This window comes from Tachyglossus aculeatus, chromosome 12 (genome assembly GCF_015852505.1).
Source record: "Tachyglossus aculeatus isolate mTacAcu1 chromosome 12, mTacAcu1.pri, whole genome shotgun sequence".
Taxonomy (NCBI): Eukaryota; Metazoa; Chordata; class Mammalia; order Monotremata; family Tachyglossidae; genus Tachyglossus; species Tachyglossus aculeatus.
This window is the reverse complement of record NC_052077.1, coordinates 24,817,038-24,889,126: the sequence shown is the minus strand read 5'-3', so window position 1 is coordinate 24,889,126 and position 72,089 is coordinate 24,817,038. Positions and strand designations below refer to the sequence as shown.

The 72,089-nt window shown below is 42.2% G+C and overlaps 1 protein-coding gene across 3 annotated transcripts; it reads left to right on the top strand.

Moving 5' to 3' along the window:
* The first annotated feature begins 27,005 nt into the window (after positions 1–27,005).
* Positions 27,006–48,066, top strand: MAP9 (microtubule associated protein 9). 3 transcript variants are annotated; one of them, XM_038755192.1, is made up of 14 exons: positions 27,006–27,096; positions 29,229–29,325; positions 29,968–30,294; positions 32,673–32,905; positions 33,909–34,020; positions 36,106–36,332; positions 37,973–38,040; positions 39,322–39,490; positions 41,415–41,504; positions 41,999–42,160; positions 42,371–42,516; positions 45,391–45,523; positions 45,827–45,901; positions 47,887–47,904. In XM_038755192.1, exons 1-13 carry the CDS (start codon positions 27,022–27,024, stop codon positions 45,863–45,865), a joined length of 1,878 nt encoding a protein of 625 aa, XP_038611120.1. In that variant the 5' UTR covers positions 27,006–27,021; the 3' UTR covers positions 45,866–45,901; positions 47,887–47,904. The 3 variants fall into 3 exon arrangements, with proteins under 3 accessions (XP_038611120.1, XP_038611119.1, XP_038611118.1); XM_038755191.1 differs by lacking the exon at positions 45,827–45,901 and having other exon boundaries at positions 29,241–29,325; positions 47,887–48,066; XM_038755190.1 differs by lacking the exon at positions 45,827–45,901 and having other exon boundaries at positions 47,887–48,066.
* The last annotated feature ends 24,023 nt before the right edge of the window (positions 48,067–72,089 follow it).

Genomic DNA, 72,089 nt, shown 5'->3' with positions numbered 1-72,089 from the left:
TGTACTAAGTGCTAGGGTAGATGTGTATAGATCTGTAATTTATTTATTTATCTATTTATTTATTTATATTAATGTCTGTCTCCCCCTCTAGACTGTGAGCTCGTTGTTGGCAGGTATTTGTTGTTATAGTTTACTCTCCCAAGCGCTTAGTACAGTGCATTGCACACAGTAAGTGCTCAATAAATACAACTGAATTCAGGATAATTAGGTTGGACACAGTCCATGTTACACACAGTCTCACAGTCTTAATCTACATTTTACAGATGAAGAAATTGAGGCACAGAGAAGTTAAATGACTTGCCCAAGGTCACACAGTAGACTAGTGGCAGAGCTGGGATCAGAACTCAGGCCTTGTGACTCCCAGGTCGGCTCCGCCAACTGTCAGCTGTGTGACTTTGGGCAAGTCACTTAACTTCTCTGTGCCTCAGTTCCCTCATCTGTAAAAGGGGGATTAAACCTGTGAGCCCCCCGTGGGACAACCTGATCACCTTGTAACCTCCCCAGCGCTTAGAACAGTGCTTTGCACATAGTAAGCGCTTAACAAATCCCATCATCATCATCATATGCTTTCCACTAAGCCACGCTGCTTCCTAGATAAATCCCAGGCGAAAGAAAGCAGGCAACCACCTTTCCTTGAGAGCACCTCCAGACTGTAAGCTCACTGTGGGCGGGAAAAGTTTCTACCAAATCTGTTATACTGTAGTCTCCCAAGCAGTTAATACAATGTGCTGCACACAGTAAGGGATTGATAAATACGATTGATTGCTTTCTTGTGGTTACTGCTCCCAAGACAAGATGCTGCTGCTCCTTGTACAGGCAGAGCTAAGTGCAGAACCAGCTCCGGCTGTCTCCCATACTGTTGTGAGAGCTCTGACTTTCTCAGCCTCTAAGCCTTCCATGACAACATGACAATGAACCCTTGGGGGTGAGAGGAGGGGCATTTCATTTAATGGTATCCTAGCAACCAGGATGGACATCATGTCTAGAGAGCATCATTGATCCAGGGGCTAAGAAGTAAAATAAACCTGCTTAATTTCTACATTGCTCATAATCTTGGCGTATTACTGTCTGTAAAATTTCAAGCCGCCATAGCAAGCACACTATAATGTAATTCCTCTACCACCTGGTAGCGGAGCAAAATCTTTGCAATCTGTTTCAGTCTTTCCTAAAGTCAAGAAACAAAATCACTTAATCACATTTGCCCTTGCTTTCAAAAACAGGCCCTGTCTTTCCTAATCTTTTTAAACAAGGCAGAATTTATATAGGAATGAAAAGAAGATGGGAAGAAAATGAAATTGCATGTGAGAGATTTAAACAGGGTGTGCAACTTGGATGCACTTGAATGACTCCCATTATAACAAACTAATGTTTGGTCCCCTGTGTAAATATCTTAAAATTAATTTCTGATCTGGAAAAATAAATTCATCCCTATAGTTGGAAGTTCCCCCATCCAAACTGGAACTTTACAACTATAGAAAATTCACACAAATCCTGCCTCATGATTCATTCCTTGAGTCAGTATGTGCCCAATTTGGAAAGTAATGGAATATTATGAGCTGAGAATGTGAGGTCCCTGCAGTCTTGTCAGTAATCTTCATCAGGGAATAAAACAAGCCCTAATATTTAAGGCACTGTGAGATCAGTACAAAAGCCATTGAAGAGCAGCATGGCCTAATGGATAGAGCACTGGCTTGGGAGTCAAAACAACTTGGGTTCTAATCCTGACTCTGACATTCGTCTGCTGTGTAACCTTTGGAAAGTCACTTAACTTCTCTGCGTGTCAGTTATCTCACCTGTAAAATGGAGATTAAGAATGTAGCCCCATGTGGACATGAACTGTATCCAACCTGATTATCTTGTATGTACCCCAGTGCTTAGTACAGTGCCTGGTACATAGTAAGCACTTAACAAGCACACACACATACAGAAGGATAGTGATGCACAAAAGTGGAAGGTGTTTCTCCCTAGATCACCACCAAGTTCTCTAAATTCACCAATGTAAGAGATGTCCCCCAGGTAAAGCAGCCACTGGAGATCCTCCCATATCTTGTAAAGGAGAGACACGAGACATACACTTCAATCCATACTTCATGCTGCTGCCCAGATTATCTTTGTCCAGAAATGCTCTGGGCATATTACTCCCCTCCTCAAAAATCTCCAGTGGCTACCAATCAATCTGCGCATCAGGCAGAAACTCCTCACCCTGGGCTTCAAGGCTGTCCATCACCTTGCCCCCTCCTACCTCACCTCCCTTCTCTCCTTCTACTGCCCAGCCCGCACCCTCCGCTCCTCCGCCGCTAATCTCCTCACCGTACCTCGTTCTCGCCTGTCCCGCCATCGACCCCCGGCCCACGTCATCCCCCGGGCCTGGAATGCCCTCCCTCTGCCCATCCGCCAATCTAGCTCTCTTCCTCCCTTCAAGGCCCTGCTGAGAGCTCACCTCCTCCAGGAGGCCTTCCCATACTGAGCCCCTTCCTTCCTCTCCCCCTCGTCTCCCTCTCCATCCCCCACATCTTACCTCCTTCCCTTCCCCACAGCACCTGTATATATGTATATATGGTTGTACATATTTATTACTCTATTTATTTATTTATTTATTTTACTTGTACATATCTATCCTATTTATTTTATTTTGTTAGTATGTTTGGTTTTGTTCTCTGTCTCCCCCTTTTAGACTGTGAGCCCACTGTTGGGTAGGGACTGTCTCTGTGTGTTGCCAATTTGTACTTCCCAAGCGCTTAGTACAGTGCTCTGCACATAGTAAGCGCTCAATAAATATGATTGATGATGATGATGATGATGATACACACTAGAACAAATAAATAAAGAGACATCACATGCATTGGACACACAGCATAGTGTGATGTCATTATGGGAGTCATCTTCTGGAAGTAGAAAATTTTTACATAATCTTAGAGCATTTCTCTAGGGGTACCCTTCAATTATTCCAAAGGCTTTATGTTCCCTTCCTAAGTATAGAACTTGTTGGCATGGACCCATGATGGAGAGAGAGACTTGGGGCCCAAAAAGGCAACCATTTCCATTTTGGAACCAGACAGGGGACAATTAGCCTATCTGGAATAAAACCAGATGACTGGCCCCCCCATGGCAAGTATGGATAAACTCTACCAGGAACTCTGAGCTAATCAATTTTGTGGTGCCCTCCATGACATCAAACCCCTCTCCACCACTGCATTCTGCTTCGACCAGGCTGCAGCTGCAGATCTGTTTTGATTTTTTTTCCTTTTTATGATATTTCTTAAGTGCTTACTATGTGCCAGGCACTGTACTAAGAACTGGGGATCAGGTTGGACAGAGTCTCTGTCCTGCCTGGGGTTCATTCACAGTCTTAATCCCCATTTTACAGTTGACGTTACTGAAGCACAGAGAAGTTAAGTGACTTGCCCAAGGTCACATAGCAGACAAGTAGTGGAGCTGGGATTAGACCCAGGTCCTTCTGACTCCCAAGCCTGTGCTCTAATCATTAGGCTAGGCATTCTCTCTCTCTCTCTTCCCTTGCCCCATTCCCATATAAAGTGACAATAACTGGCAGGGTTTGGAGCAGGCTTTGCAGCCAGAAATTCCTGCTGACCACCAAGATAAGACAGGAGAGCAAGACAACCCTCAAGAAAGTGAGCAGCTGTGCATAAGTGGGAGAATGTGGTAGACATACAGACATCCCTGCTAGCAAAAGCCAAATCCACCCTTTCTGTCCCTTACCCTATACCTCCCAACCAGAGGAAATGGCATGACAGGGAGGTAGGTGGGAAGTAAGGATAAGAGCTGGGACTCTGGGGTGGCCTGGATATTTTTCTAGTGTCACCACCAATCTGAAAATCTCAAGAGGAAGCCTCTTCTATTCTCTGCAACAGTGAATACAGGGAGGCTAACCAGACTTTCACTATGGCAAAATTAGAACTTTGGAGTGTGGAGAGTCCTCACTGAGCAGCTAATTAGTAATTAATAGAAAATAGGTTGCTAAAGATTTTATGAAACAAATACCTTATTTATAAATAACTGTGGTATTTGTTAAGCACTTACTTTGTGCCAGGCAATGTACTAAACTCTGAGGTGGATACAAGCAAGACAGTTCCTGTCCCTAATGGGGCTCACAATCTTAAGCCCCATTTTATAATTAAATGACTTGACCAGGGTCACACACCAGACAAGTGGCAGAGCAGGTATTAGAATCCAGGTCCTTTTGACTCCCAGGACCATGCTCTATCAATCAATAAATCAACTGTATTCATAAGAGTTTACTGTTTGCAGAGCACTGAACTAAGCTCATGGAAGAGTACAATAGAACAATACAGCAGACGACGTTCCCTACCCACAACGAGTTTACAGTCTAAACTGTAAACTGAGCCCCCTGGTTCTCAACACTCTCTGCTACTCTCCCATCCTTCCCAGCGGTATCCTCAGAGGAACTCTCCTCCCTCCTCTCAAGTGCTACTCCGGCCACCTGTGCTTCTGACCCCATTCCCTCTCATCTTATGAAATCTCTCGCTCCATCCCTTTTCCCCTCCTTAACTTCCATCTTCAACCGCTCACTCTCCACTGGTTCCTTCCCCTCTGCCTTCAAACATGCCCATGTCTCTCCCATCCTAAAAGAACCCTCTCTTGACCCCACCTCACCTTCTAGTTATCGTCCCATATCCCTCCTACCATTCCTTTCCAAACTCCTTGAACGAGTTGTCTACACGCGCTGCCTAGAATTCCTCAACAACAACTCTCTCCTCGACCCCCTCCAGTCTGGCTTCCGTCCCCTTCATTCCACGGAAACTGCCCTCTCAAAGGTCACCAATGACCTCCTGCTTGCCAAATCCAACGGCTCATACTCTGTCCTAATCCTCCTCGACCTCTCAGCTGCCTTTGACACTGTGGACCACCCCCTTCTCCTCAACACGTTATCTGACCTTGGCTTCACAGACTCCGTCCTCTCCTGGTTCTCCTCTTATCTCTCCGGTCGTTCTTTCTCAGTCTCTTTTGCAGGCTCCTCCTCCCCCTCCCATTCTCTTACTGTGGGGGTTCCCCAAGGTTCAGTGCTTGGTCCCCTTCTGTTCTCAATATACACTCACTCCCTTGGTGACCTCATTTGCTCCCACGGCTTCAACTATCATCTCTACGCTGATGACACCCAGATCTACATCTCTGCCCCTGCTCTCTCCCCCTCCCTCCAGGCTCGCATCTCCTCCTGCCTTCAGGACATCTCCATCTGGATGTCCGCCCGCCACCTAAAACTCAACATGTCGAAGACTGAGCTCCTTGTCTTCCCTCCCAAACCTTGTCCTCTCCCTGACTTTCCCATCTCTGTTGACGGCACTACCATCCTTCCCGTCTCACAAGCCCGCAAACTTGGTGTCATCCTCGACTCCGCTCTCTCATTCACCCCTCACATCCAAGCCATCACCAAAACCTGCCGGTCTCAGCTCCGCAACATTGCCAAGATCCGCCCTTTCCTCTCCATCCAAACCGCTACCCTGCTAATTCAAGCTCTCATCCTATCCCGTCTGGACTACTGCACTAGCCTTCTCTCTGATCTCCCACCCTCGTGTCTCTCTCCACTTCAATCCATACTTCATGCTGCTGCCCGGATTATCTTTGTCCAGAAACGCTCTGGACATATTACTCCCCTCCTCGAAAACCTCCAATGGCTACCGATCAATCTGCGCATCAGGCAGAAACTCCTCACCCTGGGCTTCAAGGCTGTCCATCACCTCGCCCCCTCCTACCTCACCTCCCTTCTCTCCTTCTACTGCCCAGCCCGCACCCTCCGCTCCTCCACCACTAATCTCCTCACCGTACCTCGCTCTCGCCTGTCCCGCCATCGACCCCCGGCCCACGTCATCCCCCGGGCCTGGAATGCCCTCCCTCTGCCCATCCGCCAAGTTAGCTCTCTTCCTCCCTTCAAGGCCCTGCTGAGAGCTCACCTCCTCCAGGAGGCCTTCCCAGACTGAGCCCCTTCTTTCCTCTCCCCGTCGTCCCCCTCTCCATCCCCCTGTCTTACCTCCTTCCCTTCCCCACAGCACCTGTATATATGTATATATGGTTGTACATATTTATTACTCTATTTATTTATTCATTTATTTATTTTACTTGTACATTTCTATCCTACTTATTTTATTTTGTTGGTATGTTTGGTTCTGTTCTCTGTCTCCCCCTTTTAGACTGTGAGCCCACTGTTGGGTAGGGACTGTCTCTATGTGATGCCAATTTGTACTTCCCAAGCGCTTAGTACAGTGCTCTGCACACAGTAAGCGCTCAATAAATACGATTGATTGATTGATTGATTAAAGGGGAAGACAAACATTAATATAAATGAATGAGTGCTGTGAGGCTGGGACAGGGGATGAATAAAGGGCATAAGCCAGGGTGACAAAGAAGGAGGAAAAGAGGAAGAAAAGAAGGAAAAGAGGGCTTAGTCTCAGGGATTTCCTCATGGAGATGTGCCTTCAATAAGCCTTTGAAGGGTTGGGAGAGTAATTGTCTGTCAGATATGAAGAAGGAGGGCGTTCCAGTCCAGAGGCAGGATGTGGGCAAGAGACTGGCAGCAAGACAGATAAGACTGAAGTACAGAGTTGTCACTAGAGGAGCAAAGTGTGCGGGCTGGGTTGTAGTAGGAGAGAAGTGAGGCGAGGTATGAGGGGGCAAGGTGATTGCTTTTAAAGCTGATGGTAAGGAGTTCCTGTTTGATGCAGAGGTGAATGGGCAATCACTGGAGGTTCTTGAGGAGTGGAGGAACAAGGACAGAACGTTTTTGTAGAAAAATGATCTGGGCAGCAGAGTGAAGTATGAACTGGAGTGGAGAGAGACAGGAGGCAGGGGAGGTCAGCAAGGAGGCAGATACAGTAATCAAGGTAAAATAGGATAAATGCTTGGATTATCATGGTAGCAGTCAGGATGGAGAGGAAAGGATGGATTTTAACGACGTTGCGGAGGTCAAACTGACAGGATTTAGTAATAGATTGAATCTATGGGTTGAATAAAAGAGATGAGTCAAGGCTAATGCCAAGATTACAGGCTTGTGAGACAGGAAGGATGGTGGTACTCTCTACTATGCTGTACCTGATAGGCCATGCTACTTCTCTATAAAGTGAACTTATTCAAGTCAACCTGGGTTAAGTGTTGTTTTGCTGCTACTTGCACCCTGTGTTTTGCCCTCTGACCTCTGGTCTATTACTTCCTATGATAGACTGTTCCCTCTTAAAGGTATTCTAGCACAAAAAGGAGACATGAGATGACCACACTTCTGGTTTCCCAAAGACAAACCTGACAAGCCCATCCCCATCCCCATTCTAGCCTGTAGCAGGGATTCCTTAACTATGCATCCAAGTCCCTTCCTCAAAACCCAAAGCTAAGGGCTTCTCTTTCGTACTGATACAATTTACCAATAGATTCAGTGGTGTCTCTGGAAAGACAGATTTTTGTGAACAATGGTTAATTGAATGGAAAAACTGAAGAGCTGCATTTGATATGTATGCTGATTAAAAGTCTGGCATGTCTCCCTATGTTTTAAAAACAATTCTCCAACCCAGATGTTTTTTAACATTTCTAGTGTATCCTCCTTCTTTCCTCTTGACCAAAAACAGACTGGAAAATAGTAATTTTGTTGTGAAACTTTGAGGCCATGCAGAGGTGGATATTTTCCCAGGAGATTTCATTCCCAGGTTTACCTTGTAAGTGGCTGGAAATCAACTGTCTTGACAACTGTTGTCCAGTCATGAAGAGGGTGAGGATTGACTTGTCTGGGCCTCGGGGGCTACTGTGTGACCCACCATGATGTCAGGGAGATAGGGGAGAAGGACCAAAGCCTGGAAAAATCCATATGCCCTCTTTTTCATCCAAGGAGATGTGCTAATATCTCTGTACTGTAAGTGCCCCCTTATGCATGCATGGCCTAGTGGAAAGAGCACAGGCCTGGAAGTCAGAGGACCTGGGTTCTAATCTTGACTTCACCACTTGTCTACTGTGTGACCTTGGGCAAGTCACTTAACTTCTCTGTGCTTCAGTTATCTCATCTGTAAAATTGGGATTAAGGCTATGAGTCCTACAAGAAGCAGCTAAGGCTATGACAAGCAGCGTGGCTCAGTGGAAAGAGCACGGGCTGTGGAGTTAGAGGCCATGGGTTCAAATCCCCGCTCTGCCAATTGTCAGCTGTGTGACTTTGGGCAAGTCACTTAACTTCTCTGGGCCTCAGTTCCCTCATCTGTAAAATGGGGATGAAGACTGTGAGCCCCCCATGGGACAACCTGATAATCTTGTAACCTGAACAGTGCTTTGCACATAGTAAGTGCTTAATAAATGCCATTATTATTATCATTATTATTATTTTTATGTGGGTCATAGACTGTGCCTGCCTGATTATCTTGTATCTACCCCAGTGCTTAGAAGAGTGGCTGGCACATAGTAAGCACTTAACAAATACCATCTAAAGAAAAAAATAGTCACGTGGCATTGTACTCTCCCAAGCGCTTAGTACACTACTCTGTGCACAGTAAGTGCTCAAATTCCACTGATTAATTGATGACAGGTATTGTGGCAGCCTCAAAGGCTGGAATGGTGCTCCTATAAGGCAGTCTGGAAATATGATCTCCATCTGTTTGACACTTTCCCAGTAAATGCTTGTTGGGTGTCAAAGAGACCATTTTTCTCAAGGCAGAATCCAGAATAGCATAGAAATTGCCCACACAATCTGTTCTAAAAATGTTATTTTGGTCCATATAGACCTGGCCACCAATGACTTCAGTTGAATTCAGAGCTGAACAAGGAGATTCATTCATCCATTCAATTATATAGAGAGAGGGCACTTACCGTGTGCTGAGCACTGTACTAAGTGCTTGGGAGAGTTCAATAGAAAAACAAAGAGACTTATTCCCTGCCCACAGTGAGCTTAAAGTCTAGAGGGAGATGTGTAGTAGGAGATTGAAGTCAAATAGACATATATGTGTTTTGAAATTACAGCAACAGAAGATGGGGACTGGCATGAGAGAAAAGAGAAGAACATGTAAAACTTCCAGTTGCGTGTAAGCCCCATCATTTGGCTCATTATCGTGACAAATGAAGTCATCAGTCATGAAGAATGACTGTCCAAATGCATGGCCCCAAATAAGTCAGTGGATAGCGAGCAGTAAACTAAATGGAAAAATTGAGAAAAATCTACTAATTTTAAAAGATTTAAAGTATTATCCTAACAGTGCTTTCAACATGATAATAGAATAAATCACCAAACTTGCAGAGAGTAAACTGTGAAACACACGGCTGTTAACACTCTCAAATGATTCACCCATAAAAAGCCCTGAGAATTTAGCACTGGAATAGCATTGCAAAACCACTGTGGGAAAGGTGTGAAGCTCCAAGTTCAGTGATAGCATGCATGATGGAAAATGGGAGCAACGACAAGAAAAAAAGTAAACATTTTAAATTGCAATGACACTTCCTCCTTGAATATCCTAGAACATTAATTTTGACCAGAAAACACCCAATAAAGCTAGGTTTTCAAAAATAGTTTCTTCATTTAGGTCTACTTTCCATGATGTTGCTTTACAGAAAAAAAAAACCACATTCCAAAACTCCACGAAACCTAAATGTATTTCCCAGTTTGAGAGTTCACAGATCTTCAACATAGCTTCCCAGTGGGCTGAATAAATGTGCAGTGTTTTGCTTATTCTACATACTAATTTTAACATCTAAATCCTGACAATTTATCACATAACAAAAGTCCAAAAAATAAAGTTTAAGCCAAAAGTGGCTGTTGTGAATAATTCAAAAGGAGAAAACACAGTGGAAAAGGCCATGGCAGTTTCTTCTTAGGAGTATATGCTTGAATCCTTTTTAGCAAAGAAAAACAGTATTTGAAAGCAAGAAATCTGGAATGTTTTTAGAATCAATTTAACATAACTTCCAGGGTCCAATATTCATTCTTCAGTAGTTACTGACCCCCTATGTTCAAAGCACTGTACTAACTGGAAAAAAATAGAGGTGAAAATAAGACACATTCCTGATTCCCAAGGATCTAAGAATGAGTTGGCACCAGACATGTAAGGAAAGATGAAACATAAACACAAAGCAACCTAAAGAAAAGAAGAATTAACACAAAGCAATAGACCATTATGGCTAAAGGAGTAGACTTTTGTTTTCCCAAATCTAAAGAAGTGCTTTAATTGCCCATTTAAACTTTACTTAAAGAAGTCTGAGTCTGACAACTTCAACAATATCATAAAAAATAAAATTGAAGAACATAATAATAATGATGGCATTTATTAAGCCCTATGTGCAAAGCACTGTTCTAAGTGCTGGGGAGGTTACAAGGTGATCAGGTTGTCCCACGTGGGGTTCACAGTCCTAATCCCCATTTTACAGATGAAGTAATTGAGGCCCAGAGAAGTTAAGTGACTTGCCCAAAGTCACACAGCTGACAATTGGTGGAGCCGGGATTTGAACCCATGACCTCTGATGCCAAAGCCCGTGCTTTTTCCACTTAGCCACGTTGCTTCTCTCCAGCTCTCTCAGGACAATTGAAAAATCTATTATTATACCTGAAACTAGGTGGCAGGAGACCAGGGCTCTAGACCCAGTTCTGCCATGAGTCAGCTGTGTGACCTTAGGCAAGTCACTTTACTTCTCTGGGCCTCAGTTCTTCATCTGTAAAAAGGTAATAAGATAGAATTTGATCCCAATATGGGGCAAGGAGGATTGAGTCTAATCCGATATGTTTTTGTCCAATCTAGTGATTAGCATATAGTAAGTGCTTAAAAATGCCATTGGTAGTAGTAGTATAAAAGAAGAGAGAAAAAATTATGTGGTCTTTCTGGTTTTGTTTTTCAAATATTCAGTCACAACCATATACTGTATTTTCTAAAAAATGATACATTATAAACAAGTACAGTTCCTTCTTTAGCAGTTGCGCTAGCTGCGTGGCGGGACTAGGGAACTATGGAATAATTTACTGCATCAATCAATCAGTGTTATTTATTGAGCACATACTATGTGAAGAGCACTGTACAAAGTGCTTGGAAGAATACAACAGAATTAGCAGACACTCCCTGCCCATAATGAGTTTACAGCCTAGAGGAGCAGCTTACTCTCTCATGAGATTTGACTGTGGCTCTTTACCCTGGAATGAGCATATGGGTTTTCATAAAATAAGGTTCCTGGAAGAATGGTTTCATTCTTATGCTCCAGATCGGTTACAAGGGATTCCCATGTGAATAATTCAAAAGAAAGAAGTCTATCAATTCACTTCATAACACTCTTATGTAGTTGTCATCCATATTTGAAGAAGACACCTTTGGCAGTGAAGTTCACCTATGAGTGCATATGGGGCTGAGAAAGCCAGTATGGTACCAAAGTCTTGGTTATAATGTGCACACATTGTTGTTGTGCTTAATGTTTGCAGTACCTGGGCCTGTATTCTCTTTTGCCTTTGTGTCTCTCTTTCCATTAGAAGTTTTTGCTCAAAAAGAGCTCCTGTTTTTTTATAGTAGTACACCACGGTAGTCAAAATTCCACAACTGACACTCAGTTTTCAGCTGGCTTGTAGCATTGTGTGAGGTTTTGTTGTGCTGTTCTTAAAACACTTCCCCTACCTTTCATGTTTTTGGTTTCCTAATGTCCACGATCCGTATAGCAGTTGTTTGGATATTCTGTTATATTGTACTCTCCCAAGTGCATAGTTCAGTGCTCTGCACACAGTAAGTACTCAATAAATCTGAGTGATTGATTGATTAATTGATATCCTGCTGTCATTCATTCTCCTCATGTTTCCCCGCACCAGCACCTCTGTTGAGATGACATAGCTTCATGCTAGGGGACTGACTACATTCTAAAGCCTCACTGATAGTGATCTTTTCTTGCCATTTGAATCTGGCCCGTAAATGACACTGATAGAATTGCTCAAGAAGCCAGATGTGGTACCTCTGTGAGGGCTAGACCTCAAAGCTGTAGAGAAGTTTGGCCAACATTGCAGCTCTGTAAACCTTTAATTTGGTCGAGAGCCGGATTCTAGGTCACATTCTGTTTCACAATCTCTTAGATGATGTGCTGGCCTTCTTATTCGGGTTTTCTACCTCCTGGTGTTTCAGTATATTGTTGGTTAGTGTGCTCCCCAGATAATAAAATTTTGTGACAGTGTTCAGCTCTGTGCTGCCAATATAAACTTTTGGTTGCGTTTATGACTACCCTGGAGCAAGCTGTACATTATCTCAGTTCATCTTTGAGGTATTGCTTACTATGCCTGCCTGATTCAGTGAAATATTTTGCAATCGTTTGCATCCATTGAAATGCACCCCTGAAGCAAACAATGGCAATTCTGGGTATTCTGAATGGTAGATCCTTTTTTAGTACATGAAAAAAATATTTTAAGACTCTCTTGATTGTTGGTTTCTAGGGAGGAGAGTTTAACATCTTGAGCAGATAATCAAGGAAGCTTTGTACATGTGTCTGAATTTCTCGTGCTTCCTTCAGCTGCTTTCTTTAAACTTCAAGCCGCTTTTTTTCAACACTAAAGAGCAGACATTCAGAAGCCCAGTCCCTTCTAGGTTTTCAAATCCAGTGATTCATCAGATATTGTGAAGTGAGAAGCACCTATCTTGACAGATGTGAAAATGCTCCTTGCCTCCACTCTGTATTTTCAACTCTTCTCTGCCCTCTGATTTGTTTAGATGGAGGAAAGACAATTTCTAAGATTAAAATGTCTTCTGGGTATGAAAGGGACCCTTCTTTCCTGATTACCAGTTCTGTCCACCTAGTATCCCTTCAAGGCTCCACCACTGAAACATACTCTGGGAGGCAAGTGAAAATGTTTATTCTATGGAAAATTATTTCAAATACTGAATTAGTTTTAGAAAGCATCCTTCAGTGAATTAAAATGGACGACTGCTGCCCTCTCTCTGCATTTTCATGGAAGGCCTAGTAATAAGCGAGCAGTAGAAATTTGAAATATTAGCTCATAGACAATTCCAGGTCTGGAATTTTGAAAAGCAGATTTACAGATTTGTCTTCTTAAAAGATAGAGCGTAACCATGTTATCATGCTGCAGCAAGCATCATTGCCCGAGAGCAAGGAAAATTTTCCAATCAGGCATTGAAGTGTGAGTCAATGAGACATAAGCAAGTAGTATGGAAAGATCAGGAAGAAAAATAAGACTAAAACACAAAGGTGTCTTTTATTTTTCATTTCTACCACATAAATTGAAGATGACAAGCCTCAAAAGCAATACGAGGTTCACATGATAGAAATTAGATTACCAAACCCAGTGCTGATAAATCCTGAGCCCATTTGCTACTCCTTGTGCCAGTTTGAGTTTTACCAAAATAAAGTACAAATTGATCCTATGTTTCTATGATGCCACTGTTCTCTAATATCTAGGATACTATCTGATATCTAGGATAGAGAAGCAGCGTGACCTAGTGGATAGAATATATATATCCATACACACATTTTATCACAATGCTTAATAAAGTATCATGATGATATAGGAAAGATTGAAAATGAGAAATAAGACTTTTTGTTTTCTATAGTTTTTTTCCAAATCTGAATCAGAGTACAATTAATCAGTCAGTAGTTATTTACTGAGCATCTATTGTGTGCCAAGCACTGTAGTAAGTGCTTAGGGTAATGAAGGGGTAGAACATATGGTCTTGGTACCTAAGAGGCATATGATCTAACCGGAGAGGCAAATACAAATAATTCACAGAGAAGATGAAGAAGAGACTGGACAGATAGTTGTTTTAGTACATTCCTTTCTTTTTTTTAATGGTACTTGTTAAGTGTTTACTATGTGTCAGGCATTGTACTAAGCACTGAGTTAGATACAACTAAATCAAATCAGACACAGTCCCTGTCCATCATTGGGCTCCCAATCTAAGTAGTTGCTGGGGAGTTGCTGGGGTGGTGGTAGTTGCTCTGAGTTTGGCACTTAGTAAGCACATAGAAAATACCATAATTATTGTTATCACAGTGTCTCCCATCCGGAGCCTCATTAACCAGAATTTGGACCCCAGGCTTGACCATCTCAATAGGTCTCACACCTTTCACATGACCATCAAGATGTCATTACAGCGCAACCAACCAGTGGGGTAACAGAGATGGCCTAGCTACTGCAACTTGTACTTCCCAAGCATTTAGTACAGTGCTCTGCACACAGTAAGTGCTTAATAAATACAATTGAATGAATGAATGAGGCCACACACAGACCCCCTATATTGCTCTTTGATCTTGAATAGTTCCTTGTCTTGTCTTATGCTATCAAGTAGTCTCTGATCCATAGCGACTCCACGGACACATCTCTCACAGAACGCCCCACTATCCACCTGCAATCATTCTGGTAGTGTATCCAAAGAATTTTCTTGGTAAAAATATGGAAGTGGTTTACAATCACCTCCATTTGCGCAGTAAACTTTAGTCCCTGCCCCAACTCTCTCCCATGCTGCTGCTGCCCAGCATAGGTGAGTTTTGACTTGTAGCAGATTATCTTCCACTCACTAGCTACTGCCCAAGCTAGGAATGGAATGGATATAATAATAATGATGGCATTTATTAAGCGCTTACTATGTGCAAAGCACCATTCTAAGCACTGGAGAGGTTACAAGGTGATCAGGTTGTCCCACCGGGGGCTCACGGTCTTAATCCCCATTTTACAGATGAGGTAACTGAGGCACAGAGAAGTTTAGTGACTTGCCCAAAGTCACACAGCTGACAAGCTGCGGAGCTGGGATTGGAACCCATGACCTCTGACTCCAAAGCCCGTGCTCTTTCCGCTGAGCCACGCTTCTTCTCTGGATATGCTTCTGCTTGAGTCTCTCTCTCATAGCTGAGACTTGTAAAGTACTGGAAACACTCCAGTTGTGTTCCTGAGCAGGGTGAATAGTTCCTAATAACTGCCATATAGCTGACATCCCCTCTCTTCAGTGCCAAGAACTAAGATTAGCAGGTATGCTTTCTGGTATCTGCAGCAAACCTGTGGGCTTGATTGTCAGAGAATGGCACTGTCCCCACTCTCTCAAGGAAGAAGGGAGTAGCATAGCTAGGAGAGGCAACAGTAGACGAGATCTTTGATCCCAGATCCCCAGCGTTCGCACTACAATAACTACTATTATCTCTATTAGACTTCTCCGCAATGACCATGCTCAAAAGTCACCACATTCCATGCCTGCATTTGCGAAGGGTTGATGTATATCTCCAGAAATTGTGTAGCCAGGTCCGTTAAGTTAGCATTGTATTACTGTTGCCTTTAAGGTTATCACTTCTTGATCATTCTTCCTTGTTGGTTCTTTCCCACACATCACTAAAGGAGCCAGATAGCCATGCCCAAAAGAGCATCGAAGGGTGAAGGGAGGATCCCTGAATCAGGAAGAGGTTGTAAATTTTAAACTCTTCCTCTAGACTGTAATCTCCTTGAGGGCAGGAGTCATGTCTACTAAATCAATTGTACTCCCCCAAGTGCTCTGCAGCTATGTAACTTTGGGCAAGTCACTTAACTTCTCTGGGCTTCAGTTACCTCATCTATAAAATGGTAATTAAGACTGCGAGCCCCATGTGGGGCAACCTGATTACCTTGTATCTACCCCAGCGCTTAGAACAGTGCTTGGCACATAGTAAGCACTTAACAAATACCAAAAAAAAAAATCAAATTGATTGATTAACTATTTTTCTAAGGTTAGGTCCATTGAAGTACATTCAAAATACAGCCTGTGCATCACCACTATCACCCAACAAAAGAAAGACAAGGTACTTCTAGAAAAGGTTAAGTGTTACCCAGTGTTTTCCGTTACATATGTACCAATTCCAATGGTGATTAAAACATTGTCTATTATGGATGATGAATGGGAACGTTCATAAATCTCAACAATAGTTAGATGAATGACTATGTAAATTCATGTGCAGATGTGAAATTCCCCAGGGAATACAAAAATGACAGATGACAGAACTTCAGTTCAACTTCTCATTCATTCAAGCAGAGCACCCTGCCATTATTTAGCACAGAAAAAAAAATACATAGTGTATTTACCGATTCATATGCATTTTTTTCCTGGAATGTCAGCCAAGTAATTTTCCATCATGAGGTTAGAATATGAAGGAGAAAATTCTTGGAAAAAAGTGTCCTCACAATATTTTCAAAATGGATTAAAGGTGAGTTTCCCACCGTCCCCACCGAAGTCATGGCGGCACTCTATGAATAAACACACGCACACAGACACACACACATACACTTCTCACCTCTGTTCCTGAGACTTCTGACTCTCCACACCTTATTCCCAAATTACATTTTTAAACTACAAATCCAAGTTTCCCCTTTCTGTTAATGACTTCCCCCAACATCCAAATCAACAATATTCCTCCTGAAGACACTTAGATGAATAAAGGGGCAGGGTGGTAACACCTGTTTTTATTAAACACTATCCCAAAGAGTGGGCTAATTGAGATGAATGGTGATTGAGGCTGCTGAGATTTTAAAGGAACAGCCCCAGAATGCCCTTGGGTCAACTCCAAGAGACATGCAAAAACCTTCCCCTAGAGTTTAAAGGGCAGTGTCCCCTTTAAAAATCAGACATGCTGGCAAGCAGCCCTTTTGAGAGGAACAGTGAAGCAGTACAGGCTACTGGATAGAGCACAGGGCTGGGAGTCAGAAAGACCTGGGTTCTAATCCTAGCTCTGTCACTTGTCTGCTGTGTGACCTTGGGCAAGTCACTTGACTTCTCTGTGCCTCAGTTACCTCATCTGAAAAATGAGAATCAAGTCTGTGAGCCCGATGTGGGACATGGACTGTGTCCAAACTGATTGGCTTGTATCTACCCCAGTATTTAGAACAGTGTCTGGCAAATAGTGGTTCCCTATCCACCTCCATATCAAACAAAAACTCCTCACCATTGGCTTTAAAGCACACCATCACCTTGCCCCCTTCTACCTCACCTAGCCTCTCTCCTCTACAACCCAGCCCACTTACTTCACTCTTCTAATGCTAACCTTCGCACTGTGCCTTGATCTCACCTGTCTTGTGGTTGACCCTTTGTCCACATCCTGCCTCTGGCGTCCCCTCCTCAAATCTGACAATTACTCTCCTCCTCTTCAAAACCTTATTGAAGGCACATCTCCTCCAAGGGGGCTTCCCACTTTTCCCCACTCCCTTCTGCATCACCTCCCACTCCCTTCTGCATCACCCTAACTTGTTCCTTTTGCTCTCCCCCTACCCTGGCCCAGCCCCACAGCACTTATGTTCATATCTGTAATTTTATTTATTTGTATTGATGTCTGTCTCCCCCGCTCTAGACTGTGAGCTTGTTGTGAGCAGGGAATGTCACCACTTATTGTTGTATAGTGCTTTCCCAATTGCTTAGTACGGTGCTCTGCACACGTAAGTGTTTAATAAATACTATTGAATAGTAACTGTGAACAAATGCCACTAAAAAAAAATAGTAATAATGGCCCAAGTACTGGCTATGTTGGTCAGGTCAAGTAGCCGCATAATTTGGGGCAGTTCGACAGCGGCCCCCCTAAACCCAAGGCCCTAGGCTTAAATGCAGTAAGCCTCTTCTGTTGCTACTCCCATTCCATTCCTCAGACATTTAATAAAGGAGGAATAATGTTCCAAGCTCCTAATACAGTGTTCTACAAACAGTAAGCACTAAATTAATACCGTTGATTGATTTCCCGAGTGTGTATGCACCACATCTTTGCTGTGGATGATTTCCTTCTCTGTGCTTCAGTTACCTCATCTGTAAAATGGGGATTAAGACCATGAGTCCCCCGTGGGACAACCTGATCATCTTGTAACCTCCCCAGAGCTTAGAACAGTGCTTTGGACATAGTAAGCATTTAATAAATGCCATTATTATTATTATTATTTCCCAAGAAGAAATCACACTGAGTATAATTGGGTTGGAACGGGGCAGAACTTGTCCCCTGCTGGGAATTCTACTATAGCTTTGTTCTTCTCTGACACTTTACACTATTTAAGGAACCAAATCGAGGCAAACATCAACCATATTTATTGAGCACTTATCTAGACACTTGGGAGTCAGAAGACCTGGGTTCTAATCCCAGCTCTGATTCTTGTCAGCTGTGTGACTTTGGGCAAGTCACTTCACTTCTCTGTGCCAGTTACCTCATCTGTAAAATAGGGATTAAGACGATGAGCCCCATGTGAGCCAGGGACTGTTTCCTCTTGGACTAGCTTTATCTACCCCAGCGTTTAGTACAGTATCTGACACATAATACGTGCTTAACAAATACCATTAAAAAAGTCATAAATTCTTATATACTGCTACCAAATCATGGCCTTTTCCAATTAAAATAATTCAAAGATTGTTGAACCTTGTTGATTTTAATATGGGTTTGTTGCCTTACAGTGAGGCTTCGCAGGTGGAGCAAACGATTTCAAGATATCTTAACTAAAATGAAACGGTTCTTCCTCTAGTTCTAGCTTCCAGAAGGAGACAGACAGAAACATCAATCCTTTCCTTGCCGCTTTTTTTCTCGTGCCACCAACACCTAATAATAATAATAATTCTGGTATTTGTTAAGCCTTTACTATGTGCCAGGCATTGTACTAAGCGCTGGGGTGGATACAAGCAAGTTGGGTTGGACACAGTCCCTGTCCCACATGGGGCTCACAGTCTCTGTTGTCCACTAGCGGACTTGACATGACTGACTCCATTTCGTGTATGCTGACAGTAACCCTCCATTTTGTGCAGGCCGAGAGAACAACTCCTTTTTGTATTTTATGCAAGGCTCAGCAACAGATGTCTTCGAGGCCAGTAACAAGTAACAAGTATCTATGCAAGGCCATAGGGCAGATAACAACAACCTGCACAAGGCAGTGAGAACGGAGAATAATGAGAATTTGTAACATCCTGTCGGTCCTAATCGGATTCCTGAAATTCCTAAATGCTCCGCTCCCATGTTGCTGTAACTCAATAAAAGACACAGTGAGAATGGGATCCGGGCTGCTTGTAAGACGTACCTCTCCCGGGAGGCGAACGGGCAGGTAGCCACTTTCCTTCTTTACTGCTCTATCTGAACTCATGTCTCTCAGTCATTTTTCCTATCTGCGTCACCACCCTGGGTACAAGAACCCTGTGGCCGATTTACACCGAGTTAACCTATTTTGCACCCTACTTGTCGAAAACAGTCTCAATCCCCTTTTTACAGATGAGGTAACTGAGGCCCAGAGTAGTAAGGTGATTTGCCCAAGGTCATGTAGCAGAGAAGTGGGGGAGATGGTAGCAAGCAAAAACTCCTCATTATTGGCTTCAAAGCTCTCCATCACCTTGCCCCCTCCTACTTCACCTCCATTCCCTCCTTCTACAGCCCAGCCCGCACACTCTGCTCCTTTGCTGCTAACTTTCTCACTGGGCCTCTTTCTCACCTGTTCTGCCGTCGACCCCTGGCCTACGCCCTACCTCCGGCCAGGAATGCCCTCCCTCCTCAAATCCACCAAATTAGAACACTTCCCCCCTTCAAAGCCCTCCTGAGAGCTCACCTCCTCCTTAGTCCTTCCCGGACTAAGCCCCCCTTTTCCTCTGCTCCCCACCCCCATTATCCCCACTCCGTCCCTCTGCTCTACCCTCCTCCCCATCCCACAGCACTTGTGTGTCTATATGTACACAATTATAATTCTATTAATTTTATTAAAGATGGGTACACATCTAAAATTATATTTATTTATATTGATGCTATTGATTCCTGTTTACTTATTTTGCTGCAAATGATGTCTCCCCCCTTCTAGACTGTGAGCTCATTGTGGGCAGGGATTGTCTCCATTGCTGAATTGTACTTTCCAAGCGCTTAGTACAGTGCTTTGCACACAGTAAGCACTCAATAAATACGATTGAATGAATGAATGAATCAACCTGTGACCTTACTTCCAGGCCCTTGCTCTCTCCACAAAAAATAATAACGTAATGATGGTATTTATTAAGTGCCTACTATGTGCCAAGCACTGTTTTAAGCACCGGGGAAAATACAAGATAATCAGGTGGTTCCAAGTGGGGCTCACAGTCTTCATCCCCATTTTACAGATAAGGGAACTGAGGCAGAGAGGAGTTAAGTGACTTGTCCACAGATGACAACTGTTTTGTCTTGTTGTCTGTCTCCCCCTTCTAGACTGTGGGCCCTTTGTTGGGTCGGGACCATCTCTATCTGTTGCCAATTTGTACTTCCCAAGCACTTAGTCCAGTGCTCTGCACACAGTAAGCACTCAATAAATATGATTGAATGAATGAAGTGGCGTGGCCGGGATAACAATAGTAATGATAATTTTGATATTTGTTAAGTGCTTCCTATGTGCAAAGCGCAGTTCTAAGCGCAGGGGAGGTTACAAGGTAATGAGGTTGCCCCACAGGAGAAGCACTGTGGCTCGGTGGAAAGAGCCCGGGCTTGGGAGTCAGAGGTCATGGGTTCAAATCCCAACTCTGCCACTTGTCAGCCGTGTGACTTTGGGCAAGCCACTTCACTTCTCTGTGCCTCAGTTCCCTCATCTGTAAAATGGGGATTAAGACTGTGAGCCTCACATGGGACAACCTTGTATCCTCCCCAGAGCTTTGCACATAGTAAGCGCTTAATAAATGCCATTATTATTATTAATCCCCATTTTCCAGATCAGGTAACTGAGGCCCGGAGACGTGAGTGCATCCCTGCGTAAGGATGACATGCAAATTCGTGAAGCATTCCATATTTTTCCAGGAGGCCTTCCCAGACTGAGCCCCTTCCTTCCTCTCCCCCTCGCCCCCCCTCTCCATCCCCCCCAAATTACCTCCTTCGCTTCCCCACAGCACCTGTATATATGTATATATGTTTGTACATATTACTCTATGCATTTATTTATTTATTTATTTTACTTGTACATATCTATTCTATTTATTTTATTTTGTTAGTATGTTTGGTTTTGTTCTCCATCTCCCCCTTTTAGACTGTGAGCCCACTGTTGGGTAGGGACTGTCTCTATATGTTGCCAACTTGGACTTCCCAAGCGCTTAGTCCAGCGCTCTCCATACAGTAAGCGCTCAATAAATACGATTGATGATGATAATAATAATAATAATGGCATTTATTAAGTGCTTACTATGTGCAAAGCACTGTTCTAAGCGCTGGAGAGGTTACAAGGTGATCAGGTTGTCCCACAGGGGGCTCACAATCTTAATCCCCATTTTACAGCTGAGGTAACTGAGGCACGGAGAAGTTAAGTGACTTGCCCAAAGTCACACAGCTGACAAGTGGCGGAGCCGATGATGATGGTTTTGTTCTCTGTCTCCCCTTTCTAGACTGTGAGCCCACTGTTGGGTAGGGACTGTCTCTCTATGTTGCCAACTTGGACTTCCCAGGCGCTTAGTCCAGCGCTCTGCACACAGTAAGCGCTCAATAAATACGATTGATGATGATGATGATGATGGCTTTGTTCTCTGTCTCCCCCTTCTAGACTGTGAGCCCACTGTTGGGTAGGGACTGTCTCTCTAGGTTGCCAACTTGGACTTCCCAAGCGCTTAGTCCAGCGCTCTGCACACAGTAAGCGCTCAATAAATACGATTGATGATGATGATGATGATGGCTTTGTTCTCTGTCTCCCCCTTCTAGACTGTGAGCCCACTGTTGGGTGGGGGCTGTCTCTCTATGTTGCCAACTTGGACTTCCCAAGCGCTTAGTCCAGCGCTCTGCACACAGTAAGCGCTCAATAAATACGATTGATGATGATGATGGTTTTGTTCTCTGTCTCCCCCTTCTAGACTGTGAGCCCACTGTTGGGTAGGGACTGCCTCTCTAGGTTGCCAACTTGGACTTCCCAAGCGCTTAGTCCAGCGCTCTGCACACAGTAAGCGCTCAATAAATAGGATTGATTGATTGATTGAAGTGACTTGCCCAAAGTCCCACAGATGACAATTGGCGGAGTTGGGATTAGAACCCACCCCCTCTGACTGTGCTGCTTCTTTCGCTCTGGCTTCCTCCTCTTTCCTCCTCATTTCACGGCTAGTCCTTTCTCCTAATTTCCCTCTCCTCCTTTCCTCCCCGCCTTCCCCTTTCGCGCTCCGAAGGCGACGACAGCGGCGGGGTGTGGGAGGGGGGAGCCGGTCCGTCTCCTAGGCGACGGGGGGGCCTGTGACGGCATCCCAGTGTCATAGTTGGTCTCCATGGAAACGCGTCGGCCGGGGCGGGGACCAGGACCGCGGCCGGAGAAGGGCGCTGAGCCCTGCCGCCTCCGGACGCCGCTGGACAACCGGGAACCCCTGGTCCCGTTGGGTGGGTAACCACACCGCCCGGGGACCCCCTAGAATCAAGCCAAAAACTCCTCACTCTCGGCCTCAATGCTCTCCATCCCCTCGCCCGCTCCTACCTCCCTTCCCTTCTCTCCTTCTCCAGCCCAACCCTCCCCCTCTTGCTCACCTCCTCACTGGGCCTCGTTCTCCCCTGTCCCGCCGTCGACCCCCGGCCTACGTCCTTCCCCTGGCCTGGAATGCCCTCCCTCCAATCAATCAATCAATCAATCGTATTTATCGAGCGCTTACTGTGTGCAGAGCACTGGACTAAGCGCTTGGGAAGCGCAAGTTGGCACCATATACAGCCCCTACCCAACAGTGGGCTCACAGTCTAAAAGGGGGAGACAGAGAACAAAGCCAAACATAATGATAATAACGGCATTTGTTAAGCGCTTACTATGTGCAAAGCACTGTTCTAAGCGCTGGGGAGATTGCAATAATAATCAATCAATCGTATTTATTGAGCGCTTACTGTGTGCAGAGCACTGGACTAAGCGCTTGGGAAGCACAAGTTGGCACCATATACAGTCCCTACCCAACAGTGGGCTCACAGTCTAAAAGGGGGAGACAGAGAACAAAGCCAAACATAATGATAATAACGGCATTTGTTAAGCGCTTACTATGTGCAAAGCGCTGTTCTAAGCGCTGGGGAGATTGCAATAATAATCAATCAATCGTATTTATTGAGCGCTTACTGTGTGCAGAGCACTGGACTAAGCGCTTGGGAAGCGCAAGTTGGCACCATATACAGTCCCTACCCAACAGTGGGCTCACAGTCTAAAAGGGGGAGACACTGAACAAAACTAAACATAATAATAATAATGACAGTTGTTAAGCGCTTACTATGTGCAAAGCACTGTTCTAAGCGCTGGGGAGATTACAATAATAATAATCAATCGTATTTATTGAGCACTTACTGTGTGCAGAGCACTGGACTAAGCGCTTGGGAAGCACATGGTGGCAACATATGGAGACAGTCCCTACCCAACAGTGGGCTCACAGTCTAAAAGGGGCAGACAGAGAACAAAACCAAACATAATAATAATAATAATGGCATTTGTTAAGCGCTTACTATGTGCAAAGCACTGTTCTAAGCGCTGGGGAGATTACAATAATAATGATAATAATGGTATTTGTTAAGCCCTTACTATGTGCAAAGCACTGTTCTAAGCGCTGGGGAGAGTACAATAATAATAATAATGGTATTTGTTAACCGCTTACTATGTGCAAAGCACCGTTCTAAGCGCTGGGGAGATTACAATAATAATCAATCAATCGTATTTATTGAGCGCTTACTGTGTGCAGAGCACTGGACTAAGCGCTTGGGAAGCACAAGTTGGCAACATATAGGGACAGTCCCTACCCAACAGTGGGCTCACAGTCTAAAACGGGGAGACAGAGAACAAAACCAAACATCATAATAATAATAATGGCATTTGTTAAGCGCTTACTATGTGCAAAGCACTGTTCTAAGCGCTGGGGAGATTGCAATAATAATCAATCAATCGTATTTATTGAGCACTTACTGTGTGCAGAGCACTGGACTAAGCGCTTGGGAAGCACAAGTTGGCACCATATAGAGACAGTCCCTATCCAACAGTGGGCTCACAGTCTAAAAGGGGGAGACAGAGAACAAAACCAAACATAATAATAATAACGGCAGTTGTTAAGCGCTTACTATGTGCAAAGCACTGTTCTAAGCGCTGGGGAGATTGCAATAATAATCAATCAATCGTATTTATTGAGTGCTTACTGTGTGCAGAGCACTGGACTAAGCGCTTGGGAAGCACAAGTTGGCACCATATAGAGACAGTCCCTACCCAACAGTGGGCTCACAGTCTAAAAGGGGGAGACTGAGAACAAAACCAAACATAATAATAATAATGGCAGTTGTTAAGCGCTTACTATGTGCAAAGCACTGTTCTAAGCGCTGGGGAGATTACAATAATAATCAATCGTATTTATTGAGCGCTTACTGTGTGCAGAGCACTGGACTAAGCGCTTGGGAAGCACAAGTTGGCACCATATACAGTCCCTACCCAACAGTGGGCTCACAGTCTAAAAGGGGGAGACAAAGAACAAAACCAAACATAATAATAATAATGGCATTTGTTAAGCGCTTACTATGTGCAAAGCACTGTTCTAAGCGCTGGGGAGATTACAATAATAATGATAATAATGGTATTTGTTAAGCGCTTACTATGTGCAAAGCAGTGTTCTAAGAGCTGGGGAGATTACAATAATAATAATGGTATTTGTTAAGCCCTTACTATGTGCAAAGCACTGTTCTAAGCGCTGGGGTGGTTACAAAGCGATCAGGTTGTCCCACGGTGGGGTTCACAGTCTTCATCCCCATTTTACAGTTGAGGTAACTGAGGCCTAGAGAAGTGAAGTGACTTGCCCAAAGTCACACAGCTGACAATTGGGGGAGGTGGGATTTGAACCCATGACCTCGGACTCCAAAACCCGTGTTCTTTCCACTGAGCCACGCTGCTTCTCTAGCTAAGCAGCTGCCAAACTAGCTCTTTCCCCAGCTTCAAAGCCCTACTGAGAGCTCACCTCCTCCAGGAGGCCTTTTCAGACTGAGCCCCCTTTTTTCTCCCCCCCTCCCCATCACCCCGCCCTACCTTCTTCCACTCCCCACAGCACTTGTATATATATTTGTACAGATTTATTACTCTATTTTACTTGTACATATTTACCATGCCATTTATTTTGTTAATGATATGCATATAGCTGTAATTCTATTTCCGACGATTTTGACACCTGTCTACATCTTTTGTTTTGTTGTCTGTCTCCCCCTTCTAGACTGTGAGCCCGCTGTTGGGTAGGGTCCGTCTCTCTATATTGCCGACTTGTACTTCCCAAGCGCTTGGTACAGTGCTCAGCACACAGTAAGCGCTCAATAAATACGATTGAACGAATGACTATTAGCTGGACGCCCCGGCGAGGATCAGGGGCGGAAGGGAGAGGCCGCCCCGGGACAGCAAGAGGAGGAGGAGGACCATCCCGAGGGTCAACTCCGGAGAGCAAATCGACCTCCCCCAAATTCCAAGCGGCCAGTGACCCGGGGGACATCCTTTGGAGCGATGCCCTAGACAGATAATAATAATATTGATTCATTCCATCGTATTTATTGAGCGCTTACTGTGTGCAGACCACTGGAGCGCTTGGGAAGAACAAGTCGGAAACAGATAGAGACAATCCCTACCCAACAACGGGCTCACAGTCTAGAAGGGGGAGACAGACAACAAAGCAAAACGTGTAGACAGGTGATGATAGCATTGTTAAGCGCTTACTATGTGCCAAGCACTGTTTTAAGCTCGGGGGTAGATACAGTGTGATTTTGGGCGTCACATAACTTCTCTGGGCCTCAGTTACCTCATCTGTAAAATGAGGATTAAGACTGTGAACCCCACCTGATCACCTTGTAACCGCCCCAGCGCTTAGAACAGTGCTTGGCACATAGTAAATGCTTAATAAATGCCATTACTATTATTATTATTAAGGTAGGTTGTCCCACGTGGGGCTCACGGTCTTAATCCCCATTTTACAGATGAGGTAACAGGCACAGAGAAGTTACGTGACTTGCCCAAAGTCACGCAGCTGACAAGTGGCGGACCGGGGATTTGAACCCATGACCTCTGACTCCAAAGCCTGGACTCGTTCCACTGAGCCACGCTGCTTCTCTAATCATAATCATAATAATAATAATAATAACATTTGTTAAGCATTTACTATGTGCCAAGCACTGTTCTAGAACTAGGGTAGATACAAGGTAAACAGGTTGTCCGACATGGGGCTCACAGTCTTAATCCCCATTTTACAGAGGAGGTAACTGAGGCCCAGTGAAGTGACTTGCCCAAAGTCACCCATCTGACAAGTGGCGGGGTCGGCATTAGAACCCATAACCTCTGACTCCCAAACCCGGGCTCTTCCCACTAAGCCACGCTGCTTCTCTGCGTATCCTTAAACCAGGAGCCTATAAAGCCAGGGTCAAAAGGAGATCCGCTCTCCCGGAGGGAACGATCCCTTTTTTTCCACTCCCCCGACCCGGTACTTTTTATGCCACTTCTTTCTGAATTTTCCCACGAGGAGAGAAAAGCCTATTTCGGCTTTCCCTTCGCCAAATTATATTTGAAAAGGGTATCTGTTAGGTAGGCAGTTCGTTTCCAGAAATCTGGGGTCCCTCATCTCCCAAGATACATATAGTTTAAATTTTGGAATCACGTGGCAGACAGATGATTTATGAACAAAGGATAATGCCTCCGATTGTGGGAAAGAGCTAAGTAAAAATTTGACTTTTTAAAAATTTTCTTTCAGGCATACCCATTTAAAAATGAGGGAACTGAGGGAAAAGGGTGTTTGACCAGAACATATATTAATATATATATATATATATATATATATATATATATATATATATATATATATATATATATATAACCTAATATATATAACCTAATTCCAATTTTAACAAAACAAAAGAAATTGCATTTTACAGTAATAGTAATGAAAGGATAAAAACGACTCAAACTGTGGTAGCAGTCACTGTCAGAAAAACATATGTATACAACACATCACACCTAATATCTTAATAATTCTAAGTATTTGAAATTAAAGTTTTCCACCCCAGCCATCTGAGTTTGGGGTGCATACCAAATAATGTGAATGCTAATGCCAAGTGTCAGAATCAAATGCCCAGTGCTCAATAATGAATCTTCTAACCATGTTTAATTGTGCTTTTAAAATTCAGTTTTCCAGACACTTCCGAATCATGTCTAATGAAGTTTTCAGCACCACTTTAGCTTATAACAAGAGTTCAAAAGTCACCAAAAGAACTGCCTTTCAGGTAAGTATTTCAGATGATTTTAGAAAAAAGATGCAAAGAGGATGGTAGTTGATTTCCAATAGAGGAATTACTTCTTGTCATTTAACAATAACTGTGGTATTTGTTACACTTTTATTAGATACTACAACCTGGGGTGGATACTAGATAATCTGATCAGATGAGGTCCTTGTTCCACACAGGGCACCTGGTCTAAATAGGAGAGAGAACAGGTATTCTCTCCCCCATGACCCATTTTAGAGATGAAGAAAACTAGGCAGAGAGAAGTTAAATGTTTTCCCGAGGAAACACAGCAAGCTATTGGCAAGAGCTAGTGTTAGAACCCAGGATCTCTGACTCCCAGGCCTGTTTTCTTTCTACTAGGGCTTGCTGTTTCTCACAGCTTAGTAAACATTATAAAGTTAGCATTGGTAATGTTAAGATATATGTAATAGACCTGTGTGGAAATGTAGTAGCTTTTTTGTTTTGCCCTACTAGTCGGCCTGAACATTTTCAGGACTGATCAGGTACATGTTTGTAGCAGATAAGCAAACCTTCTTGCTTAGTTTCAGAAGTTGTCGGCAGACCAGTTGAAGTCTCTGTATAAGGGACAGGTGATTATTTTGCCTGAAGGCCCACCTATGGACTTTGGAGGCATTTATTCATTCAATCATATTTATTGACTGCTTACTGTGTGCAGAGCACTGTATTAAGCGCTTGGGAAAGTACAACACAATAAACAGCTGAGAAGCAGCTTGGCTCAGTGGAGAGAGCACAGGCTTGGGTGTCAGGTTATGGATTCTAACCCCAGCTCTGCCACTTGTCAGCTGTGTGACTTTGGGCAAGTCACTTAACTTCTCTGTGCCTCAGTTACCTCATCTGTAAAATAGGGATTAAGACTGTGAGCCCCACCTGGGACAACCTCATCACCTTGTATCCCCCCCAGTGCTTAGAACAGTGCATTGCACATAGTAGGCGCTTAACAAATACCGTCATTATTATAAACAATGATATTCCTTGCCCACAGTGAGTTTAAAGTCTAGAGCGGGGGAGACAGACATCAATACAAATAAATAAAATTACAGAGATGTATATAAGTGCTGTGGTACTGGGAGGAGGGAAGAGCAAAGAGAGCAAGTCAGGGTGACGCAGAATAATAATGATGGTATTTGTTAAGCACTTACTATGTGCCAAGCACTGTTCTAAGCACTGGGACTTAGGAAGGCCTCTTGGAGAAGCTGTACCTTCAATAAGGCTTTGAAACGGGGAGAGTTGATCCCTCCTCAGATTTGAGGAGGGAGGGCATTCCAGGCTAGAGGCAGGACATGGGCTAGGGGTCAGTGGCAAGACAGGCAAAATCAAGGCCCAGTGAGAAGGTTAGCACTAGAGGAGCAAAGTGTGTGGGCTGGGTTGCAGAAGGGAAAGAAGTGAGGTGAGGTAGGAGGGGAAAAGGTGATGGGGTGCTTTAAAACCAATGTTGAGGAGGTTTCATTTGATATGGAGGTAGATGGGCAACCACTGGGATTTTTTGAGGAGGGGATTGACATGTAGAAAAATGATCTGGGCAACAGAGTGAAGTATGGACTAGACTGGGCAGAGACAGGAGGCTGGGAGGTCAACAACGAGGCTGATGCAGTAATCCAGGCGGGATAGGATGAGTGATTGTCAACGTGGTAGCATTGTGGATGGAGAGGAAAGGGTGGATTTTAGCGATGTTGTGAAGGTGGGACTGACAGGATTTAGTGAAGGCATTAAGAGGTGAGGATGCAAAATCAGTGCTCCACACTGTTGGGGAGAGAGTGAGGAAGAGTGAGATGTTAAACCAGGAAGGGTTGAGCTTCCATCTCGCTTCCACTTCCGATTGTCTCTGAACGAGTCACAAATGCAGTCAGTGACCCCCCCCCCCCCCCCAACTATTGTTCTTGGGGGTCTTGGCACAGTAGGGGCTGCTAGCCACATACGGGGCTGGCTTGAGCTTGCGTGACTGGGTCTGGGTCGGTGGGCCAGATGCAAATCAATTGGAGAGTCATATTTCCCCCATCCCAACTCTGGCTCAAACTTTGTAAAGACTCTCACAAAGATTGCTGGCAAAGAGCTTCTGGTCCAGGAGTAAATGATTTGTATTAAACATTTTTAAGAGAAAACTTATTTGAAAGACCTTATTTCAGGAGGAACTAAAAGAAGTAATTTCAGTCCGGAAATCCAGGCAGCCAAGTATTGAGTACTCTGACGACTTCACCAGTGATGAAGATGGTAAGTTATCTAAGTATGGAAGTCTTTCCTGGGACTATTTATTCATACCGAGTCATTTGATTTTAAGAATAGAATAGGTAGTTTCATTGATAGCTACGTATGGTCTTATTGCTGTCAAGAAATTTCTTTTAAAAATCTGATTTAGGAATATTTTTAACACTTGAAGCAGCGTGTGGTTGTGTTCAGATGTACGACTGAGATAACAATGATTGATTCCTTTCATTATTTCTGAAACCTTAAATTGCTTTCTAGATTTTAAAAAAGGCAAGCATGTCAAGGATAGTGAAATTCTCTATTATCATTTTATACTTTTTAGATATATTGTAGCTTTATATGCCAACATCTCTTTATAGAATAAATTCCTCATGGGCAGGGAGTGTGTTATATTGTACTCTCCCAAGCAATTAGTACAGGGCCCTGCACACAGTATATGCTCAATAAATACCATTGATTGATTGATAGAATAGTATATCATTAGCTATACTCTGATTTGAAAGTCACTTAAGTTTTGTAGTAGTGACAATGAAAATTAGTCTTTTTAATTAATACCCATAAGGTAATCTTTAATTTCAAATCCAACATTTATAAAATATACATTTTATTTAGTGCTAGTTGTGAAACTTCTTTTTTTTTCATTTTCAGGCACATTGAGAGACGTTTCTGAGACTTCAATGGATGAAAAGACTATTAAGAAAAAAGTCACTAATAAGTTCCATTTATCTGATGATGACAAAAAGAAGTCCCCAAAAGTGACCTACCTGAAAAGTAAAAAAACACATGGCAAAAAAGCCCAGAATGCTCCTACAGTCACCATCAAAAATAAAGAAGTAGCATCTGACTCTCATGACAAGAGTGAACTTAAATCCTTACTTGAAAGCCCGAGTAAAGAAGACAAAACTGAACAAAAGAAAATGAAAGTGAAACCCAAACCTAAACCAAGGAATCGTCAAATCAAAAGTACATCCTCAGGTAAATTAAAAAAAGCTTGTTTAGTTTGGTGCCTAGTTATAACAATATAGGTGTAAAACAGTATTTATCTTTTATTTGAAGAGTTCTGATTAACTTAGTCATGTGTTTCCCACATGAGGATATTACCCCTTCTCCTTTCTTTTTTTTTTTTTGAAATCAATGAGGACAAGGACAATGAGACCGGCCCAACCCTACAAATAAAACAAGCGCCTGCCTCCCAAATCTGAACTCTATTTCAGCCTTGCAATTAGTCATTTGCCAATATCATATGGCATTTGGAAAGAGGCAGAGTCAGCTCACATCCCTCTGGCTGGCCTTCCTAGTGAGCAGCTCCCTAAATAAACCTGGAACCGAGGAGCAGCCATGGAATTCCCTGGTGCAGCCCAAGCTAGGCTGGGGAACCCAGATTTTACTACACCCACAGCACAGAGTCTTGCATGAGGAAGAGCAGGGATTCTTTAATAGTGGAGGACTTGCAAACAACCTTAATATCTGCTTATGCCATAGGAAACACTTGAATTGCCCTCACACCCCCTGAGCAGAGATACTACTGGTTTGCTATGTGACCTTGGGCAAGTCACTTAACTTCTCTGTGCCTCAGTTACCTCATCTGTAAAATGGTGATTATGACTATGAGCCCCATGTAGGACATGGAATGGGTCCAACCTGATTAGCTTGTATCTACCCCAGCTCTTAGCACAGTGTCTGGCACCTAGTTAGCACTTTAACAAATGCCATAAAAAAAGGTTTCTCAGCCTTATTTATGATAATGAGAGCTGGGTTCCATGGAATATCTTAGGTTGGCCAAGCTGTCCCAGGAGCTTTCTTGACTGTTTGCGGTCGGATGTGAGGCAAAGGAGGCCAAATTATCCAAGTAGCAACCAAAATGGGGTTTGGATGATGAGCAATGAAGGGGCCCCTGGCCACTAGTGCCACAGCCTCTTGCTTTTAACCGCTCATGTATCTTTAACAAGAAGTAACAATTTATAGTGACTCATTAGGTGTGAATGCTAATTTATTTAATTCACTACTGATATAACCTGGGGTTACTCACCTTTATATGTTTGCATTTTCACTTACATATGAGAACTGTCATGTGAGACATTCAGATGGCTGTTATTTATAAAGTGGCAGATTAGGGAGCCACTTTTTGTAGACATGATAGATATGAATTTGGAAAAATGTTTTTAACCTTAAGATTACAGCAGAGTTTAAGATTTTCATAGGAAAACAATTTGTGTTGGTGAATCTTCTGTTTTAAATGTTTGAATACTTTACAGTTGTGAGTTTCCGTGCCACGATGAACTCCCAGTTGACACCACTCTTCCTTCCCCCACAACACCTATCCAACCAGCATTGTGCTAACTGATGGAGGCTAGTTGCCCAGTGGACAAATATCAGCCACAGATTGTTGATTGGGCTGCCTGGTCAGAAATCCATGAACTGTGGAACAGGTTTTATTTTGGGCAGGAAACTGAGGCAAACCAAGAAGACCTTGAGAGCCTGTAACAACCGTGAAGGGTCTGCTTCTTTCAGTTTAGAGGAGGCAGGGTGGGCATGGCTGGGCTACCCAGAGATTTCAGTTGATTCATTGGAACTGGGTTTGCCCAAGATCTTCCATAGCCAGTTAAAATCCACGTGGGACCTTCAGAACCTGAACTCCTAGAGCAGTTGAAAGTCCATATATGACCCAGAGGTCAAGCTTTGCCCTGTCGCTTCCACTCTTCCCCCTCAAAAGTCTAGCTATTATTCTATTTTTCACAATACAGCATTCCTCTTCCTTGTTCTGAGAAAATAGCCTTGTGGGCCATTGTGTCAAGTTCATTTTTCCTTGTTCAGCATTGGGAATCTGCCCATCTGGATGCCAGTGAAGCAGCATTTGCTATCTTTGAACCATAGACTGATGTTGTGTGTCTGCACAACATTCTCATTTGGAAGCAAAAAATGTTCTATTTAGGGTAGTGTGGAAGTTTTTTTGGTAGTTCCAGAAAGTTTCAATGAGATTTCAGTCTTGGATATGTCTCTTCTCTTTTTGCAAATTTCATAAAAAATCCCTTACTACCATTCCTCCTTCTTTATATTATAATAACCTCAGAAATGTCAAAATTCCTAAAATGAGTTTCTATATAAAATATGGGATGGTAAGCATAAGTTGGAAATGTGAATTACTGTTACTATTTTAAATTCTAGTTGAAACCTGTAAAGGCATAAAATGGAAAGAATGAAAGAACTGAAATTTTGACTGAATATTTTAGCAGTTTCCTGAAGCATAGGTTTTATATTAGAAACAGGGTGGAGATGCCAGGTATTTTTTTTCAAAGTACTCAAGAAATATTATTTTTAAAGTTTGTGGTGAAATTAACAATTTTATTTTTCAGAGGAACGGATCGGTGGAGTTTCAGTAGATGACAATTTTAAGCCATCACCTCGACAAAGAAGTATCTTAAGAAAGAGCAGCCATGTAGAGGATAAAGAAGTCCCAGGGGAGGACAGTAAAATTAATTTTAGCCTAAAGCCAGCGTCACATTCTGCTCCTTCATCTCTAACCAGGCTGAATGACATATTATTAGAATCTGAGAAAAGGGCGCTGTCTGAAAGTCCCAATCCTGAGGTAACTATTACATTTGAAAAATTTAGTCTCATTCTTTAGTTGCCCTTGTATCACATCACCATTTTATGTTTAAAAAATATTATATGATAGTTGCTTTCACTACCCATAGCCGAAAAGTGACATGAAAGTCTGGCTTGTCTTGAGGAAGGAAAAAAAAAGTTCAACATTTCTCATTAAACTAGAGTCTAAATAATCAATGGTATTTATTGAGCATCTACCCTGTGTGGAGCATTCATTCATTCATGCATTCAATCGTATTTATTGAGCTCTTACTATGTGCAAAGCACTGTACTTAGGAAAGTAATACAGTGGAGTGGGAAGACACAGTCCCTGTCCCCAAGTCTTAGGGTGGACTTTAGAAGAAAAAGGTGTATAAAATAGTAGAACCAAAGTGTACCAAAAATTGGTAGGTGATCTTAATTTTCTTTAAAAAAAGTAAAGCTCTCCCACATGTCTTCCATTTTCTTCTCCGTAACTTCTTATTTATCTTACCCAATGAAATTATGTGCAACACTGTGCAACACAATATTCCGATATCAAGGGAGATTTCAGGACAAAGTTTCCGTCTTGAGAACCTACTTTGGCATGTGCTACAGTGTATTCTAAGACATGTCTGATTTTGATATGTCTGACATATCTAGAGCATATCTGATTTTGACTTCGTATCTTAAAGATTGATTGCAGTTTACACTTATAGCATTATGTGTTTTGGTTAACTTCCCCTGGCTTCCTAAAGGAAGCTAAGAAAAGTAAAATATTTTCCTTTGTGGTAAATTCCTTGAGCATGTAATATGTCTTACCTCTATTATATTCTCCCAAGTGTTTAGTAGAGTGTTCTGTGTATACCACATGCTCAGTAAATACTGTTTACTGATTTGTAGTCTTTCCTCCTCCCCTCTCCCCAAGAATTCAGAAGCATTTTTCTTACACAGTTATGATGTGATATGACTCTTGTGTAACTTCTTGTATAACTGAACTTCACAACCGAATTATCTTTTTTAAGGGACCATGGTTGAAAAGCCCTTCTCCAATATTACCACTTTATCACTCAGTATCCGCTGATGAAAATATTGGAACGTTTTCACCCCTATCTGGAGAAGGCTATTCTGTAAAAGGTATCTGAAAATAGTTTCAGTTTCTATGTTGCATTTTTTTTATCATTGAATTATTAATATTCATCTTTGGAATTTAAAAATACTGAAAGGTGTATATTTATTAAAAATCACATAAATAGGAGCCCAGGAAAATTGATTTTATAATTCATTAAAAAAAATCATCCCTTTTCCTAACAATATGGCCGGCTGACACTTTAGCCTGTGTACAGTGGAACTGTCTCCTATGGAGTGGGCCACTGATTCAATGCGAATTGGCACTGGTGGTTTGAGGTGATTAGCTCTACCCTCACAACTTTTTGGACAAAGTGGGAATCAGAGCCAGCCCACCTCGCCCTCGAGCTATAAGGGGGTCTTGCGAGAAGAGGTGTCCCAAGGGGACCGCTTAACTTGCAATTTCAATCAATCAATCAATCAATCATATTTATTGAGCACTTACTATGTGCAGAGCACTGTACTAAGCGCTTGGGAAGTACAAATTGGCAACATATAGAGACAGTCCCTACCCAACATTGGGCTCACAGTCTAAAAGGATTTACCTCTAAAATTTACCTAATTTACCTCTAAAGCTGGACACCAGTGCCAGAGTTCGGGGCCTGGCTCTTTTTGCCCTGGTTAAGCCCCAGAGCCAAGGGTTTAGCCTCATTTGGTCCAGAGGCAAGAGATATACCCGAAACTGGCACCTTAGGCCCCAGACAAGGCATTTTGGACTCCAACCTGCTTGCCCGAGCTTCAGTCTGGAACACAATGCTTTGCTTGTTTGTCCTCTAAACCTTATATGTGCCGATGTGTCACAGTTTTATCCCAACCTTGTTTCCCTCTGACCTTGCCCCAAGTTGTCCCATCCCTCAAAATTTAAAGTCAGCACCCTAAGAGGACTTTAAACCCATGTCTTCAAAGGTGATACTTAAGACAAATAGAAACTTGGTGGTCAGTCATTTGTATTTATTGAGCACTGACTGTCTGCGGAGCACTGTACTAAGCACTTGGGAAAGTACAACATAACGGACACATTTCCTGCCCACAGCCACCTTACAGTCTAGAGGGTTAGAGAACAGATTACTCCTAAAGAAAACTGAGTATACAAGGGAAACATATCATCAGATTGCAGACCTCAGTGGTAAAGGCCAGCTACTCCCCGAAGATTGCACCACCTGCCAAACACTTCAGCCTAAGAAGCGGTTCCCACTGGGCAGTTCAGCTTGGGTCTGAGTGATCCTCAGGAACAGTTGTGCCGAGGCCTCTTCCCATAAACCCGAGGCAGCATGGTACCTCCAAGGCTGGAGTCACCATGGGGCCTGTGGTCGTGTGGGGGCTGAGGTGGTAGTGGTAGTGAGAGACCTCGCTGGCTCCCTTATCCCAGCAGGAGCCTATCTCAAGCTGAAGTGATGGTGAGTTTGGCGGCTGAACCCAATCCGCTCAGCAACGTACGAGATGTCACCAAGGCCCCCTCTAGAGTATAGGCTCATTGTGGTCAGGGAATGTGTGATATAGTTGAGAAGCAGCATGGCATAGTAGACAAAGCACGGGCCTCGGAGTCAGAAGGTCATGAGTTCTAATCCTGGCTCCACCACTTGTCTGCTGTGTGACCTTAGGCAAGTCACTTCACTTCTCTGGGCCTAAATTCCCTCATCTGTCAAATGCAGATTGAGACTGTGAGCCCCACATAGGACAGGGACTGTGTCCAACCCAATTTGCTTATCTCCACCCCAGTGCTTAGTACAGTGCCTGGCACATAGTAAGTGCTTAACAAATGCCATAATTATTATTATTGTACTCTCCCAAGCTGCTTAGTACAGTACTCTGCACACAGTAAGTGCTCAATAAATAGGACTGACCAACTAACCAAGTGCTAACATTGTGATACTGTAGCTTGAAAACATCACCAGCACACCCCCACAAAACTCCAACAAAAGTATTTTAGTTTTTTCTGTTTTCTTCAAGATAATAATGGTACTGTATTCCCATTTCAATTTTTGTAACTCATGCTCTGTAGACAACTTTGTTTGTGAAAAGACAAGTAAATTTGGCCTTTTTGTCATTTTGAAGAGACTTTCAATTCAGTTCTGTTTCTCTAATACAAAACAGAATGGGATGAAAACCAAAATTATTTGAAATTAGAAGACAGTGACAGGAAGTCTCCCCCAGTCAAGGGACTGATGATGACCACTGAATATGATAAACTAAATCAAATTCAAGAAACTTCTGAACATGATCTTGAAGAAACTGCAAAGAAGTCAGATCAGATCATGGATAATGACATTACAGATGCTCCAACGGAGAGTACAATAACTACTCTAGATGAATCTCTGAAGGTATTTTTGTCAGTTTAATTTATAACTTTCAATTTAAGCTATTTCCATATATCTTTATCCACTTTTTGCATTCCTCACTGCCCTTCTGTAATGGTTTCAGAGTTAACTGAGATACTAAATCATTTCTGATACCTGAAAGGATAAATGCATATACAGCCTGGTAGTATGGTTTTGATTCAATTCAGTGGGCGATTTATATGAGGAAGGACTGCAAAATAAGATTGGTGATGAATGGTGCAGAAACTTACATTTTTCTAAAGGACGATAGGAAAAATACTTGTCAAGTGGCAGAGAGAATTCTCACAAATCATTGCTAGATCTTTCCAGGCTATTAATTGTTTCCTAATAGATGTTTGGGAATGCATTGACTCTTTAAGGTCTCTAAGAGGATCATTGAATGGTACTTGGTGCATTACCTCCTTATGATATTGAAGAAGCAATAACTGGTTATTAACTAGGAAGGAACTGGCTATTGGACATATTAAATAAAAAGTTTCTCTCAGTCCACAGTAGCTAGGGCCAGAAATCCAGTGCCCAGCCAAAGATCTTAATTTGAAATGAACCCAGCATGTCTGTATCTGCGGGTTTGGGCGATCCCCAGGGGCTCAGGCACAAAGGGAACTCATGGACATTTGCATTCCAAAGAGCCGGATAATGCCTGTACCCTATACAAGCACTTCCACCTGCTTAAATATGTCATCTAAAATGGTGAATTAGATGCAGTATCCTGTCTTTTTCAAGTAGTATGTTGTAGCATCTGTGGTAAGAGCTGTATTAAAGCACTGTAGCACTGTAGTTTGGTTTTGATTCAATTCACTGGGCATTTTATATGATGAAACTGCAAAATAAGATTTGTGATGAGTGATGCACCTTTTATTAGTTCCTAATTATAAATCCAACATAAGAGAATTCACAGTGAATATGTTTGTTTGATCTTTATCCATTTGCACAAAATATCATAAAACTATTGTTTGAATAAAAGCAAAATACCAAAAGACACTGCCTTTTCTTGATGGGCTATAGCATTTGGTATTGACCCTCTCTAATCTGTGGGATTACAACAGTTATGTGAATAGCTATTTAGCTGGTGAGTATGTAGTATTCAGACACCATTCAAAAGACTGGAGCTCCTTCTTGTTATTGGAAAACAAGCAATAGTGCCCTCCTTCCCTCATCCTACACAGTCCCCAGTCAGTTAATAGGATGACTGATGGAAACATAAATCATCTGCAGGCAAGGTTGATCAGAGAGACCCAGCCTCACTACAGTCAGAGGGGAGGAAAAAATAGTGTTCAGAGACCACTGCTTCTAACAATGAGAAATACTTTCCAGCTGTCTGTGTTGTCTCAGGGTGATTGGCCACTCTGGAATCACTGCACCTCCCTGCCTTATTGCCTCTCATCCTAACCCTGAGTAAGGGGAGTGGAAAGAAAATGGGAGAGTAGTTTGTGGAAGGGAAAGACTAGTTAGTGGGTGAGAGAGAGGGTGGGTGGATTAATTCAGTCATTGAATCAAAAAATATTTCTGTATCTTGAGGTAGAGTTAACCGAAATCACAAAAAGAGTTGCCATGCATCTCTAATATATTTGTAGAATTCACTGTAGTGATTTTTAAGTTTGAATTTTTTTTTAATTCAATAGACTCCAACTGAAGATAAGAATCAGAAGAACACTGAAACTAAACGAAGAGGGGAACATCTGCCCAGCAGGTAATAATACAAATCCTTTGTTTGCATTGGAGTAATTAGTATTATGATTGTGTAGAAATGATTAAGGATACCCTAATGAGTATTCTCATGAGCCTTTTCTTAGAGATTACCATGGGGGTTCAAGGAAAATATTCCTGAAACAAGTGAAACCCCCTTTTGACTCTTTCCTCCTTTACATCTCCTAGCCAAGTTCTCATCAGACTTTATCTTCTCTTTTCTGGTGGCATGATTTAAACCACAAAGCATGTTACTCTCCTGAAAGTTTTGGTCATCTTATTGCTAGACTTTTAAGATTTATTTATGTTCAATATGAACAAACTGCTTGTTAGTTTTTTTGTTAGCCACAGATCTTTGACTCCCCCCTTTGTCTAGTTCATTTAAGCCTTGAATCCAGTTCTACCCTCTGTTCAGAGGAGAGTGGGTTGGCCTAAATTATGTGAGAAGCAGCATTGCCTAGTGGATAGACACGGGCCTGGGATTGAGAAGGACCTGGTGACTCCACCTCTTGTCTACTGTGTGACCTTGGACAAATAACTACTTCTCTGTGACTCAATTACCTAATCTGTAAAATGGGGATTTCAGACTATGAGCCCCATGTGGGACATGGACTGTGTCCAATCTGACTAGCTTGTATCTACCTCAGTGTTTAGTACAGTGTCTGGCACACATTAAACACTTAACAAATACCATTAAAAAAAAGGCCCTTGCATGAAACTGGGGGTAGGAGTGAAAAGAGGCTGTACCTTCCCGCCTCCATTTCGTGATGCCTTCCTGCACCCAAAATGCATAGCTCCTTTGGGAATGTGCAGACACTGACTTTAGCAATTTACCTGGTAACAAAGTCTCCGCTGTCCACGTTCCCTGCATTATCTCCACATTATGATTTAAAGCTGTGTAACTGCAGGGAGTGGAACAGGCAGCAGTGCTACTGCCTGTCCCCTAGGTTGTGATTCTCCACTTGATATAGATGCCCAGCTGCTTCAAATGGAACAAAGGGAGCCACTTTTGTCTTCCTGGATCCCGGGGCAGGATCTTGCCACATTCATAGAGCCTTGGAGGGGCTAGTAAGACTCACGATTCACAGAACAACAGCCCTTACAAAATATTTATAAAGCACGGCAAAAGCAACGTTCGGTAATTGTCACACTTTACAGTTAATTTTAAAATAATAGATGCAGTTTTCATTGTAAAGGAGCTTTAGTTGTGACAGCTATAATTGCTACAATAGTGCCATTCAATGGACTTGAATTGTAATATAGCATGATCTTTTTATTTCTTTAGATCATTGACATCTGAATATATAAGACAATCTCATGCTAAGAAAAAAACTCCATCTCTAGCAGCATCTTCTCAGTACCTAGGGGTATTAAAGGTATTAGACAACAAGCCCTCACAGAATCAAACCATGGAGATTGACAAAGCAGATTCTCTTAGGGCAGCAGTTTATCAGGTAAAAACAAAATCAGCTAGCATCAAAATGCCCTGCTTATCATAACAGTAATACTAGGTACATGTACTACTCATACATAGCCACAGTTGATTTTAATGCTTACCCTGTCTAGACTGTAAACTCCTTGTGGGCAGGGAGTGTGTCTACCAACTCTGGTGTATTTTACTCTCCCCAGTGCTTAATACAGTGATCTGCACATAGTAAGCATTCAACAAATACCATTGTTTGATTGATACTAGCAGTTGTAAGAGTGTTTATTGAGTACTCACTGGGTAGGTACACTATAGTAAGCACTTGGGAAAGTATAACAGTAGCATAAGACACGTTTCCTGTCTACTAGGAGTGTACATTCTAATGGGGGAGACAGATGTAAAAGTTATTGGGGAGAGTTACTTAAGTAGTTCTATGCTTACAGAAACCATTAAATGGGTACTCTTTCTGCTGCATTTAGTAGACGTGTTTATTATCAGAATAAAAAAATGGTGTTAGTTGATTAGTTGAAATACAGGAGTCCCACATTATCCACTCAAAATTTTCACCACTTATTAACTTTTCCATAGAAATTTTAATCAAACTCTGCTTATTTGTCTCTTTTTTCATTTATTCACTCATGGCAGTGGGTCTAATTTTTTTGTTTTCGGCTATGTATAATTTATCTGCAATTATTGCAAGCCACTAGATGGCAGTTGCTACTATTGCTAAGACACTACAACTGTGATTCTGCTTAGGAAAAAAGGCTCCCGTAATTTCGTTTTCACCCGCCAGTATCCATAAAACCAATTACGGATGAGTAATTAGTGACTGGTAATGTTTCTTCCATTGCAGACATTTTAGTTGAGTTAGTAGTGCCTCTCTGTGAGTATACATTTGATTGTTGCCGACTTGTACTTCCCAAGCGCTTAGTACAAATGCTCTGCACACAGTAAGCGCTCAATAAATATGATTGATTGATTGATTTGGCTTCATTCAGGCTCCTAAATAACTAGGAAAGGCTGGATCCTGGAACAAGGTGTTAGTTGTCCTGGCTTTTACAAATGCACTGCTTAGCTCCAATGGAGTAAAGGGATATAAGATAAACAGTAGAACCTGTCTCTGCCCCAAATCTGGGCAAAGGGATGTGACCAGGACCAAACTGCTAGGTTTTTAAACTCTGGATACTTGTTTCAATTTTAAGAAACCCCTCACTGATCAGGAGTTTGCTTTTATTAAAGTACTTAATTGGATAACTTTTCCAGTTTGTGGGATCAATTTCACTCCCAACTTTCACAAGTTAAGACACCTAACACTTGTTTCCCATGTGATCATTTTTGTATAGTTACAAATTCACAAAGTTAGTTTTCCTATCTATCAGTCATATTTATTGAGGGCTTATTCATTCAATTGTACTGAGCGCTTACTGTGTGCAGAGCACTGTGCTAAGTACTTGAGAGAGTACAATGTAACAGAATTGATAGACATGCTCCCCGCTCATAATGAGTTTATAGCTCAGGCTTACAGTTTTCTGTACAACATTATTTCAAAATAATTAGTTCTACCTAGCATTACAAAACAATATTGCTGGGTGTCTCATTGGTATGGAAACCTAAGTCCTGTTTCCTATTGTTCTAATTAGTTGCCTGTCAACTACAGTTTTCAACAATGTCATTGCCATGCTCTACGAGACTCACTCTACTTGAGTATTTTCTAGACTTACACCATTAAAATCTATCAATGGCATCTACTGAGCACTTACTATGTGTCTAGTACTTTACTAAGTGCTTGAAAGAGTACAGTACAACAGAATGAATTGAATTGTAGCAGGACACAACTACCTGCGGTATTTTTATCTAGGTTTTGTTATGATAAAGTGCAAATAATAATCTTCAACTAAATCAAATTTCTGGAATCTTTAAATTACAATGACCTCCTTCTCTTCCTCTTACAGGAATGGCTGGAAAAGAAAAAAACTTTTTTACAAGAACTTCAAAGGATTAAAAGAAATGAAGCTGAAGTCTTAAGAATTAAGAATGAGCAGGTATGCTTGAAAGTTTGCTGCTTACTACTAGTTATTACTTTAGGCACTGGACTCATTGATAATTGTTTTTTTACCAACTCCCTCGCTAAAGCCAGCAACAACTTTTACATGTCAAATTTTCCAAAAAAGCTCAACACACTTTCAAAAGATGTCAGCTTTCCCTGCTTCTAGGACCAAGCCCATTGGCAATGATGATTTTGGGATTGCTAGAAAGAAAAGAGATGTATAAACACCAGATCTTGTGAATTAACTATATTCAGTCATATTTATTGAGAGCTTACTATATGCATAGTACTGTACTAAGCACTTGGGAGAGTATAATGTAACAATAAACAGACACTTCCCTGCCCAAATGGAACTTATATTTTGATTGTTTCACAACTATTTGACCTGTCAAGACTATTCCAGAGCAGTCTCCACCATCTAAAATTGCTGAACATTGCATCACTTAGCCATAATTATTTCATATATCTTCATTTACTTTTGCCAAACAGAAAGGAGCTTCCAAGAAAGAAGAAGCTTTAGCTTCCTTTAAAGCCTGGAAGGCAATGAAAGAAAGGGAAGCAAAAAAAATGGCTAAAATGAAGAAGCTTGAGGAAGAAAAAATTAAACGATCAGCGGAGGAGACTGCTGAGAAGAAAGGAGAAGCCCAAAAGGCAATGAAACATTTCAGTTTAACTTTCATGAGATCTTTTTTTAATGGGATTTTTATCTAAATTTGTGATTTAAGGGGGCAGTATTCGCTTTTTTATATCATTGACATTTATAATGAATTCTGAAAATCTTAGAGAAGCACAAAAATAGATAGGAGGCAAATTTTTTTAAAGTCTTTGAAATGGTAATTTAAAATATTGTATTTTGTTTAGGCTTTTGAAAAATGGAAAGAGCAAAAGATGGAGGACCTAAAAGAGAAAAGTAAAAAGGCAAAGCAATTTGAGAGAGAAAAGAAAAAGAAAGCTGAGGAAATTGATGCTGAAAAGAAGAAAGTCAACATTTTAGCTGTTGAAAAATGGTAAATCATCAAATGGGGAATAAGAAGGGCAGCTTGTGTATTGTTTTGTGTTATACAGAAACCAAGACTTAAATTCCTCAAATTATCTTTAAATGGTATTTAAGTGCTTACTGTGTGAAGGTACTGTACTAAGTGCTGAAGTAGATTTAAGATAATCAGGTTGGACAGTCCCTGTTACGTGTGGGGCTCTGTTTTGGTCCTTTCAGTTCTTTAGTTCACATTTAAAAAAATCCGATAATTATATTGCCTACAGTGGCACAAATTGTTCATACTAAAGTCCAAAAATTATTTAGTCATTAGAAATTTTAAGAAGTGTACTGACCAACTTTAGCATGCCTATATTTCTAGAAAAGATCATATACAATTTTTCTAGTGTATCCTCTCACCACTTAGAAGCAGTGTGGCTCAGTGGAAAGAGCGAGGGCTTGGGAGTCAGAGGTCACGGGTCCTAATCCCGGCTCCATCGCTTATCAGCTGTGTGACTTTGGGCATGTCACAACTTCTCTGTGCCTCATTTACCTCATCTGGAAAATGGGAATTAAGACTGTGAGCCCCATGTGGGACAACCTGATTACCCTGTATCTCCCCCAGCGCTTAGAACAGTGCTTGGCACATAGTAAGCACTTAACAATTACCAAAATTATTATTATGACCACTTGAAATAAATTAAATGAATACATTAATATAGGCAACTGGAGATAGTTCTTCATGTTTACCGTTTTGTATCTTTAGAAAGTGCTCAAGTTTGAAGTGAATCCAAAGAAAGTCTGAATTATTTGGTGTAAAATATTTTATTTTATCTTTTTTAGCAATTTTCTCCCTTCTTAATGCTACAGAAATGTAAAATAACTTGCTTGTAACTTTGCTCCTAAGATCATTTGAAAGTGCTTACTTAGTACAGTACTTTGCATACAGTAAGCACTCAATAAATACAATTGACTGAATCACTTAAGACTTTCCACAATGTAGGTCACAGCACCCTGAGTCCCCCTAAAGGGCGCTTATATCCCCCAACCTGGTAGAAACTTTGTCTTGTATTTCTTTACATTATTTCATCTTTCCTATTGTGTCTACCCACCATATCTTTATGTTGTGAGCTCCTGGAGGGCCAGGGATGATGTCTGTCACCCATGTATTTTCTCCCAGTGCTTAAGCACAGGGCTCAGCACAAGGTAAGCACATAATAAATACTATTACTACTACTTCTAGAAGGAGTATGGATTTAACCCCAGCTTTTTCACTTGCCAGCTGTGTGATCTTGGGCAAGTCACTTAAGTTTTCTGTGCCCCTGCTTTGTCATCTGCAATATGGGGATTGAATTCCTCCTTTCCCTCCTGCTTAATCAATCGATCCATCAATCATATTTATTGAACACTTACTGTGTGTAAAAGCATTGTACTAAGCACTTGGGAGAGCACAATATAACAGAGTTAGCAGACACAAAAAACAAAAAATGAGTTTATAGTCCTGAGGGGGAGACAGACATTGATTTACATAAATAATAATAATTATGGTATTTGTTAAGCGCTTCCTGTGTGCCAAGCAGTCTTCAATGATGGATATGTACATAAGTGCTGTGGGGCTGACGGAGGGGTGAATAAAGGGACGAAATGCAAATAAAGGATGCCACAGAGGAAATGAGTGTTGTAGTCAGGGAAGGCCTCTTGGAGGAGATGTGCCTTCAATAAGGCATTGAAGATGGGGAGAGTAATTATCTGTCAGATATGAAGAGGGAGAGGGTTCCAGGCTAGAAGCAGGGCATGGGCGAGAGGTAGGTGGCGAGATAGACGGGACAAGTGAGTACACTGGCAATATAGGAGCGAAGAGTGCGGGCTGAGTTATAGTAGGAGAGCAGCAAGGTGAGGTAGGATGGGGCAATCATCATCATCAATCGTATTTATTGAGCGCTTACTATGTGCAGAGCACTGTACTAAGCGCTTGGGAAGTACAAATTGGTAACATATAGAGACAGTCCCTACCCAACAGTGGGCTCACAGTCTAAAATGGGGAGACAGAGAACAAAACCAAACATACTAACAAAATAAAATAAATAGAATAGATATGTACAAGTAAAATAAATAAATAAATAGAGTAATAAATATGTACAAACATATATACATATATACAGGTGCTGTGGGGAAGGGAAGGAGGTAAGATGGGGGGATGGAGAGGGGGACGAGGGGGAGAGGAAGGAAGGGGTGTAAAGTCGTTGGTAAGGAGTTTCTGTTTGATGTGGAAGTGGATGGGCAAGCCCCTGGAGGTTCATGGGGAGTTGGGGAACATGGACTGAACATTTCTGTAGGAAAATGATCCAGGCAGTAGAGTGAAGTATGGACTGGAGTGGGGAGGGATAGTAGTCAAGGTGGGTTAGGATAAGTGCTTAGACTGTGAACTCCATGTGGAATAAGAACTTCGTCTAACCTTATTATCTTCTATCTACCCCAGTGTCTAGTATGTAATAAGTACTTATACTACAGTTATTAGTACTACAGCTCAAAATGAGATTAACTATGCACTTTAAAAAGTAGGCAAATTTGCTTGACCACTAAGCTCATTACACATCTTATTCCTTTTTAAAAACTTGAAGATTGAAAGTTTTTGGTTGTTGTGTGAGATTTATCATCTCAGTTTCTCCAAGTGTGCTGCAAACACTGAAAGCAACTTTCCTACTCAGCCATTTAAATTAGCCACCTGTTTATTAAAAAACACTGTATTAAGCACTTGGGAAAGCATAACCAATACAAAACACATGTTCCCGGCCTTCTAAGGAGTTTAAAATCTAATCGAGGAGCTTAATTAAAGAAACTTAGGAATTATTTATTTATTTATTTATTTATTTATTATTTACAAATGTATTTGTTTTATGTTATTCAGGAATGAAAAAAAGGAGATTCTTTTCAAGCAAAAGGCAAAAGAGAAAATAAACGAAAAGAGAAATCAAGAAATAGAGAAGTCTGCAAAAGAAGATAAAGACAGACAGGCATTAGATGAATATGAAAGATGGCTGGTAAATATGTATCTCTAAAATCCAAACTAATATTTCTAAGACATCATTTGCAAATATGATTTCTATTGATCAGATCCCACACTTGCTTACATCTTCGTGTTTTCCTAAAGATGATCTCATGGTGGCAGTAGCCCCCCATTTAAACTGCTCTAGTGTAGTGACTTCCTTAAAGAACATTTGCTTGTCGATCAAGCAAGTAGAAAATATGATTATTTTCCACCTGCCTTGTTTGTATATATCAGAGCATTTTGAATTTTAACAGTTAGTGAAAGTGCAGTGTTCTTGTCTCCAATTTGCTGTCAGGAAGAGCCACGTGCGAAAGGTGAAGTGAACACGGCATAGATGAAGCAAAGAGTAGTCGCAGCACCAGCTGCAAAAGTGAGTGAATTTAGCATCACAATTAGAGTACTTGTTAAGAAATAATACGGCTTTTTATCCCCAGTATGAAGCCCATACCTGAATAGCAATATGTTTCGTTTATATCGCCCAGGATTTACAATTCAGAGCAGTTTATTGACATTGTGTGCAGTAGACCTTAGTGGAAAGAGCATCATCTTTACTGCAGATCATATTCAAGAGATGTGGAGAGAACAATGTCAAGACCTCTAGTCAATGCTCAGAGCACTTTAATTCTTATTTAGGAAATTTGGAGGGGTGAGGGGTCCTCGCTTCTGGCCAGTGCAACAGGCTGAGTGTTCAAAATTCTTGAATCACTCTAATACAAGTTGCTATACCATCATAACTAATCTGGAAGCACATGTCTGTGGGAAGCAGCATGGCATAGTTGGAGGACCTAGGTTCTAATCCCATCTCTGCCATGAATCTGATCCGTGACCTTGGACAAGTCACTTAACTTCTCTGTGCCTCAGTTCCCTCATCTGAGGATTCAATACCTATTCTCCCTCTTATACTGTGAGCCCCACATGGGACCCAATTATCTTGTATCTCCCCCAAGACTTAGTACAGTGCTTAGCACACACTAAGTGCTTAACACCATATTATTACTATTATTATTATTCCCAAGAAGACACACAGATAATCAGAAACTGTTTCTCAGAATAAGTTAAGCAGTAGGTGTGGAGAAGACTGAGGTTATTAAGAATCAGCTCACACCTGGAAAAACCTATTGTCGGACAAGTTTTGCCATCAGCAACACAGCGCAGAATGCTATCACCGAATTATGTCAAAATTAATTACATTTTCCAGTGATGCAAGACTATAACAGAGGAGGAAAAAGAATCAAGCAAGCTATTAAGCCTTTGGGTAGACTAAAATTAAGTGTGTGGCACCAACATGGCAGCCCGTTGTTGGGTAGGGACCGGCTCTATATGATGCTGACTTGTACTTCCCAAGCGCTTAGTACAGTGCTCTGCACACCGTAAGCACTCAATAAATACGATTGAATGAATGAATGAATCAAGAGTATGGACAACAACATATATAACATAGTTAGTGTAAGGGTATACATAATCCCTGTCTTTAGGAAACATGTTAAAATGGACAAACACAAGTATATCATTAACACCCAAATTACAAAGAAGGCATGGATTACATAAAATACCCAAATATCCAATAACATAAACAGAAATGAGTGATATATGGGTGCATTTTAATGTTCAAATTTAGTGAGTATTTCCTAGGATAATGAGGAAGAGAGATTTGGAATAAAATCCAAAAAGGTTAGAAGGATCCAGGAGAGAGAAGTTGGAGTGTTCCAGGAATAGGAGGCAGGATTAATATGAGGTATGATAAAATGTTTGCTTGATTGGAGGGGAGAGGGCAGGTAGAAGTTTAGGAGTTGGGGGTTTAGGAAGGGTGAAAGAAAGAAGGTACCTTCTATTACAAAGCAAGAATGGGGGTTAGATGGTTGGTTATGAGAAACTTCTGCATTATGTCAGGAATTTTTAACCAGTCAACATCTACCCTGTCATTCCTCCAGAAGTTGGAGGATGGGAGAGAGATCTTGTGATTGGGAGCTGGGGAGATACAGTGGGGCAGAGGAGACCAATGGAGTCTTCCTGCTCCATACCCCAGGTTCCCTGAGGTGGCTTTCCAGACACTAGCCCTGCTACAATGGCTACGACCCTTTGTTTTTCAATAGTTCTCAGCAAAGTCCATTGAGAGGATATTTTAGAGCACTGTTTCCATGAGCTGACCAACTTGATTTGAAAGAAAACCAAAATGTAGGGAGCATGGTGGTTTTCAGGCTGGGGTGTGTCTTTAATGGGCTGTGATCAGTAAGAATTTTCTCATACTAGGAAGTATCATAATTTTACTTGGCTTCGTAAGCCTTTAAAATTAAATTGGGGTTTTTACAACTCCACAATTATTGCATAGTGACAACTGTATATTCTTGTTTCCAGGAAAGGAAAGAAAGGACTGAAAAAAAACAAAGGAAGTTTCAAGTTCTTCTTGAAAATAAGACACCTCCTCCTTGGAGCCCTCCAAGCAAAACTGTATCATCAAGAAGCTCTTGAGATAAAAAATCTGCTGCTGGTGCTGCTATTTAACAATAACCATTTTAAAATGTATCTGTGAGCAGGTCTTGCATTGTTTATTTTAGAATGGATATTTAATTTAAACTGCAGGCAGGAGTGTACAGTCCTAAGCATCTTTATCAAACTGAAATCCTCACAGCACTGATGCTCTCTAAAGGGTCAACCCAAGTGACTGGCGGCCACACATGGAGAATTTCACATGTAAACAGCCTGGACTCCCGTGTCTCTTTTCCACTGTTTTTGGAAGGGGGTTGCTGCCGTGTGCTCCTATTCTTAAACAGGGGTATCCAGGGATTCAGCTCGGCGCAAGATAGAAGACATGATCATGAGGGGAGAATTGTTCCCTGCTTCAGAATTCCCTCTGCTTCCTTCCTTCCCAAATGATGGTTCAAAGTGGGCCTCAAGCTCCTGCACTATTGTAAAAGAGTCTGTGGTGTTCAGTCGGTGTGCTCTGGGTAATAATCATCATCACGATTTAAAAGCAAACACATTTTTCTAGTCCATGAACAAGTCCTTTAAGCCCAACTTGTTTTGGCTTAAGGGCTTTATTCTTTGCTAATGTTTACATCTGTGACTCATTTAGTGAAATTTTACTAGTGTAGTAGTAATGCACTCAACCAAGAGTGAAAGCTTTTTGAGGCATTATAATCTTAAAGGTGCTATTAATATTGTGGATGAATAGTACAGTCTGATCTGTTTTTAAACTACAATTCCATGTATTAGACATTGCTACATTTTTTCCTTCTAAATAAGCTTATTTGCCCAAATCTTGGTGAATCTGTTTACTATGCAAAGTAAAGTAGCCGTGATGAGCACGATTACTCGTAGATCCCTAAAATAATCCCAAGAAAGCATTTTATTTTACTGTGTCTCTTCCTTGAGGAAATCAGATAGGAGTCAAACACGGAATGTCTGTAAAATTGGCTTGAGGCAATCATAAACCTTATAAAATGGCCCCAAGTTCTTTCAAAAATACACTACATTCAATTCTCCTGTAAAATGGAGCCTGTGTTCTTTCAAAACCCCATATTAAGGTAAACTAGCATTGTAGTGCTCACCACGTCTGACACCGCATGAGTATGAACAAGTCATTTCTTCCAATTTTACCTTGCAAGGTGTCCAAAAAGAAGAAGTATGTCCATAGTAGAAAGAGTAGCAGCCTGAGAGTCAGAGAACCTGGGTTCTAATCCCGGCTCTGTCACTTGTCTATAGCCATGCAGGAGGCAAGTCACTTAATCTTCTAGACTGTGAGCCCACTGTTGGGTAGGGACCATCTCTACATGTTGCCAACTTGTACTTCCCAAGCGCTTAGTACAGTGCTCTGCACACAGTAAGCGCTCAATAAATACGATTGAATGAATGAATTTCTCTGTGCCTCAGTTCCTTCATCTGCAAATATGAGGCTTCAATACCTGTCTTCCTTCCTACTTAGACTGTGAACCCCATGTGGGACCTGATTATCTTGTATCTGCCCCAATAAAGTGCTTGACACATAATGAGTGCTTAACAATTACCACAATACCACAATTATCATTATCCAAACAGATGTCTGTTTACAGAAGAACATGCCTTAATTCCTTAACAACAGTCTAACCAAAATGCCTAGTAAAAATACATACTGTGGCAGAACTTTTATAGTTTTTTTTAAAAAAGGTATTTGTTAGGGCTTACTCTGTGCCAGGTACTCTACGAAGTGCTGGGATAGAGAACATGGGCCTGCTGTGGGCAGGGATTGTCTCTCTTTATTGCTGTACTGTACTTTCCAAGGGCTTACAGTACAGTGCCCTGCACACAGTAAGCGTTCAGTAAATACGATTGAATGAATACATGATAATCAGGCTGGACACAATCCATGTCCCACATGGGGCTCACAGAATTAATTCCCATTTTACAGATGAGATAACTGAGGCACAGAGAAGTTAAGTGACTTATCCAGTGTTCTTGATTCGGTACAGTAGAGTATACTGTAGACTGTATACTGTTAGTCTGGTGATATTTCATCAATCCACCAAAAAAGGGTTTGCATTTTAATCCTGGCAACTACCTAGAACATTTAAACAGTGAAATTCCAAGACCAGGGAAGACATGAGGGAAAGGAGGCAGATATTTGAGTTTATGAGAAATGCAAAATTTTTTTAGCCTAAATTCCATCCATGGACAGGAGAAGAATTTATTACAGATAGTGGCAACCTCTGGTGGGCTCCCATTCAAGATACATTACTCTTACTTGTATTTAACCCTTCAGCATGTCAAAGAAAGACTTCTATGGCAATGGAACAACACCACTGTCTTGGGGTTGGGGGAAGGACTGACTGAAGGAGCGTCTGAGGATTTACCTCATCACGTTCATTTTCTCCATAACATGAATTTTTAGTAAGCGCTTTGGATAGAACTCCTTTTACGGGCTTTGGAGTCAGAGGTCATGGGTTCGAATCCCAACTCCGCCACATGTCTGCTGTGTGACCTTGGGCAAGTCACTTAACTTCTCTGAGCTTCAGTTACCTCATCTGCAAAATGGGGATTAAGACTGTGAGCCCCACGTGGGACAACTTGATCACCTTTTATCCCCCCCAGCGCTTAGAACAGTACTTTGCATATAGTAAGCGCTTAACAAATGCCATTATCATTATTATTACCACCAACACACACCTGCCTTAACGAAACACAGTCTGCTATCGGAAGAAATAGTTTGTGGCTATGTGCAACCCCTTGCCTTTCAGGCAAATAAAGTATGTGGAATGCCCCTGAAAATGTCACAGAATTTCAGATACCACTGCCATTACCACCTTGAAGAAGACTAACTGCTGCTCTCCAATGCTAACAAAAGCCCAATACAAATCCTTCTGGGATAGTGTAAAAAATTTTTGCCCTTGAAATTGTAGTGTGGCTTTAGATTGTACAAAAATATATTGACTGCATCACCTTTGCAACACAATAGACACTGGAAAAGGGCAAAGGCAAAATTTCTGGATACCCACAGAAATTCATACATTATCATTATTATTGTTATTAATAATTATAATAATAAATGGCATTTATTAAGCGCTTACTATGTGCAAAGCACTGTTCTAATCGCTGGGGAGGCTACAAGTTGATCAGGTTGTCCCACGGGGGGCTCACAGTCTTAACCCCCATTTTACAGATGAGGGAACTGAGGCACAGAGAAGGTAAGTGACTTGCCCAAAGTCACACAGCTGACAATTTGTGGAGCCAGGATTTGAACCCGTGACCTCTGACTCCAAAGCCCGTGCTCTTTCCACTGAGTCATGCTACTTATTATTATTATTAATATAATAATTATATTAATTACATTAATAATTATATTAATATAATAATATATAATATATTAATATAACAATAATAATAATGTATTTACTGAACACACAGTGTGCAAGGCACTGCACTAAGCACTTGGGAGAGTACATTATAACAAAAAACATACATCCACTGCCCACAACGAGCTCACAGTCTAGAGTCCAGCTGCAGCACAGCTCCTCAGAGGGACAGAACAAGTTAACTTGGAGCTGAAGAGGTTTGTGAAATTTATTCAAGGAAAAGTAATCTACAGATGTAGACATTTATTTTTAAATATCTGTGAAACCAAACTGAGTTTTAAACAGCGGCATTTATGGCACATTTACTATTATGGTTAACAATTAAAGTGCTCTTATTTTCTCTCCATTAGCCCATTTTCATTTTCTGCCTTTTTAATAGTGCTTCAAGGAGACTAGACAGGAATGTGGCAGCATGGTGACTGTTACTAATTTAGATCTTCCTTCTCAATTCAGATTTTAACTTAAGTAAACCTTTTCCCCATATCAGTGCTTAAACAGAAGCTGTAGATCTTAAGGGTGTTTAGGCCCGATGGCTCTACTTATTTTTGAAATACCATTCTCTCCCATAGATTATCACAGCATTTGTTGAACCCTCAATTTGCCTGCTGTGATGCTCAAAGCAGTTTCCCAACAAAGACATAAAAGGCATAAAATCTGTTTGGTAAACAGATTAGGTGGCAACATCTGCCTGGATTTTGCCCAGCTAGAAACACAGCATCATGGTTTACTTTCTCTTTTTATTCCGGGTTGATAAAGCAGTGATCAATGCTCCAACGTGCCAAGTCATTTGTAAACATTCATTGGGACTCAAAACTATAACGCAACATAGAAATTGAATAGTGGGACTTAATAATTTCAATGAGACTTCATGTGGAGCTGTTCTACATCCATTTTCAGATAGGACTACTGATTCGCTTAGGTGCTTTAATCCCAATTCCACCATGGCACTTCCTCCCCATCCAAAACGTAGGTATAAAAAGAAGAAAATATCTCCTACTCACAACTCCCCAGTCCTTTTAGGGGACCAGGTGTCTAGCTACCCCACCAACCATAACTTCTACCTCAGCAAGGCCCTGAAGCAGCATGGCCTAGTGGAAAGGGACAAGGGCCTGAATAAGTCAGAACTTTTTTTAAATGTTATTTGCTAAATGCTTACTTTGTGACAAGCACTATTCTAAGCACTGGGTTCACAGTCCAAGTAGGAGGGAATATGATTTAATCCTCATTTACAGTTGAGGAAACTAAGGCACAAAGAAGGACTGTGCAAGCAAGCAATTGTTAGATCTAGGACTAGAACGCAGGTCCTCTGATTCCCAGGCCCATGGCTCTTTCAATTAGGCCATTCAGCTTCTCTGTGTCTCAGTTTTCTCATCTGTAAAATGGGGATTAAATAGCTGTTATCTCCTATTTAGAGTGTGAGCCCATGTGGGACAGAGGCTGTCTGATATGATTGTACTGTACTTACCCCAGCGCTTAGCACAGTGCTTGACAACACACAGTAAGCACTTAGGAAATAACAGTTATTATTAGTATGCGCAGAATTGTGCAAGGAAAATTATTGACTCCAGGGTGGGTTGGCAGAGCCTTGAAGCAATAGAGAAGCATCAGAATATCTCTTTTTTCCCTGACTGCCCATCTGCACTTTAATGCGTGCTCTCAATTGAATTTTACAGCCTGGATCACCTACAGTTAAATGCAGCTCTGCTCGTTCCTAGAACTGGAATTCAGTGTGGTCTAGTGGAACGAGCACAGGCTTGGCAGTCAAAAGGAACTGGGTTCTAATCCCGGCTCTGCAACCTTGTCTGCTGTATGACTCTGGTCAAGTCACTTAACTTCTCTGTGCCTCATCTGTAAATGGGGATTAGGACTGTGAGCCCCACTTGGGGCATGAACTGTTTCCAACCTGATTACCACATAACTACCCCAGTGCTTAGAACAGTGCCTGGTGCATAGTAATCACTTAACAAATACTATTAAAAAAAAAAAAACCCTGGAAGCTTTCTCCTGCAAATGCCATCAGATGATTCCTCCTCAGTTTTCCAATGGCCTTTTTTTGTTTTTGTTTTTGTTTTATGGTATTTGTTTAGTGCTTGCTATGTCAAACACTGTTCACGAGAAGCAGTGTGGCTTAGTGGAAAGAGCACGGGCTTCGGAATCAGAGGTCGTGGGTTCTAATTCTGGCTCTGCCACTTGTCTGCTGTGTGACTTTGGGCAAATCGCTTAACTTCTCTGTGCCTCAGTTACCTCATCTGTAAAAGGGGATCAAGACTTTAAGCCCCAAGTGGGACAACCTAATAGCCTTGCATCTACCCCAGTGCTTAGCACATAGTAAGTGCTTAGCAAATACCAACATTATTTATTTATTTATTATGTTCTAAGCGCTGGGGTAGTTACAAGTAAATTAGGTTGGATACAGTCCCTGTCCTGCATAGGGCTCACAGTCTAAGTAAAAGGGAGAACAGGAGAACTGCAGCACAGAGAAATTAAATGACTTGCCCATGGTCACACAGTAAGCATTTGGCCAAGCCAAAATCAGAACCCAGGTCCTCTGACTCCTAGGCCTGTGCTCTTTCCACTAGTCCATGTGGCTTCTCTGTTCTTCCTGTAAGGGGAAGAAATGGACTCATATTTATATTAATGTCTGCCTCCCCTCTGGACTAAGCTTATTATGGGCAGTGAACATGTGGGCCCAGACTGAGCCCCTCCTTCCTCTCTCCCTCCTCCCCCTCCCCCCGCCTTACCTCCTTCCCCTCCCCACAGCACCTGTATATATGTATATACACATATATGTGTATATATATGTATATATGTTTGTACGTATTTATTCCTCTATTTATTTTATTTGTACATATTTATTCTATTTATTTTACTTTGTTAATATGTTTCGTTTTGTTCTCTGTCTTCCCCTTCTAGACTGTGAGCCCACGGTTGGGTAGGGACCATCTCTATATGTTGCCAACTTGTACTTCCCAAGCGCTTAGTACAGTGCTCTGCACACAGTAAGCGCTCAATAAATACGATTGAATGAATGAATGAATGAATGTCGACCAACTCTGTTGTTTTATACTCTTCCAAGCACTTAGTACGATGCTCAGCACTTAGTAAGCACACAATAAATACCATTGATGATGATGATTAGCCATCCATTCAATAAAACCTACTTATTCAGTACCTTCATGGCCTAGTGGAAAAAGCATGAGATTGGGAGTTGAGACCCTGGCTCCCACATGCCTTGGACAAGTCACTTCACTTCTCCATACCTCAATTTCCTCATCTGTAAAATGGGGCTATAAAACTTATTCTCTCTTCCCCTTAGAACTTGAGCCCTGTGTAGGCCAGGTACTGGTATGATCTGATTATCTTGTGTCATCATCAATGCTTAGTGCCTAATGAGCACTTGATAAATACCACTACTCCCACTGAATGCTGGGGAAAATTGTTGAGCACTGGACATGATCCCTAGCTTTCAAGTGGCTCACCATCTAAGAAAAAGGGGATAGCAATGGATACATAAGGAAAATGAAACAGTAAAATCACAAAAACACAAAATATAAGAACAACGAAAAATGTAATAAGAGCAATAGTGCATTGCATCTGGGGGTTGTGGAGTTTGAGGCTTAGAGCCTAGCAGCCTCAGTCGCTACCCTGAGTATGCCAAACAGTTTCCTTTTCACTTCTAATGATCCTTTCTAAAGTATATTCCATGAATTGCCTCATTCAAACATACGAGATTACAGAGACTAAATTTTTCAGAGCAAAGATCAAGAAATTAGAGAACACTGAAATACTTTTTAAAAGGAACAGCTTCAAGAAATTGCCTTTCCAGTCCTATTCATGGGCATGAGGGTAGAGGTGTGGAAAGGGAGTTCGAAAAGGATATTAGTCTGTCAGTCAAAGAGGAGAAATGCTGGAATGAGAAGCAGCCGCCTCCTCCATGCTAGCAGGGAGGAAAAGAGAAGGCTGGCAGACCAAGGGGGAAAGGGTAGGGAGATCTGAAAGGAAAAGGGAGGATAGGTGGAGAGACCAAAAGAGCATAGAAAAGAGCAAAAAATAACCACTAATAGAACCAGTAGGCATGGTTGGGAATAATTGGATCCCAGGAAATGCCATCAAACTATTAAATTTTAGTCAGCCTTACCTGTGAACCACACTCAACATCAAATGGCAAAACATGATCAAAATGATTCCCAACATCAATATCCTGGAATGCAGTCAGCTGCCTGGCACTGAGATGATGGTTAGCACAACTCGGTGTTACTTGGCAGGACAGAACACAGGAGACAAAGGGATCACAAGTGGGATTCCCAAGCAACTGATGTGCAATGAGCTAGGAGGAAAGCCCAGAAGGCAGAAGAAACATCATCTTCAAAAATGAGACAGCTATATAGGGAGGAAAATGAATCCATGAACCTCCCAGTATGCATGGCGGTACATATGCTGCTAAATTTTTTCTTCCAGAAAACTGATGGGTTCTTTGGGCACTAAAGAATACATTCTCCTTATCTGGAAAAAAGTTCTTCCCTACTCTTGAGAGGACAATATTTCAATTACCCTAGTTCCCACAAAGCCTCAGAATTCTGCAAGTGGGTGGGTAGAGGTAATACCCTAGAATAGGGTCAGCACCAACATACTTTATACACTTAATATTCACCTCACCCCAGGCCCAACAGCCCTTATGTATACACATCTGTAATTTATTTTAATGTCTATGTCCTTTTCTAGACTGTAAGCTCCTGGTGGGCAAGGAATATGTCTACCAACTCTGTTGGATTGTATTCTCCCAATTGCTTGGTACAGTACTTTGCACACACTAAGCACTCAATAAATACCATTGATTGATTGGTTGGATATTTAATGCTGCAGCATAATGCTCTAAACTTTCTCTGAACAGACAGAAAGTCTATTCAGAACTGCTGAATAAATTGAACATTAACTTATTCCACTAGGCTCTTCCAGAATGTGGGTATCCAAAACTTGTTTTGGCAGGAGCACCCTTGAGGAATTAGGGAACGTTCTTCCAACAGAGCATAAATTTCTGTAATCCCTGCACCAGAGTGTTGTACTGAACTCTCTCAAGTGCTTAGTACCATGCTTTGCATGTAGCAAGCACTCAATAAATACCATTAATTGATTTATTGAATGGGTGTGATGTTGGACCCAGTGAGTACTACAACACTAGTGTTTTCTTACAGCAGGGTTTGGCAAGATCAATTAATCAATAGTATTTACTCAACACTTACTAAGTGCAGATTACTATACTAAGAACTTCGGAGAGAGTATAAAAAAGTAGAGTTGGTAGATTTGGATTTGCACTTGGATTTGTACTCTTTACTCACCCCACCTTCAGCCCCACAGAATTTCTGTACATATCCATAATTTATGAATTTAACATCTCCCCCTCTAAACAGCAAGCTCCTTGTGGGCAGGGAATGTGTCTACCAACTCTGTTGTATTGTACTCTCCCAAGTATCCAGTACAGTGTTCTGCACATAGTAAGTACTCAATAAATATGATTGATGATGGGTAGATAGATAGATAGACACAATACCTGACCTCAATTAGAATGAAACCCCTGTATTTTGGAAAAGTTGGATATACTTACCTCCTTGAGCCTTAATGGGAATGACTTGTTTTATTAACAAATGATGAAACCAAACAGAGAAAAATGCCTTAGTAAAACCCTTTCTGGAAATCTGTGGCTGGGTGGTTGGGTCTCAAGCTAGGAGATCCTCTTATTTAAAACTCGGGAGAGAGGCAAGTCATCAGCTTGACTTCTCTTGAACTGAAAAATGACCCACTATTTCAGGACCACATAAAATAAAGGACAAATGAAGCTTTTTGTATAGCTTTTAAAAACCATTTACTTCAGTCATGAAAAGGAACTAAATGGTCTCTTCAATGGCAGTGTTTGTACCATCATCTTCTCTCAGGTTGGGGAATGATTCCTATCTCATGAGCAATTTTGAAAATGGCCTGTGCTATCAAATGAAATCATGTTTGTGTTCTGCCATTACATGTTCACACTTTGGATTATGTACTTCATTCCTAATAGGCAACTGCCTGTGAAAATTAACTCTGGGGCCAATGGAAGTTGCTTTCTGAACTGACAGCCTGGATCCAACATGCCATCTCCCAACCCTCAGAAATTTCTCAAATGAAGGAAACAGTCCGTGGTCTGAATTCCTCCTAGAACAAATAGGCTGATCTCTGTATCTTCCCTCCATCTCTGCCTTCTTCTTTACTATCATATCAGCTGGAATATCTGCATTTGCCTGTGTGGGATGCAGTCATAGTGGCTTGACCCTTCAAGTCAACGAGTTCTACTGGTCCCACTGAACCAAACCCAGTTAAATGGGTCCCTGACATACACAAGGTGACAGTTGAAAAATGACCCACTGCCCATGTTCCACTCACTGTGTTGATGCTTAAATGACTTGTTCTCTCCCCACTTCTCAAATGGATAAATTATCCTGTTTACTCAGAGCACCAAAGAGCATTAGCAAAGACAGTGCTCCATGAAGGTCAACTGACCTTTCTCTTTGTCTAATACCAACTAGGGGCATAACACATTTTCTTGCTTCCAATTTCCCTCCTTTCCTCCCTGTAGACAGGTGCCAATTCCCTGGAGTTGCAATCAATCAATCAATCAATCAATTGTATTTATTGAGCGCTTACTATGTGCAGAGCACTGTACTAAGCGCTTGGGAAGTACAAATTGGCATCACATAGAGACAGTCCCTACCCAACAGTGGGCTCACAGTCTAAAAGGGGGAGACAGAGAACAGAACCAAACATACCAACAAAATAAAATAAGTAGGATAGAAATGTACAAGTAAAATAAATAAATAAATAAATAGAGTAATAAATATGTACAACCATATATACATATATACAGGTGCTGTGGGGAAGGGAAGGAGGTAAGACGGGGGGATGGAGAGGGGGACGAGGGGAGAGGAAAGAAGGGGCTCAGTCTGGGAAGGCCTCCTGGAGGAGGTGAGCTCTCAGCAGGGCCTTGAAGGGAGGAAGAGAGCTAGCTTGGCGGATGGGCAGAGGGAGGGCATTCCAGGCCCGGGGGATGACGTGGGCCGGGGGTCGATGGCGGGACAGGCGAGAGCGAGGTACAGTGAGGAGATTAGTGGTGGAGGAGCGGAGGGTGCGGGCTGGGCAGTAGAAGGAGAGAAGGGAGGTGAGGTAGGAGGGGGCGAGGTGATGGAGAGCCTTGAAGCCCAGGGTGAGGAGTTTCTGCTTGATGCGCAGATTGATCGGTAGCCATTGGAGTTGCAGCCAAACATAAATCAACAGAGCATTTGCTGAAAAGGACAGGACGTTTTACTGCACAGACATAGCTCGACTGCACACTGACCTAGAAGAGGCAGCAAAATAATCACTTGCACTTATTGCAAAGTGCTTCAGACATTTTAATTAATTTACTCTCAAGAAAGCCCAGAGAAATTGGTTCAGTAGTAGCATCTCTGCTATACAGATGGCTGGGCTGAGGAAAACCCACATACTAAATGGTTTGTCTGAGGTTATGGAGTCAAGACAGTGGCGGATCGAGGGCTGGAACTGATAGATGGAGTCAAGAACTGTGATACCTCCCTTTTTTTTCTCCTCCCTTCTCCCCCCACAGTTCTCTCCACTCCTGGTATGACTATCCTCTGTCCTTCAATATACAAGAGTCAGTAGAACTTCTGTGACAGTGAGGAAAAGTACTCCAATTATCGGAGTCATTTCCCATGCTAGATTTCATGGTTAATTCCTCCAAGTTCTTCTTTACCAGCGTTCCTAGGACTGTAGGTGAGTTGTTTCTCCAGGTGTCATTGTTTGGACAGCTTTGCAGGCATTGTCCAGCTTCCTTTTTCCAAGGGAGAAACACTTCAGCTGCATTTAGCTAGGGAGTTTAGTGTCTGTGATGGATGACCCTGCATGAGCCAATTAGCTTGTTCTGTAAGTGGGTGGCCTTATCCTGTCATTTCACATACACGATTGCTGCCTTCAGCTGTCTTCAAGAAAACCTTACCAACTGTTAAACATGCTGTCCAGAGCAGCTCCAAGACTCAGCAGCATAAAGTCACAAAGTGGATAAGACAGGAGAATTTTATGTTTTGATCGCGCTGTCTTGTTCAATAGATGGATCATTCCAAACCTGCTTTTACAATCAGATACAGATCAGACTGGGGTTTTAGTCCTTGTGGTGGGTTCCTGTCAACATCAGCAACTTGGGAGTGCTCACTGCTCACTCAAAAATGCCCTCTGATGCCAGCCAGTTAACAAGGTGCAAGTCTCTACCCTTCTCCCTCCCTTTCAAATTGGCAATGGGCCATGCCAGCCCTGCGCCATGCTGGCACACCGATTCCCCAAAACGAGGAGGAGGCAGTGCTCTAAAATTCCCAATGAAGCTCCCTGCTAAAGCACATACACCCCTTTCTTGTGCTCTCCCTTCTCAAGCCCTGGCTTTCTGTCTCCCTCTGTAGGGAATTCTCTGTCAAGAGAAGCAGTGTGGCTTAGTGGATAGAGCATGGGCGTGGGAGCCAGAAGAACCTGGGTTCTATTTCTGGCTCCGCTACATATCTGTTGTGACGCCTTGGACAAGTCACACAACTTCTCTGGGCCTCAGTTACTGCATATGTAAAATGGGGATTAAGAGGGTGAGACCTATATGGGAAAGGGACTGCATCCAACCTGATTAACTTGTATCTACCCCAGTACTTTGAACAGTGCTTGGCACATAGTAAGCATGCTTGACAAATACTATAATTGTCAATTAATAACTTGGATCCCAAATCCCACCCAGAACGTGGGAGATCCCCTGTAACATCTTGAAGTCTCCCCAGTCACTGCAGAGAACCCAGAATCTATCTGGACCCTGGATCCCACCAGATGCCCCAGAGGGTGGACCACAATGGACACTGGACTCACTGTGGCCCTGTATCTCAGAAGTAGAGGGAGCAGAAGAGACAGGGAGGAGGGAGAAAGATTAATAGTCATGGGCCTGATAACATAGATTGAGTCGGAGTCTCTTGTAGATGTAGATCCCTACATCTGCACATCATCAGTTTGGAATGTTCTTTATTAGCTGTTAATCTCGGGTGGACAGAAACCAAGTCTCTCAATATACCCCAAGTGTTTAAGTACAGTGTTATGCACTTTGTTGGTACAGGGGCTAACTGTTCAGCAGCAATAGCTTTTATTGAATATCCACTGCATGCAAAACACTCTACCTAGTGCTTGGGAAGCATAAAATACAGAAGTGATACATACCTTGCCCTCAAGGGGTTCCCACTCTTAACTTATGCTCTTTAAGGAGGATCCTTACCCTTTCAGAAGGATATTGAAGGCTGAGTGAACAATCCCAGTGATCTTATTTGAGGAACGTTCCTCACTCAAGACTTACTTGAGGGGTTCTACTGATGTCCCAGTGAAAGGGGGAGCATAGGAGGAGGGTAGGCTGGATGAGAGAACCTGAGTGAAGGGAGGCTATTCTCAATACTGGCAATAAGGGAAGTCCTCCCAGAGGTGGTAGTCTAGAATCTAGCCTGCAGTGCAAGCACAACAACCTTCAATCCTGGTTGATTGACTGATTGGTGACTAAGTGAGCACCACCACTCTCAACATGTCAATGCTGTCAATCTAATAAATCAATGCCAGAGGAAATGCATGCCCTAGCCACAGCAACAGCTCACTGTGGACAGAGAACATGTCTACCAAATCTGCTGTATTGTACTTTCCCAAACACTGAGAACAGTTCTCTGCACACAGTAAGCGCTCAATGAATACAATTGATTGATTCACACTGGCTCTGTGTGTTTGGAAAGAAATGCCAATTCTCTTTCTAGTTACTTCATTTGGCTGTCTCTGTTACTCCCCATAATCACTGGAGTGACACTGAACCTGTCTTAAATGTCTTAAACAACCACTAAGTACATTGGAGTCTCTCATCACAGGTATTTGCTAAAGTACTGCTGAGAACATTTGCAAGATAACAGCATGGCCTAGTGGAAAGAGCACAGGCCTGGAAATCAGAGGTCGTGGGTTCTACTCTCAGCTCCGCCACTTAGCTGCGTGACTTTGGGCAAGTCACTTCACTTCTCTGTGCCTCGGTTACCTCATCTGTAAAATGGGGATCAAGACTATGAGCCCCATGTGAGACAATCTGATTACATTGCATCTACCCCAGTGTTTAGAACAGTGCTTGGCCCATAGTATGCACTTAACAAATACCATCATTAACCTTTTTTAAAAAAAATCTGGGAAGTGGCAGAATGTACTGTCACCCAATGATTTGTCTCCACTAGAGTCTCCCCTTGACTCCTTCTTCCTTCTCCTTAGAGTAATTATGCATCTGTGCATTGTGATCAATCAGTTCAGAAACCTCGCAAACAGTGGCTCTTGATGAATGTTACTGACCACACATTGTTGGTAATATAATATCTCCAGTGCTGTACATCTCTGATCTAATAAAGGTGAAAACATTAAAGGCCAATCCTTGAATATCAGAAAATAAACTGTCAACCTGTAAGGACCTTCAAGAGGTCATGTGGTCCTTTGGCTCCTAAGATTTCTGTTTCACAACCCAATGAAAACTCTTCTTCAGTAGGGCTAGGGGCAGACTAGTACCAGTGTAGGGAGTGGGTAGAAGCAGTGACTCCTTCTTGCTGCTGCTGCTGGTGGCTTATCTTGAAGCTCAAACCAAGGAACCTGATGTTCTAGAAATCACCTGGGGCAAGGAGACAGAAGGAGCCCAAGGGGATAAGGCTCCTTCCTCTCCTCCCACTCTCTTTTCCTCTCCTGGCAGTGGCTGGTGCCTTACACTGCTACTGCCCAAGGACGGAAACTTGTAATTCCAGGCATAATAAAACATGAGCCAAGATGGGGTTGTAATCACCAGTTTGAAAAACATCTATCTAGTCCTTCTTTTTAACAAGTAGCATTTGTTAATGATAATAATAATAATAATAATTGATAATTAGGGTATTTGTTAAGCACTTAGTATGTGTCAAACACTGTTCTAAGTGCTGGGGTAGATAAGTAAACTTTGTTGGACACAGTACATTTCCCACATAGGGCTCACAGTCTAAGTAGGAGGGAGAACAGGAGAACTAAGGCACAGAAAAGTTAAGTGACTTGCCCAAGGTCACACAGCAAGCATTTAGAAGAGCTGGAATTAGAACTCAGATCCTCTGATTCCCAGAGGAGAAACGTTGTTTCTCCTTCCCACTGTCTATAAACTGGCCTCCCTTCAACTAACCAGAAAGACAGATGTTGCCACCATTAAATTAACATTTCCCATTAAGTTGGGTGCTATGCTAGCTTTTCTCACTGTCGGTCCAGAAAATCCATTAGCTCTCTCAGAGAAAGAAACTGGGGGTTCAGCTATTTGAAGGGACAGTTCTGGAAGTTGGAACAGAATCTCCTGCCTCCTCTAAACTGTAAATTCAAATATTATCCCCCGAATACATTTTGGATATTTCAAGTGGCCGAGCTTATTTGGGTCTGAAATAGCTGAATCCCACTCCTGGCTCTGCCACTGCTGTGTGGTCTTGGACAATACACTTCTCCATGTCTTAGTTCTCTCATCTACAAAGTGGGGATTCAATACCGGTTCTCCCTCGTAGACTGTAAGCACATGAGTGGTTCAGTGAAAAGAGCATGAGCTTGGGAGTCAGAGGTCATGGGTTCTAATCCTACCTCCGCCACTTGTCAGCTGCATGACCCTGGGCAAGTCACTTAACTTCTCTGTGCCTCAGTTACCTCATCTGTAAAATGGGGATTAAGACTGTGAGCCCCTCGTGGGGCAACCTGATCACCTTGTATCCCTCCCCCCAGAGCATAGAACAGTGCTTCATACATAGTAAGTGCTTAACAAATGCCATTATTATTATTAAATGCAACTGAATGAATGAATGAGCCCCACATGGGACTTAGTGGAAAGAGCACGGGCTTGGGAGTCAGAGGTCATGGGTTCTAATCCCGGCTCTCCATTTGTCTGTTGTGTGACCTTGGGCAAGTCACTTAACTTCTCTGTGCCTCAGTTCCCTCATCTGTAAACTGGAGATTAAAGACTGTTAGCCCCACGGGGGACAACCTGATTATGTTGTATCTACCCCAGTGCTTAGAACAGTGCTTGGCACATAGTAAGTGCTTAACAAATACCATCATTATTATTATTTTCATGTGACAAGCATTATACTAAGCGCTGGGGTAGATACAAGCTAATCTACCCTGTCCCTTTCCCACATGGGGCTCACAGTCTTACTCCCCATTTTACAGATGAGGTAACTGAAGCTCAGAAAAGTTAAATGACTTGTCCAAGGTCACACAGAAGACAAATGGAGGCTCTTGGATTAGAACCCAGGTCCTTTTGTCTCCCAGACCCATGCTCTAACCACTAGGAAACACTACTTTGCATCAGTGGAGAGAGCTGTGGTCTGTTGGATTTGGTGGTGACAGGGAATTCAAAGCTCCTTGTGGGACCAGTTGTATTTTACTCTCCCAAGAATTTAACAGTGCTCTGCATACAGTAGGTGCTCATTAAATACACTGATTGATTGATTGAGAGGGCACAGCTCTCCTCTCCACAGGGAAAGTCCCCCAAGGGAACCAAGCAAGGGAGATAAACTCTTGGTTGGAGCATCTGACTAGGAAGCAAGCTATATTTTAATGGAGAGAGACAGGGAAATTTATTCTTGAACATTTTCTAGGAAAGTTGCCATAAGTCAGCGATGACAAGAGCACTTTAAAAACTAGCCGCTGTAAAGAGTTTAGAAAGAAATTAGAAATTGCCATTTCTTCCATTTGCTTGCAATGTTCTTGGCTATGTTTTATGCTTTGATTATATTGAATGTTGGCAATATAAAGCAAATTGAGTCCTTGAGATTTATTCTGGTTTCTGCTGTTCTTTGAAAAGTTAAGGTACTTGGGACATCCTGGAAAACAACTCTAGTCATAGAAAAGGGGGAAATGAAATAAATTGCATTTCCTGATGATGGAATTGTTCTAGTGGGGTTGGCATAACCTTGGGAGAAGATTGGTATGTTATTTCCCCTCAATTCTTTTGTCTAAAATCGTAAATTTTCATCTTAGGACTTTCTCTGGGATGGTACATGCCCAAGAAGAATGCTACAGGATGTAAAATTTGGATTACCAGACAGGCTGTCACACTGGGAAAACCCTCAATATTCAGTAAAAAAAACCCAAATTATTGAGGTGGTTCTGCCAAGTGGACTGGACAAGGCAGAGTCTTCCTCACTTCATTAATTCATTCAATTGTATTTACTGAGTGCTTACTGTGTGCAGAGCACTGTATTAAGCACTTGGATCAGTAACTGAGCACTCCCTGAGCAGGGCACCATGAGCAATGTGAAAGAAGAAGACAGGGCAGAGTCCCTATTGCCAAGGAATTTACAGTGCAAAGGAGAAAGAGATTCCCAAAATATGGAACACACAAATAGGCAGAAATAGTGTGAGGGCAGATGCCTATCAACAAACTTTACAGAGGACAGTAAGTCTTAGGAGTTGTGTTAAGTCATGGGAGTGACATTGTGTGTGTGTGTGAGTGTGTGTGTCTGTGTGTATTTAGGAGGGGGTTTGTGAGGATGTTGATAGGGTGCAGTTTGTAGGTGAGGAGACTGGCAGTGGGATTTTGGTATTGCGGTAGTATGATACTGATAGGCCTTATGGAAAGTCATTATTCAGCAGGGTGGAAGAATGACAATAAAAGAAAATATAGTGGAGGGATCAGTGACAGTGGTAAAGAAGAATCCCTAAGGGATGTGGAGGGAGTTTTTCTAAAGCAATTATGTGGAAGTTGAGAAGGGAACTACATTAGTAACCCTGGTGGCCATTGAAAGGGAGGCAACACTTGATTTGTTTGGGGGAGGAAGACATAAGGTCATTGCAACATGACCTATGATTCCCTCTTCCTGTGCATCCTGAAACACAAATGGGTTGAGGATTCTCACATCCCTCAGCGCCCTGTCTGATGATTGCCCTTCCCCCCAGGGATCTGCTTCAAGTTCAATGGAACTTTAAAAAAGCACTGAAATGGAGGTGGGGTTGCGTGGGGGGTATTCAAAAGTTAAATTTCACACTACCGTTACAGAGGCATCTATTACAGAGGTGGGAGGATTGGAGAGGAGGGAGCTTCTTCTTGCTGTTTCCCATTCCCCTCCTTATCCCTTTTTTCATAGGGGCAGGCAAGATGAGCAGCTGCAGAGAGGCTGGTAGCTTGAGGAAAAAGCTGCAAGGGATTTATGAGCATTTGCTGTCTCCGGACTCAGCAGGGCAAGTTGCTTGGCTCCTTAACCTTTGAAGGAGAGTGAGTTGAAAGGATCCGGTTCTCAGACCTCCCACTGGTGGTGAGGACTTTCAGAACAAGGACTCCAATTTAGAATGTTATTGCAGCCTGGCAGTGATACTCTAATGCTTCTAGACGGTGAGCAAGTTGTTGGGTAGGGACCGTCTCTATATGTTGCCAACTTGTACTTACCAAGCGCTTAGTACAGTGCTTTGCACACAGTAAGTGCTCAAAAAATACGATTGAATGAATGAATGAATAATGCACTTCCACTATGAACATAAAATGATCCTGACAGTAAACATGTTCTCTCAGCACCTAACTTACCACTCACAGGGACTAGGGAGAATCAATCAGCCTTCTTATTAAAGCCATCTCTTCTCAGAGGAAATTTTCAGAGGAAAGTTCTTACTTAGATTTGCCATGCTAACAAATAAGTTCATTTTGAACCTGTCTCTGAGTCCACTCTGAAAGCAGTTTGTTTGGAGTGGTGAATTTTCAATGGCAGTTTATCACAGTGATTGCAAGAATCTGCAAGAGGTGAATAGTGGTTTATTCATCAGAAGGCAAACAGTTACTAGGCAACCAATGCAGCTTATCTAGTCACCAGAGAGGAGAACATCCAAGCTTCCCACTTTGGAAGGTAGGGCAGGGAGATATGTACAAGATTGAGTTAAGCTAATAAAATCTACTCTTTTTTATACTTGCTGAGTCCCATGGAGTGGGTAGGAGAGTAAGTGAGGAGAATGGGAGAAGGAAAGCCTGGAAGGAGGAAGGGAGGGAGGGAGTAGGAGAGAGGGAGGTGGAGGAGATGGGAGGGGGAGAGAGAAAAGCAGAAGGAAGGAGGGCAAAGCCTTTGGAATTTTCCAGGTGTGCCTTTATCATGGTGACTTTTGCACTGTTCATTCAAGGTCACCTCGAATCTGGCAGAGGACTGGTCCTAGTCTGAGGGATCCCCCTCCCCTACTCCCTGAATGCAATTTCCCTTCAAGAAATTGCTTCTGAATACAGCACACTCTAAAGAATAGTTTTGTTTCTTGTGAAACATGTATGGAAGGGGACAGGGGAATAGAAGATTTACGGTGGTTTAAGCCAATGAGGTAATGTGGGGCCTTTATTCTACACACACACACACACACACACACACACACACACACACACACACACACACACACACACACACACACACACACACGCACTATGTCAGGAACTGTAAAACTCAGGTTTGAGTTTGGAAGTGGTAAAACTAGGACTTTGTGGGGACGGTAAGATTCCTAATCAATCAATCAATCATATTTCTTGGTGCTTATTGTGTGCAGAGCACTGTACTAAGCGCTTGGGATGTACAAGCTGGATAGTGCTTATTAAGTACTTACTATGCACTGTCCAGAGCACTGGAGAAGATTCAAGATAGTCTGTTTGGTTACAGTCCCTGTCCCATCAGGGCTGTCTAAGAAGGAGGAAGAACAGATGTTTTATCCCTATTTTTCTGCTGAGCAAACTGAGGTACAGAGAAGTTAACTGACTTTCCCAAAGGTCACAAAGCAATTCCAAGCTTTTTCCACTAGGTCACTACCTCTCCCGATTCCCCTAGTCCTCTGCAACATTTGTCTGTTACGCAACAGTCTGGCAAATATGACATAAAAAGACAGATTCATTCATTCATTCAATCGTATTATTGAGCACTTACTGTGTGCAGCGCTTGGCACTGTACTAAGCGTTTGTTACTACCCTGATGATCACACTCCCGCCCCAGCTTTAGCCTCTGTAGCTCTTTGATACTTCCCTGCCCTGCTGCTCCCCTAGGGACCTGAACCCACTTTCCCCTTCAATTTCTCCCCTCCAGGTTAGCATTCACCCCCTCTTCACCAGAAAGTTCCACTGGGTTCCTTCAGCATAAAGCCTTGGCTAAACAGTACAGCACATCACAATGACAGCCTCTTACAGGGAATGTGAGCCGTGGGAATTAGGAAATAGGAAATCTGGATGTAATGCATAAGTCACGAGAGAATATTTAAGCTTACCTTTCCTCCCAATAATATATATTTCATAGAGTCTCACTTTTAAGACTGGGAATGGGAACAGGTTGCTCAGTCTCCAACAGTAAGGAGTTCATAGTCTCCATTTTCTTAGCCAAACTAGGTCAGTTGACCAGAGTAGAAAACCCTACAGGATAAAGTGAATCTCTTTTTTCCCCCCACAACTGCAAGATCATCCTAGGTTCCGCCATTTGGGGAAGAATAGGGAAGTGAATTTAAAATATAAGAAGTTTGAGGTAAAAGCAGCATGGCCTGGTGGAAAGAGCACAGGCCTAGGAGTCATTAGACCTGGGTTCTAATCCCTGCTCGCTGTGTGACCTTGGGCAAGTTACTTAACTTCTCTATGCCTTAGTTTCTTCATCTACAAAATAAGGGTGATATACTTCTTCTCCCTCCCTCAGACCATGAGCCCTGCATGGACAGGTACCGTGTCAGACCTGATTATTTAAATCTACTCCAGCGTTTAGTACCCTGCCAAGCCCTGGCACACAGTAAGCACTTAATAAATACCACAATTACTATAATAATAATAATAATGATGGTATATCACAATGACTGTCTAATTACCCATAACTGGTTGTCTCCTACATGCCCAGATCATTCCTCAGTAGTCACTAATCAGCTAATTCAAATATAGTTAGCTCTTTCCCCAGACCGTTTGATCACTAGTATTCCCCTTGGGAATACCAATACTCCCACTAAGAATAAATGGTTTAGCTACAAAAAAGAGGATCATAGCCACAAGCGATAAGGAGCTCCAAGTAGCCTCCAACACATAGTTCGGATTTCAAAGAGGTTTCTAACAGAAGACTCCCACTATGCCAAAGGCTGCCTGATGGCACAAACTGGATCCACTGGTGTGACTGAGCTCGAGTCTATCCTGACAGGTGACTCAGTGTGCATGCACACACACACGTGCAGACACACACACATACACACACACACACACACACACACGCATGGCATCACTAATGCCATCCGTCAACAGAAATGGGAGGATTTTAGGCACTGCAAGCAACCAAACCTCATATACACAATTAAGGATTAAAATGGGTTCTAAAGTCAAGAACGTACCTACTAATTCTGTTGTATTGTATCTCCCAAGCACTTTGTACAGTGCTCTGCACATAGCAAGTGCGCAATAAATATGATTCATTGATTGATAAAATAAGAATGAACAACAATAATAATATCATACCTGTTAAATGCTTACAATGTACCCTGCACTTTTTCAAGCACTGTCGTAAATACCAGAGAACCAGGTTGGTCATGGTCACTGTCCCACATGGGGCTTCTAGTCCAAGTTGGAGGGAGAGCAGGAACTGATTCCCCATTTGGAAATGGACCACATCCCCTCTGGGGATTAAGGTTGTCATTAAACATCACCCATCTATTGCCCTAGTTGATCAGTTGAGTGGAATTAGATATTGGCTTTACTTACATTACAACCTGGGTAGCTTCTAAGTGTCCTGTAAAGAAGTTGGAAGCTTTGTCAACCTTTTGTGCTTATTCATACCAAGCAGAGCAGTACTTGCTTTCCGGAAGGTCCAAGAACACTCTTCTATACATTTATTTCCGATATTGATCCATTTAATATGCTGAGATTTTTATTTAAATTGAGTAATACTATTTTCTGAAAGAGGGCAAGGTAAGGTCTCCATTTGGTAAATATTTAATTAGAGCCTGAGCTTTGCAAATTGAATCTGATATGAATTTGATTGTGGAATATGTAATAGAAAATACTTAACTAGGAATGATGTCCTCCCTAGTACATTTATTTGAAGTTCATTTTTATTCCATCAGAAAGTGCATGAGGACATATCTTTTCAAATCCTAGTTCTGTAAATATTCTGAACAACAAAAACGTGCATTTTCAGCCTGCTTCTGCCCTCAAAATTATAAATCCATTTGGCTTCCCATTAATTTGAACCTTGGCAATAATTTTGTTATTTTTATACTTTGTTTTATACCACTGAGAGATGGGGCTTTTTTAATTAATTTTTTAAGCCTTTCCTGAGGTATAGGGTTTTTTGATGCTTACTAATTCTGGAGAGGATTATGTTGTATTAGAAAGCTATCATGATATATCAGCAGGGGATAACACGATATACTATTAGACTCTGCAAGGTTAGGTGTTTATCCTGCCAGGCTGAGGTTGGAGACTGCTGAGGGAGGGGCTACATTAGTTGGAATGTGAATTGGGATCTTGGGATCTTATTCTTGGAAATCTGTGAACATCAAATCTTTGCCATTCAGATTCAAAATATCATAGGGCCACAAGAGTCGCATAACTATCTCTTACTTCCATTATGGATTTCAATCAAACCAGACTTTTAATTATCCTCATTCCCATCATTAACATTGATTATAGGCCCTCTGGTCCAAAGAATTATGGGAAAGCTCAGACAAGACATGATTGGACTCTGCCTGCAGGAAGCTGCTGACTATTCTTTTTCAAGGGGGAAGACAGGTTGAGGGATTTGTGGAACAGACTGGGGAAGTTGTGGTTTGTTGGAGAAAGGTTGGGTTCTTCTGGGTCAACCTTGGCAGGAATTTTGAGGGATCTCACTGATTACCTAAGGTCTTTGAGGAGATGCAGAATTTGAGGGCAGGCAAAGGACAAACTCATTATGAATGCTACTCTCTCATAGAGTCAGTCCAAAGCTCTGATGGATCTCTAGGGTGGGTGACCTATTTTCTGCAACCCTTGACCTTCTGTTCAATGCTATGGTATGAACTACTAGACTTTCCCCTAGTCCTCCTCCCCTCTGCTACATCCATACACTTAAATCTGTTCCCTTTAGCACTTTTTTTGTCACCCCACCCTTAGAAAAGCAGCATTGTCTAGTTGGTGGAGCCTAGGCCTGGGAGCCAGAAGGACCTGGGTTCTCATCTCAGCTCTTCCTCTTGTCTGCTGTGTGATCTTGGACTAGTCACATCACTTCTCTTTGCCTCAGTTATCTCAACCCTAAAATGGGGATTAAGATGGTGAGCCTCGTGTGGGACATGGACTATGTCCAACCTGATTAACTTTCATCTACCTCAGTGCTTAGTACAATGCCTGGAACACAGTAAGCAAGTGACAAATAGCATTAACAAAAGTACTCATGTGCAGATTCATTATTTATTTTAGTGTCTGTCTCCCCACCCCCCAGATTGTAAATGGAACATGTCTACCAACCCTGTTGTATTGTACCCTCCCAAGCACTTAGTACAATGCTCGGCAAACAGTAAGCATTTGATAAATATAATTGATTGATTGATTGATCGATTGATTGGGGGGGATGAATGCCTTGGCTTTGGCTTCATCAACTAGGGACAGAGCTGCTACAGTTATTGGACCAGGAGCAACATGAGAGTAGAAGCTGAAGAGGAGTTTCCACTCCACCCTCCACTCTTTACCCCCTCTCTCAAATTCCTAGAGAGAATATTGAACCTACAGTGAGAGGGTTAATGTGAGAGGGAAAGATCCACCCTTTCCTCTCCAACCAAACCGCTACCTTGTGGGTTCAATCTCTCATCCTATCCCAACTGGATTATTGCATCAGCCTCCTTTATGATCTTCCATCCTCCTGTCTCTCCCCGCTTCAGTCTATTCTTCACTCTGTTGCCTGGATTATCTTTCTACAGAAACGTTCTGGGCATGTCATTCCCTTCTTCAAAAATCTCCAGTGGTTTCCTATCAACCTTTGCCTGACAAAACCTCCTATCAACTTCAAACCTTTCCATCACCTCGCCCCCTCCTACCTCACCTCCTTTCTCTCCTTCTCCAGCCCAGCACGCACACTCCACTCCTCTGCTGCTAACCTCCTCACTGTGTCTCATTCTCACCTGTCCCACTGTCGACCCCTGGCCCACGTCCTACCCCTGGCCTGGAATGCCTTCCCTCCACACATCCACCAAACTAGCTTTCTTCCTCCCTTCAAAGCCATACTGAGAGCTCACCTCCTCCAGGAAGCCTTCCCAGATTAAGCTCCCCTTTTCCTCTTCTCCCCTCCTCATCACCCCTACTCCCTCCCTCTGCCCTACCCCCTTCCCCTCCCTACAGCACTTGTGTATATTTGTACATATTTATTACTCTATTTTATTAATGATGTGTATATAGATATAATTCTACTTCTTCTGATAGCATTGACACTTGTCTACTTGTTTTGTTTTGTTGTCTGTCACCCCCTTCTAGACTGTGAGCCCGTTGTTGCATAGGGGCCATCTCTATATGTTGCCGATTTGTACTTCCCAAGTGCTTAGTACAGTGCTCTACTCACAGTAAGTGCTCAATAAATACAAAAAATATAAATACAAAGTATGTCTAATTCTCAGCTGTGCATTATCTCTCAGCACTTAGTACAGTGCTCTGTACATGGTAAATACTTAACAAATACTATCGCTATTAACAGT

What these genes read in the sequence shown, in the direction of transcription:
- MAP9 (XM_038755190.1), top strand. Translation starts at nt 27,022, where the DNA reads ATGTCTAATGAAGTTTTCAGCACCACTTTAGCTTATAACAAGAGTTCA. An exon ending in CCAAAAGAACTGCCTTTCAG is followed by an intron (nt 27,097 to 29,228) that starts GTAAGTATTTCA and finishes CTTATTTGAAAG; the next exon opens with ACCTTATTTCAGGAGGAACT. An exon ending in AGAAAGGAGAAGCCCAAAAG is followed by an intron (nt 42,161 to 42,370) that starts GCAATGAAACAT and finishes TATTTTGTTTAG; the next exon opens with GCTTTTGAAAAATGGAAAGA.